Here is a 72,089-nt window from a genome sequence, read left to right on the forward strand (position 1 = left end):
TATGTTTTTGATTTGTGTGGTTCCTTATTGACTGATGGTAGTGAGGATTTTTGTGTGTGCTTATCAACTATTTGTATACCTTCTTTGGAGAAACGTGTGTTAAAACCATTACCCATTTTTAATTGGGTTATTTTTTACTGCGTTTGGTAAGTTTTTCACATATTCTGGCTATAAATCTCTTATCAGATACATAGTTGGCAAATATTTGCTATCGTTCCGGGGTTTGGACTTTCACTTTCTTTGTATCATTTGCAGCGCAAAAGTTTTACATTTTTATAAAGTCTAATTTCACATTTTTTATGAAGTCTAATTTTGTTACTTCTGCTTTTGGTTACTTGTGCTTTTTCCCAACCCAAGATCATAAAGATTTACTCTTACATTTCTTGTAAGGGTTTTATAGTTTTCTCTCTTACATTGACATCTATAATCCATTTTGAGTTATGTGTGTGCTGCGAGAAAAGGGTCCAACTTCATCTTTCCTTTTTATGTAGATATTCACTTGTCCCAGCACCATTTGTTTAAAAGACTATTCTTTCACCATTGAATTGTCTTGGCATCCTTGTTGAAAATCTGTTGACTGTAAATGTGAGGGTGTACTGTGGACTCTGGAGTCTATTACAGTGGTCTGTATGTCTGTCCTTAGGTCATACCTTGTAGCCTTGGTACCTGTAGCTTTGTTGTAAGTTTCAGAATCGGAGAATTTGAGTCCACCAACTTTGTTCTTAGTTTTAAAGACAGTTTTGGCTTTTCTGGGTCCCTTGAATTTCTATATGAATTTTCAGATCAGCTTGTCTATTTCTTAAAAAAAAAAAAAAGAAAGAAAAGGCAGCTGAGTTTTTAATAACTTCAAATTGTTTTGAATCTGTAGATAAATTTGGAAAGTACTGTCATCTTAACTGTATTAAGTCTTCTGATCCAAGCACATGGGATGCTTTCCTTTTTTTTTTTTTTTATCTCTTCTTCATTGTCTTTCAACATTTTGTGGTTTTCTTTTTTTCTCTCTCATATTTAGTTATTTTGAGAGAGAGAGAAAGAGAGAGGGAATCCCAAGCAGGTTCAGCACTGTCAGCTCAGAGCCTGATGGGGGCTCAAACTCACAAACCGTGAGATCATGACTTGAGCCAAAATCACGAGTCGGATGCTTAACCAACTGAGCCATCTAGGCACCCCAGCATTTTGTGGTTTTCGATGTACAGGTTTTACACTTACTAAATTTATTCTTACATATTTTTTGATGTGATTATAAATGCAGTTTTTTCTTAATTTCATTTTCAGGTTCATTGCAAGTGTATAGAAATAAAATTTATTTTTATGTTTATCTTATTTCCTACCATCTTTCCTACTAGAACTTACTTATTCTAATAGATTTTAGTAGATTCCTTAGGATTTTCTATATTCAATATCCGGTCATCTCCAAATTGAGATAGTTTTAATTTTTTCTTGCCAATTTCATGCCTTTCTATGGTATCTTTGTTATTTATTTATTTATTTATTTATTTATTTATTTATTTTATTTTATTGGCCTACAAAGAATGTCCAGTACAATATTGAGTGGCAGTGGTAAGAGCAAACGTTGTCTTTTTCCTGAGGAGAAAACATTTAGTATTTCACCATTGCTGTGGGTCTTATACTTTTTACTAGGCTGAGAAAATTTCCTTCTGTTTCTACTTTGCTTTGTGTTTTTATCCTGAAAGGGCAAAGCCTCATGAAGAAATGTTCTCGTCCATTTCCTTCCTTCCTTTTTCTGCCTGTAACTTGGGTTCAGTGCTAGAGTTACAGCAGCTGTATTTTAACGATGATCATAAAGGCCAAAAGCTAAATCTTGCCATTTTATTGTTTAGAATAGGCGGAACCCAAATACTTGATGGCATTTTTGAGCAGTTGCACTTGCCCTGGATGATCCATCCCTGAACTTTGTGCCATGATAGAAAATCAGCTGGAATCTGAAGCTCTTGGTAAGATGGTTTTAAACCCTTTATAAGCCCTTGGTAGGGTTGCTCTAATTTTTTATTTTTAAATTTATTTTATATCATAATAAATGTACTTTCTAATCCCCATCCCCTATTTCCCCCAACTCCCAGTCACCTCCCCTCTGGTAACCATCAGTTTGTTCTCCATAGTTAAGAGTCTGTTTCTTGATTTGTCTCTTTTTCTGTCTCTTTTTTTCTTTTGTTAATTTGTTTTGTTTCTTAAGTTCCACGTATGACTGAGATCATATGGTATTTGTCTTTCTCTGACACTTATTTTGCTTAGCACACTCTGTAGCTCTATCCATGTTGTTGCAAATGGCAAGATTTCACTCCTTTTTATGGCTGAATCACGTTCTAGTGTATATACATGTACCACTTTATCCATTCATCTACTGATGGACACTTGGGATGCTTCCATAGATTGGCTATTATAAATAATGTTGCAATAAACAGGGGTGCATATATCCATTTGACTTAGTGTTTTTGTATTTTTTGGGTAAATACCCAGTAGTGTGATTCCTGGGTCATCGTATAGTTCTATTTTTAACTTTTTGAGGAACTTCTGTTTTCCACAGTGGCTGCACCAGATTGCATTCCCACCAACAGTGCACAAGTGTTCCTTTTTCTCCACATCCTGGCCAACACTTGTTTCTTGTGTTTTTGATTTTAGCTATTATGACAGGTGTGAAGTGGTATCTCATTGTAGTTTTGATTTGCATTTCCCTGATAATGTGTGATGTCGAGCATCTTTTCATATATCTGCTGGCCCTTGGCATGTCTTCTTTGGAGAAATGTCTGTTCATGTCTTCTGCCCATTTTTTAAATGGATTATTTGTTTTTGAGGCATTGAGTTGTATCAGTTATATATATATATATGATTCTAACCCTTTATCAGGTGTATCATTTGCAAATATCTTCTCTCAGTAGGTTGCATTTTAGTTCTTGTTTGTTCCTTTCGTTCACCATGTAGAAGCTTTTTATTTTGATAGTCCCAATAATTTATTTTTGCTTCTATTTCCTTTGCCTGAGGAGACATATCTAGAAAAATGTTACTCCGGCTGAGGTCAGGGAGTTACTGCTTTTACTTTCTTCTAGGATTTTCATGGTTTCAGGTCTTACATTTAGGTCTTTAATCCATTTTGAATTTATTTTTGCGTATGGTGAAAGAAAGCAGTCCAGTCTCATTCTTTTATAGGTAACTGTCTAGTTTTCCCAACACCATTGTTTGAAGACATTGCCTTTTTCCCATTGAATATTCTTTCCTGCTTTGTTGAGGATTAAGTGACCATATGATTGTGGGTTTATTTCTAAATTTCCTGTTCTATTCCGTAGATCTATGTTTCTGTTTTTATGTCAGTACCATACTGTTTTCATTACTATTGCTTTGTAATATAACTTGAAATCTGGAATTATGATACCTCCAGTTTTGTTTTCCTTTTTCAAGATTGCTTTGGCTATATGAGGTCATTTGTAGTTCCATACAAATTTTAGGACTGTTTGTTCCAGTTCTATGAAAAATTCTTTGGTATCTTGATAGGGAGTGCATTAAATCTGTAGATTGCTTTGGGTAATGTAGACATTTAACAATTCCCACGAGCTTGGAATATCTTTCCATTTCATTGTGTTGTCTTTAATTTCTTTCATTGGCATTTTTATAATTTTTAGAGTACAAGCCTTTCACCTCTTTGGATAAGCTTGTTACTAGGTATTTCATTGTTTTGGGTGCAGTTATAAATGGGATGGTTGTCTTCCTTTCACTCTTTGCTGCTTCATTATTAGTGTATGTGCATGCAGCAGATTTCTGTTATATTGATTTTGTATCCTGTGAGTTTAATGAATTCATTTATTGGTTCTAGTAGTTTTTTGGTGGAGTCTTTAAGGTGCTCTCTATATAATATCCTATGATATGCAAGTAGAGTTTTACTTTTTCCTCACCAATTTGGATGCCTTTTATTTCTTTATGTTGTCTGATTGCTATGGCTTGGACTTCTAATACAATGTTGAATAAAAGTGGTGAGAGTGGACATCCTTGTCTTGTTCCTGACCTTAAGGGAAAAGCTCTCAGGTTTTCACCATTGAGTATGATGTTAGCTGTGGATTTTTTATATAAGGCCTTTAGTATGTTGAACTATGTTCCCTCTAGACCTACTTTTCAGAGTGTTTTTATCATGAATGGATGTTGTACTTTGTCAAATGCTTTTTCTGCATCTATTGAAATGATCATATATATTTTTTTTATCATTTCTCTAATTGATGTCACATATCACATTGATTGTTGTTTGAGAATATTGAACCATCTTTGCATCCCGGGAATAAATCCCACTTGATTGTGGTGTATAATTTTTTTAACGTATTGGTGGATTCAGTTTGCTAATATTGTGTTGAGGATTTTTGAATCTATATTCAAGAGAGATGTTGGCCTGTAGTTATCTTTTTTGTGTGTGATGTCTTTATCTGGTTTTGGTATCAAAGTAATGCTGGCCTCATAGAATGAATTTGGAAGTTTTCCTTCCTCTTGTATTTTTTTGGAATAGTTTGAGAAGAATAATATTAACTCTTCTTTAAATGTTTAGTAGAATTTATTTGTGAAGCCGCCTGGTCCTGGGCTGTTGTTTTTTGGGAGCTTTTGATTACTGATTCCGTTTCATTGTTGATAATTGATCGGTTCAAATTTTCTATTTCTTCCTATTTTAGTTTTGGTAAGTTAAATGGTTTCAGGAATTTATCTACCTCTTCTGAGTTGTACACTTTGTTGGCATATAAGGTTTCATAATATTCTGTTATAATTCTTTGTATTGCTGTGGTGTCAGTTGTTATTCTCATCTTTCATTAGTAAGATTATTTGGGTTTTCTTTCTTTCTTTCTTTCTTTCTGTCTGTCTGTCTGTCTGTCTTTCCTTCTTTCTTTCGTCTTACTAGAGGTTTATCAGTTTTGTTGATCTTTTCAAAGAACCAGCTTTCTTTGGTTTCATTGATCTGTTGTATTGGGTTTTTTTTTCTATATCAATTACTTCTGCTCTAATATTTATTATTTCCTTCCTTGGGTTTTATTTGTTAGGTTGTTTGAGATTTTTCTTGCTTCTTGACGTATAGACTTCCCTCTTGGAACCACTTTTGCTATATTCCAAAGGTTTTGGACCATTGTGTTTTCATTTTCCTTTGTTTCCGTGTAATTTCTGCTTTCTTCTTTAATTTCTGCTTGACCCATTTATTGTTTAGTGGCATGTTATTTAACCTCCATGTATTTGTGCTCATTCTACATTTTTTCTTGTCATTGATTTATAGTTTCATAACATTATGGTCAGAAAAGATGCATGGTATAACTTTGATATTTTAAATTTTGTTGAGACTTGGTTTGTGGCCTATTAAGTCATCTATTCTGAAGAATGTTCCGTGTGTACTTGAAAAGAATATGTATTCTGCTGTTTTAGGATGGAATGTTGAGTATGTCTGTTAAATGTACCTGCTCCAGTGTGTCATTGAAAGCCACTGTTTTCCTCTTTGATTTTCTGTTTGGATGGTATGTCCATGGATTTGAGTGAGGTGTTAAAGTCCTGCGCTATTATTGTATTACTATTGATGACAAATTATTTTATGTTTGTTATTAACTGTTTTACATATTTGGGTGCTATTGTGTTAAGTGCATAAATATTTATAATCGTTATATTTTCAGATTGTCCTCTTTATTTTTATATAGTGTTCTCCTTTGTCTCTTGTTACAGTCTTTGTTTTAAAGTCTGTTTTGGCAGATGTAAGTATTATTACCTCAGCTTTCTTTTGGTATCTATTTGCACAATAAATGTTTCTCCATACACTCACTTTCAATCTTCAGCTGTCTTTCAGTCTGAAATGAGTCTCTTATAGGTAGCATATAGATGGGTCTTTTTTTTAATCCACTGTCACCTTGTGTCTTTCGATTGGAGTGTTTAGTCCATTTACATTAAAGTAATTATTGGTAGATACGTATTAATTGCCATTTTGTTTCTTGTTTTGTGGTTGTTTCTATAGATTTTCTCTGATCTTCCTTCTCTTTCTCTCTTTTATGGTTTTTTGGTTTTCTTTAGTGATATATTGGATTCTTCTCACTTTATTTTTGCATATTTATTACTGGTTTTTGTAGTTATCATTAGATTTGTGTATAACATCTTCAGCATATAGCTGCCTATATTAAGTTGATGGTTGCTTAAGTTTAAATTGTTCTTTACTCCTCCCACATTTTAGGTATATAGTGTCATATTTTACATCCCTTTATTTTATGAATCCCTTGACTGATTTTTGCATAAATAGTTATTTTACTGCTTTTGTATTTTACTTTTCATACTCTCCCTTTATGGTCTTTCTTTTCCACCCAGAGTCCCTTTTAATATTTCTTCTAGGGCTGGTCATGAATTCGTTTAGTGTTTTGTTTGTTGTTTGTTTGTTTTATCTGAGTAACTCTATCTCTCTATTCTGAATGATAGCTTTGATGGATAGAGTATTCTTGACGGAAGATCCCATTCAGCATTTTGAAACTATTAAGCCTCTCCCTTCTGGACTGGAAAGTTTCTGTTGAAAAATCTGCTAGCCTTATGGGGGTTTCCCTTGTATGTAACTGTCTTTTTTTTTTCTTTTGCTGCTTTAACAATTTTTTTCTTTATCTCTATTTTTTTTTTTTGCCATTTTAATACTCTGTGTCTTGATGTGGATCTCCTTGGGTTGAATTGTGGGGGGAGGGATCTTTGTGCCTTCTGGATCTAGTACCTGCTTCCTTCCCCAGATTGGGCAATTTTTCAGCTATTATTTTGTCAAATAATTTTCCTGCTCTTTTTTTCACTTTATTTTTCTGAGATTCCTATAATGCAAAACGTAAGATCCCTTGTTACGTTTGATGGAGTCACTGAGTTTCCTAAGACTGTTCTCAGTTTGCATAATTTTCTTTTTTCTCATTTGCTTAGCTTGGTTACTTTCCATTATCTGTCTTCCAGGTTGTTAATTCATTTCTCAGCTTTATCTGATCTGCTGTTTATTCCATCAAGTGTATCTTTAATTTCATGTATTGTGTTCGTGAATCTGATTAGTTCTTTTTTGCCTGTGTTAAGGGTCTCACTTATGTTCTCCATTCTTTTCTCAAGTCCAGTCATTATCTGTATGACCATTATTTTAAATTATCAGGCATAGTCTTTATATCTGTTTCACTTTGGTCTCTTGCTGTGGTTTGGTTTTGTTCTTTCATTTGGGAGATACTTCCTTGTCTCATTTTGTCTGATTTTTTTGTGTCTGTTTCTCTGTGTTAGGAGGGTCAGCTACTTCTCTTGCTCTTAGTGGTAATAGTTTTATGAAGGAGAGGTCCTGTAGTGCACTGCTGTGCAGTGTCCCCTGTTCTCCAGGGCCTGGTGCTTCAGAGAGTGTCTCCTATGTGTGCTTGTTCTCTGCTTTTGAGACCTTGGCCTTTTTCCTTCAGTCCAGTTATCTACAGAGGCTCTCCATGACTACTGTGGGCAGTGTTTGATCCCTTGCAGGGGTGGGGCGTGTTTTAACAAGATGTACAGTGGTTCTCTTGCAGAATGAGACCTGCCCCTACTGCCATCGGGACTGAGGTTCCATATACCCTGCGGGTTAAGAGTTATGGTGTGGGCAGGGTTTGCTGTGGGACTAAGGCGAGAGTGACTAGGAGGGGCAGAGCTACCTAAGCATGGGGTGGCGGCTTGGTGTAAGCAAGTTACTTAAGGAGTGTCACACCGTGATGGTTCCTACAGGTGGCTGTTATTTATTTGGGGGGAGAGGTAAATGGCACCTGCCAGCTCCTTTGTTCCTGGAGGGGTCTCCTCAGGCTCCCTGTCTCTCCAGGCTGTGTTCTGAAGCAATCAGATCACTCTCCCTCCATCCGCCCCCAACGGTTTTCCCACTGTTGGTTCTATGCTAGATCTACACAGGCCCTTTTTTCTGCTCTGTCCTTAAGGGCACAGATTCCACTTCTAATGCCCCCACCCTCCGCTCTCCAGGCTCTCCTAGAGCCTCGCCCACTGATTTTTAAAATTCCAAGATTAAGTCCCACTGCTTTTAAGAACTCACAAAATTAGGCCCTTCTCACTTTCACAGGCAGATATTATGGGGATTTGTCCCCCCTGTTCGTGGTCTCCCTGGCGTAAAAGTCTGCTTTCCTTTCTTCTCTGTGCCACCAGCTCCCTCCCCACTGCAGATGGCCTCAGTCTGTTTTGCTCCCAGACCGCATCTTCACCCTTCCTACCTTCTTCCATGTGGTCTCTTCTATACCATTTAGTTGTGGAGTTCTGCCATAGTTGGACTCATTTTGTGGGTTACTTACGCCGATGTGAGTGTTATCTAGCTGTATCTGTGGACGAGGCAAGCTTAGTGTCCTCCTGCTCCACCATCCCCAGCCAACCTCTTTCTTAACCAAATCAGAGATGCTTTTAAACAGCATATTCCCTATTGGCAAAGCTGTTGAACCTCAGAAAAGCCTATTAATCTCTGTGAATTTCAGTTTCTATACCTTTTAATTCGAAGCAGTAATACCTACTTGATAAGCCTGTTGTCAGGCTTAGCAACAATATATGTAAAGGCACTCACCAAATGGTGACTACTATTATATTTTATATGCAGTTCTTAAAATTAGAGTAAATTGATCAAATGGAAGAATCCTCAAAGTCTAAATGGAGATATGGACCCTACTTTTGAAATTTGAATGTATTATTACTTAAAAATACGGCCAGTGCTTGGTAATCTGAGCAGATGTGTTCAGAGTATTATTTATAGATATTTTGAAGTGAATTTTAGCTAGGGTGTTGCCGTTTACTTCACCAAATCATAAACACATGTTAATTGCAGGTCTCAAAATTGGCAAATTTAATGTCACCTTCTCTATTTTTTAAATTTATTTTTACTTCATTTATTTATTTGTTTATTGAAGGATAGTTGACACAATGTTACATCATTTCAGGTGTACAACATAGTGATCTGACAAGTTTATACATTATGCTATGTTCATCACAAGTTAGCTACCATATGTTCACCATACAGTGCTCTTTTAAAACCATTTATTATACTCCCTGTGTTGTACCTTTTATCCCTGTGACTTATCCATTCCAAAATCAGAAGCCTGTATCTCCCACTGCCCTTCAGCCATTTGCCCATCCCCCTACTTCCCTCCCACTGGCAACTGTCAGTTTATGTATAGGTGTAATTCTGCTTTTTGTTTGTTTATTTATTTGTTTTGTTTTTTAGATTCCACATGTAAGTGGAATTATGTAGTATTTACCTTTCTCTGACTGACTTCACTTAGAATTATATCCTCTAGATACGCCCATGTTGGCACAAATGCCAAGATCTCATCCTTTTGTATGGCTGAGTAATATTCCATGGTATATATACCACATCTTTCTCCAATCACCTATTGATGGACGCTTGGGCTGCTTCCATATCTTGGCCGTTGTAAATAATATTGCAATAAACATAGGGGTGCATATATCCCTTTAAATTAGTGTTTTCATTTTCTTTGGGCACATACCCAGTAGTGGAGTTACTGAGTCATGGTATTTCTATTTTAAATTTTTTGAGGAATCTCTACACTGTTTTCCACAGTAGCTGCACCAGCTTATGTTACCAACACAAAAGTTCCTTTTACTCCACATCCTTGCCAACACTTGTTATTTCTTATCTTTTGTTTCTAGCCTTCTGACAGGTATGAGGTGATTGTGGGTTTGATTTGTATTTCCCTGATGATGAGTGATACTGTGCATCTTGTATGTGTCTGTTGGCTATCTGGATGTCGTCTTTGGAAAAATGTCTGTTCAGGTCCTTTGCCCATTTTTAATCAGATTTTTTGTTGTGTGTGTGTGTGTGTGTGTGTGTGTGTGTGTGTGTGTGTGTGTTTTGGCCTTAAGTCGTGTAAGTTCTTTATATATTTTGGATATTAACCCCTTATGGGATAGATCATTGCCAAATACCTTCTTCCATTCAGTAGATTGCCTTTTTGTTTCGTCGATGGTTTGCTTTGCTGTGCAGCTTTTTATTTTGGTATAGTCCCAATAGTTTATTTTTTCTTTTGTTTCCCTTGCCTCAGGAGACATATCTAGAAAAATGTTGCTATGGCCGATGTTAGAGAAATTACTGTTTATGCTTTCTTCTAGGGTTTTTATTGTTTCAGGTCTCCCATTTAAGGTCTTTAATCCATTTTGAGTTTATTTTTATGTATGGTGTAAGAAAGTGGTTCAGTTTTATTCTTTTCTAGCTAGTTGTCCAAATGGCACCTTTTCTTTTTAAAAAAAGGTGAACTCTCAAACTGTGAGATCATGACCTGAGCCAAAGTTGGAAGCTTAACCGACTGAGCCACCCACGCACCCCTATATAAATAATTTTTTGATTAGAGAATACCTATTCTAGTTTGTTCACTCACAATGTATATTGTAGGTTAGGTGTAGATTGAATAATTTCATTAATTAAATCCCTTTTATATTCATACATCTGTTAAAGGGAGACTACAATCCAGTTAGACTAACACAATTTTGTTTTGATAAAAAGAAGGAAACCCTCTGCATGGCAAAATTTCCTCAAGAAACAAGGTTTCTTTTTTAAATACTGTGCAGACAAGCATCAAGTGGATAACCTAAAGTTCCAACTGAAGGAGCTAGAAAAAAGAGCAATGTAAACCCAAAGTATGTTTAGGGAAAATAGTAATAAATAGCAGAAATCAACATAGTAGAAGATATAAAATCAACAAAGCCAAAAGATGGTTCTTTGAAAAGATAAGCAAAATTGATGAATTCAAAACAAGATTGACTTAGGGGGGAAAAAAAAAGAGAGAAAGAAAGAATGCAAATCACCAATATTGGGAATGAAAGAGAAGTCATTACAGATCCTATAGACATTAAAATAAGTTAAAAGAATATTATAAACAGTTTTAAATCAACAATTCGACAAATTAGATGAAATGGACAAATTCCTCAAAAGCTAAAATTTACCATGATGAAGTAAAAAACTTAAATAGTAAATTTAAAGAAAGAGAAATTGAATTATCAAGAAACTTCCTACAAAGAAAACTACAGGTCAAGAGTTTTTCACTACTAAATTCTGTCAAACATTTAAGGAGAAAATGGTGCCAATCATATAAAACCTCTTTCAGCAAACAGGGGAACATTTTCCATCCCATTTTATGATACTAGCATACCAATACCAAATACCAAAACTTGACAAAACATCACAAAGAATAGTAGAAAAGAAAAATAAAATTACAGACCATTGTTACTCAGGAACAGAGAAGGAAAATTAAAGAAAAAAATTACCAAGTCAAATCAGAATATAAAAAGGTACATCCTTACCATGTAAGGTTTACCTTAAGTACAGAAAGTTGGTTTGACATTCAAAAATTAATATAATGTACTCTCTTACTAGAATAAAGGAGGAAAATCATATTTCAAGGGATGCAGTAAAAATAATGAGCAAAATTCAACATCCTTTCATGATGTAAGTGCCCCACAAACTGGGAAAGCAGGAGACAGTTCTCATTCTATTAAACATCATCTATAAAAATGTACAGCTAACATCATACCTAATGGTCATCATCCTAGATAAAGATAAACTGAGACGAGCTTGAATTACCAGAAATTAAGTTTATTCAAGAATAGCAGAGGAATTGCATTTTGGGAAATGCGTGCTGTAATGAGCTGCCAGGTGGTTCTGCTGAGGGTTTGGGGTGGGCTGTATTTATGGGACAGGAGTGCAAAAAGGGGGGAAGTCCAGCTAGAGTCCAAGCAGTAAATTCCGTGGCTTGAGGATGGGGAGAGATTCTTGGTGGATGCTCATTGGTCAAGAGATAAGTCTTGGTTTTCTGTAAATCAGGCATTTTCGGGAAATGAGTCTCCCTTGTTAAGTTCTGTTCTTCTGAGGGCTCATGTGTGAGGTTCTTCATTTCATATCCTTCAAGACCATTTTTAGATTGAAATCTTTTCACATGGTAAAACAATTGAACCCTTTAACCTAAGATTGGAGACAAATCAAGGATGCCCCCTCTGACCACTCCTATTCAGTGTTGCATTACAGGTTCAAGTTGGTGTGATAATGTAAGAAAAATAAAGACATGAAAGTAAGAAAGGAAGAAGTAAAAGTGTCTCTCTTTGCATATGGCATCATTGTTTACACAGAAGAGTCTAAGATATTTACAAAACAAATAGAACCAATAAATGACTTTAACAAGGTTGTAGGACACAAGGTTAAGTGTATTTTTATATACCAATAGCAAAACAACTGACAAAATTGAAAAACTGTCCTTGAAAGAATTAAATATTATATGACTTAGGAATAAATTTAACAAAAGATGTGCACTGAGGACTATGAAGCATTGTTGAGAGAAATGAAAAAGGAACTAAACTAATGGCAAAGTGTAGCATATTTCTGAATTAGAAGACTTAATATTGTTAATGCCATAATGGATATCAGTTATTCTCAAGTTGATCTATAGTTTCAGTGCAATCCCAGCCAAAATCCCAATAGACATTTGGTGTAAAAGTCCACAAACCGAATTCTCAAGTTTATATGGAAATGTAAAGGGCTGAAAATAGCAAAACAATTTTGAAAAAGAACGATTGGAAGAATTACATTACCTGATTTCAAGACTTACTATACAGTTCCAGCAATTAAGAGGGTTTAACATCCTTAGGTCACTAAAGAAATGCAAAATAAAACATCGACAGGATGACACCATACAGTCACCAAAACGGCTAACATAAATCAACAACACACAGAACTCTCATACATAGTCATTGGGAGTGTCAAATGGTAGAAGCCCTTTGGGTTTTACAAATCTTCACATATTCCAAATTCTACCTTTGGTTTTACCCAAGAGAAGTGAGAGTATAGGTCCACAAAAAAGCTTGTGCAAGGATATTCATAGCAGCTTTATTTGTAATAGCTCCAAGCTAGAAACGGTTGCAGTGTCCCTCAAAAGCACAATTGTTGTAAATTCATACTATGGAGTACTACTCAGCTGTGAAATGGAACGGGCTACTGATACATGCAGCAATGTGGATGAACGTCAGAAACTTGCTGAGTGAAAGTGTACTTCCTGTAAGACTCCCTTTATATGAAGTTCTAGTATAGGCAAAATATTGTATCGTTAAGAAAAAAAATCAGAACTTTGAGGGAATGGGGATGGAAGTTACTGGGAAGACATACAAGGAGTCTTTCTGAAGTGAAGTTAATACACCGTATCTTTATAGGGGTTCGAGGTTCAAGTGATAAAAGATTTATTATTTATTATATATTAAAAGATATACTCTATTCATGTCAATTTAACTCAAAAGAAGAAATCTGTAAGGAAATATGGAATTCTAATGAATGATACGCATGCTGGAGTGTTTTGAGGAGGAACGTCTGATGTCTTCAACTTACTTTGAAAAGCGTGAAAATAAGATGGATTTATGGTTAGAGTGATGGAGAGATGGCTAGATGTAATACTGAAAGTTTAGTTGTTGAATCTAGGTGGCGGGTATACGGGTCTTCAGTGTAACATTATTTCAACCCTCCTGTATGTTTGGAAATTTCTATAATAAAATAGAAAACATTGGGATGGTATCAAACCACTTTGGTATTTAGATTCCATAAGATATAAAAGATAAATGTAATGATTGTTTCTTAAAATGCCTGTATGTATAATACCCCAGAAATTATCATCTTTGCAAGCATGTAAACTTAAAAAAAAATTTGTTGTCAACCTCACAACATGCAGGGTGACAGATTTTTTTTTTAATTTTTATTTTTTAATGTTTATTTATTTTTGACAGAGAGAGAGAGAGAGACAGAGAGACAGAGCATGAGCGGGGGAGGGGCAGAGAGAGAGGGAGACACAGAATCTGAAGCAGGCTCCAGGCTCCGAGCTGTCAGCACAGAGCCCGACGCGGGGCTCGAACTCACGAACTGTGAGATCATGACCTGAGCCGAAGTCGGACGCTCCACCTACTGAGCCACCCAGACACCCGAGGGGTGCTAGATTTTAAACGTGTTTCAGGCACAGGCACAGGCAAAAGAAGTTTGAAGACAGGTGCCCAAATACCCCTTTGTGCTAGTTGTGTGTATTCACCATGACGTCTGGACCTGCTCCCTGTCTGCAGGGTTTCAGACTTAGGTGTGGACCCTGTTGTCCAATTTCTGTGACCTCGGGAATGCATGCTGTCATATAGCGGTTAATGTATACAGTATACGAATTCATGCCATGCTGGTGGCACTTCCAGGTAACGTGTATGTTTTGCAGTGATACTGTGAATCCCATGTGTTCCTCTAGGCGTGGAGAGCCAGAGGGTCTTAGAAGCCAGTTGGGGGAGATTCTCGGGGCCAGGCAGAGCCCAAAGAAGGCTGGCTCCGTCAGTGTGTTGTAGCAATAGTCAGGTAGATATTGGCATTTAGATGTAGGCCAAGAATGCTAAAAGTCCTTCAATGCGTGGGATAATCGTGCCCAATAAAGAATTGTCCCAAACATCCTGCATGATTTTCCGTGAACACCTGATCTGTGTTTACGTAAGTCCGCTTTATATGTCAAATTTCTTTTGGTGTATAAACCTGAACTTTTCTCTGTTTCCAGTTTCAGAAAATTTTGTTGCTTCTGCCATTGTTCTCCTGACGTGTGAGTCGCTAGGATAACACCATCACATTAGGCGCGTAGCTGCTGCTTTGCTGGTGACTCAACACAGAGGTGCCAGATGCTGCAGCACGTCCTCTAGTGTGGTCACACCTGAGCGTTTACATGTGGAAAGACGTACCCTTTTACATCAAGTGACTTTCCTTCTAGTTTAGCTTATATTGCTGTTCTAATGCTTTGTTTTATTGAAATTCTGTGCGTAGGCGGTAATATTATTTATAGATTTCATTTCCAAATACTAAGGAGGTGGTTACAATTTATTTATCAAAAGAAGGGAGCAGGGGTCCAATAGGATTGAGGAACTCGGGCCTGCAATGCCCCTGGAATTTAGCATGCCACGCTTTGTGACCCTTAAGGTCATCACTTCACCAGTGTACATACTCAGAGTAACAACTATGTCATGGCTGATCTTTGTGGACGGATTTCTTTGAATCCCCTGCTGGCCTGTAGGTCAGTGTATGGGCAACATGTTTGCATCCCTGCCCGCCACCGCACATTCATATGTTGAAACCTATCATATCATATGTTGAAATACCGTATGTTGAAACACCATCCAGTGGGATGGTGTTAGGAGGTGGGGCCTTTGGGAGGGGATTCGGTCACGAGGCTGGAGCCCCTGTAATGGGATTTGTGCCCTTCTAACAACAGAGAGGAGAGCTTAACTTCCTCTCTGCCTGGTGAGGACACAGCAAGACAGCCATCTGCAAACAAGGAAGCAGGGCCTCACCAGACAAGGGATCTGCTGGCACCTTGATCTCGGACTTCCAGCCTCCGGAGCTGTGAGAAATAAATTGTTTAAGCCACCTGGTCCGTGGTGATTGGCTATAGCAACCCAAACAGACTAAGTGGGCTTAAATCCAGCAATGCCTCTGGCACCTCCACAGGTGTTCTTAATCTGAAAGGAAGCCCAGATAGGTGCATTTCAGCACCATTAAGACTGTTCGAGAGCCTGAGCCCAGCATGAAAACATTCCCTGAAGTAACGCACCAAGGTGCCCAGCCCGAGTGCACAGGCGCAGGATTCCCAGGCACCCTAATGAGCCCAAATGGGAGGAAAACAAACATATGCAAATACAGAGCAGGAGTAAATACAAACACATCTGGTTCTGGAACTCATGAAGGCGTCGCTACAAATGCATCCAGGCAGCAGGCTGTGTCTGAGTGTAAAGGAAACACAGGCTGTGGAAATGAGGAGAATGTTTGATATTATGCTAACCAGCTGGCCACCCGCCAGGTTCTGCATTCTAAGAGGAAACCAGGTCGCTCCTGCCCCACAGCTAAGACCCAGGGAGGAGACTGCAGTGAATGTGTGTCAGGACCTCAAGAGCATCATGGTGCCATCTAGGGGTGGAGGCTGAGCTGTCCCTGGAGCCTGGCAGGCAGCCTTTTGCACAAGGTTACCCAGGATCTGATGCTGCAGTATTTTGCTTGGCAAACACTCACAAGATCTCATAATATTGCATGTTTCACATGAGTTTTCTAGTTTATTTTTATTTTTTTTAATTAACACTATTTGGTTAGGTAACATGCATGGCATGAGATTCAAAAGGTGCAAAATGGTACCAAAAGAAGATAAGACCCCCTCAGCTCCCTGGTCCTCCAGCTCTGTGATTCTCCTCTCCAACAGCGTCTTGTACGTTTTTGCAGAGGTTTGCACATATTTTTATGCGGACCATCGCAAATTGTACACATTGTTCTGTTTTTCCCCCCATTTATTAAGTTTTTCAGAGATGACTCTGTATCAGGGCATATGGAACTGATTTGCTCTTTTTAATGATTATGTGGATTTTACAGAGTCATTGAACTGTGACGTATTTAACCTGTCCTATCTGGATGACTATTCAGGTTGTTTCGTGTATTTTTCTGTCATAAACCATGCTGTGATTAACGTTCACATTTTCTGTGTATGTGTGTGCTCATGTACACAGTCATTTTGCACACGTGTATGAATATCTCTGAGGACACATTCTGGTGAGTGGAATTGCTAGGTTAAAGGGCATGTGTCTTCATAATTTTGAAAATGCTTGCCAAATGTTCCTTCAGGGAAATGATAACAATTTACATCGCCAGTGGCAATGTATGTGAGTTCTGTTCCCCCACCCCCAGCACAGAGCATTCTCAGACATTTTCATCTTTGCTAACATCATCAGTGAAAAATACTATCTCAGTAGGCTTCATTAACAAGATACTGTCCTAAGCATCCACCTCTCTTAATCCACATCACTATCCTGTTGGATAGCTAAAATTTTAATTTTGAACATTTTACTGATGAGAAAACCCAGGTTAGGTTGAATGATCTGCAGAGGGTCACAGAGCTGGAGTGAGACTAAATCCCCAATGTTTTGTATGCAAATGCAGCTCTTTCCATAAGAGCAGAGATGTCTCCAGTGGGTAAAGTAGCTGTGGCCCAGAAAGCGGAAGATTTTGGTGTATTGAAAAGAAAACCACAGGCCCAGAATGGCGTCACTTAGGCCGACTTAGCAAATCGTGACTTAACACCTAACCTAATTTTAGTTTCAGCCTCCCCCAGAAATGTGGTCTTAATCCATCAGTTCAGAATTTTCTGATCACCAAAGAGCTAATCTGTCATGTGGGCCCTCCAAAAGAAATAGAGGTGATCTGCATGATAAAACCCCTGCCCTTCTCTCTGAGGGAAATGAGCCTTTCTTTTCTTTTGCTAATAACTCCTTGCTTGCCCCTCCTTCTGAAAACCTTCCATTCTGTTCAACTCCTCCAAGCTCTCCTCTCCTTGCTAGATGGGACGCTGCCTGATTCATGGATGACTTCATAAAGCCAATTAGATCTTCACATTGACTCGTTTGAATTTTTGTTATTTAACAGGTTCCTGCTGGAAGAAAAGCCTACATGCCCCACTGGAGACCTAGGCCATAAAAGAGAGAAATTGGTTTCAGGGGCTTAATCCCTTGGGGGGACTTCTGGGAAGTGGTATAAGGCACACAACTCAGAATTATCCCAGCCGAGGGGTGAGGAAGCTGGAGTATTTATATACCAACTCTCAGGAGTCACTGGTCAAAGGCTGTTGTCAGGGAGGTGAATCCCCTAGTGCTTAGGCTCACCATGTCGGAGGGCAGCATGGGTTCCGATGGTCCAGAAAATGCCCCAGACATGCCAATCCTGGTGGCTGCAAGCTGGCAGGAGTGCATGGAAATGGCAGCATGAGGGACAAGGACAGGGTGCAGAGGTGTGCCCTGCAGTGTAGTCACTGGAAAGTGGCCCAGGCTTTCAGTAATGACAGTGAGGGCAAGGAACTGCATTGTACTCTGCACCCCCGGTCCTGGTCAGGGTTGAGCAGAACTTCTGTCTGCCCAGCTTCCCCCCGCCCCCACAACCCCTCATCTCTACTCCAGGCTTAACCCTTCCTAATGAGGACCTAATTGGTGAAAGTTCAACCCCAGAAGCACGTGAATCATTTGCAGGTTTGACACACACGAGTTAAAATTGTTGCACAGACATAACATTTTGAATACAGTTGCAAAGGTTTCCCCAGAAGATCATCTGAGGATCCCCCGCAAGTCCTTTGCGATCTAGATCACCTTCCATCGGAGTGTGGCTGCCTGCCTATCTAGTAGCCATGCAAACCCCTCTTCTCTTTTCTCGTTGTCAAACACTCTTGATTACCTGTCCTTAAGCTGATGACAGACGGATTGAATTGCAAGGTGATCGTTTTTAAAGGTTTTATTTTTTCAGTTTCACAATATAATTCTCTATTTCCACGGCTTCATTAGGGGAAATGAAGAGCATTTATGCAAAAGTTCAGCCAGGAAATACGTGACAGCTTGTAATCAGATATAGTCCCAGCAAAGACTTGAACTTAATTGGTGTTCTCCTGTTTTGAATTTTTATAATGTGCATTTGGAGCATCTTTTTTAAAAAACATCTGTGCTCTCATTATGTGTCACTTGTGTTGATTTGGGTTTTTCTTTAGCGCCTGTGTCCCTAGTATTATTAACCAGGGCATGTGAACTGCTGGTCCTCTAAGAATTTATATGCTGGAATAATACATTAGTGCAGTAGTGTTACTGTGCGTGCATAATTACTGGGTTGCCAGAATTCCCTTAGCATGGGTGATGCACCTTGGTTTCTTCATTTGTAATTCTAGATGAATGTGCCCACTTCATTCCCGGGAGATTTGATTAAGTTACTCTTTAACTTCCAAACTGCACTTTCTGGCCAAATCAAAGGAAGTCTAATTTGGAGGAAAGAACTAATTATTATAAAGTAAAACCTTAATCATTTTCCATGTTATACATTTCTCCTGAAACTTGCCTCTTTGTTTTTCTCTGTGCGGAGCTCACTGGGACCTGCGGGGAAGGCAGAGACTAACTGGATTCTACCTGAAAAACCATAAGGGAAGGCAGAGCCAAATGCTGTTCAGACTTCAACGTGAGGCAGGCTCCAGGGACACAGGCTGAACAACAGTTTTACCATTTAGTAGGCTAGCCTTCGAAGGGGATAGCGCGTAAAGCTGGGGAGGGGTGTGAACAGGTGTTGCAGTAGCAAGAATTAAAAAAAAAAAAAAAAAGCCCAGACTAGGTCACCATTTCCACTCTACTCCTGGGGACTGGGAGGGTAGGAAAAAAAATCAAACATTTGTCTCATCAGAGTATTTATTTTTAGAATACAGAATCCTAGAGTTTCCTATAACTTGTATTCATTTTTAACGCTGTATCCTTTATATATAGAAGTTTTTAGTTTTTTCATATCTTTACAGAGTTAAGTAATTCCTGAACATGGCAAGTGGTTCTCAAGACTACGTGGGAAAGAAAACGCTTAAGGAGAGTAAGGACAATTTTGAAAAAGATGCCCTGTGATAAAACTTGTCCTATAAGATATCACAACAGGTTATAAAGCTAAAGTAGTTAATGGGATGTGTCATTGGCATGGGGATAAAAAAAAAGTAGATAATGGAACAAAGTAGAAAAGTAACAAATGGTCCCGTGCATGTTGAAATGTTTATCCTTATGTTTAAAGTGAAAATTTTCAACTTTACAACATGTCAAATCCGTTCTGTAGAGTGAAGTTGTAAATATGAATAGCAAGACATTGAAATTTTAGGAAAAAAATCATAGAAGACCGTATTACTGTCTTTAGATAAGAAATTATTTTGGGGGGCACCTGAGTGGCTTAGTTGGTTAAGCATCTGACTTCAGCTCCAGTCATGATCTTGCAGTTCGTGGGTTCAAGTCCTGAGTCCAGCTCTGTGCTGACAGCTCAGCTGGGGCCTGCTTCAGGTTCTGGTCTCCCTCTCTCTGCTCTTCCCCAGCTCATGCTCTGTGTCTCTTTCTCAAAAATAAAATAAACATTAAAAAATTAAAAAAAATATTTTTCAATTAAAATATTAGTTTCCAAAATACATGAAAAATTCATAGAGGTCAGGAGAAGGGCAAACAATTCCGGAAAATAATGGAAACAAGTTAAAGAATCAAACATTTCACAAAAAAGGATACCTAAATAATAAATATTTGAAATCCATGCCCAAATTTGCTAGCAATTCAAACAGTGCTAATTACATTAATGCTGTGACCAACAAAGTAATGGCTATGAAACTTACGCTCCCACTTGGCAAATTAGATAAAACGAAGGAGATGTTCATGAACATTGGACAAGTACCGTGATCCTTGAGACAAGGGAAACTCCGCAAATTGCACATTCACCCTGCCTTTGCACTCTGAGTCTGGAAGGATGACCTGGGAACTAGAGTGTGCGCATAAAACAGCAGTTGGTAGAGAAAACAGAGATCAAAATTCAGTGGACTCTAAAGTTCTGACTTCTAATTCCAACAAATGTGTTATCTCTGTATCTGTTTCTATATTTTTCTTACTAGTAGTCACATTTTCTTCATTGCTAGTTATTTTTTTCTTGTAGGCTGGGTTTTAGGAATGCTGCATTGTCGAGAGCCTGGATTTTGTTGTCTTCCTATAAAAAGTGTTGAGGTTTCTGGCATGCAGTCAGTTTGCACATTGGTGTGATCCTACAGTAGTCTGTTTTGGGGCTTTGTTACAGAAGTTCTAGAATAGCCCTTACTCTAGGGCTAGGCATAGCCTTTATTTGGTCTCAACAGAACACTCAAGATGTTCAGCAAGTTCTCTTTACTGAGACTATTTTGAACTTTAGTATCTCCTAGAATTGTAAGACCTTAAAAACCCCCATCCAACTCACATGCCCCTAGCTGTTTTCTCCCAAGCTTTGCCCTGTGCTTGTAAGGAATAATATTTACCTAAAGATGCAAGGGAATGTTACACAGATTTCTGTAGTTCTTTCTGCATGCACTTCCTTCTTTTTGGAACCCTGACTTAGAAGCTCCAGCTACCTCAGCCAGTACCATTGAGTTTTGGGGTCAAGGAGGGTGGGCAGGAAAATTAAACTATGTCCACAGCAAAACATTCAGATTTGGCAAACCCAAGTATTGAATTACAAGTGTAAATAATGTTTGTTTATTTTTGAGAGACAGAGACAGAGACAGAGTGAGCAGGGGAGGGGCAGAGAGAGAGGGGGACACAGAATCAGAGGTAGGCTCCAGGCTCTGAGCTGTCAGCACAGAGCCCAACATGGGGCTTGAACCCATGAACTGTGAGGTCATGACCTGAGCCAAAGTCGGACGCTTAACTGACTGAGTTACCCAGGTGCCCCCCCAATGATAACCTTTTAGATTGGTTCCGATATTTTTGTATTCCAAAAAAATAATGAAAAACTTCATATAAACTCGTTTCATCTGTTGTATGTGTGTATATCTGCATAAATGTATTTTTTTATTTTTAATTGAAGTATAGTTGACATACAGTATTATGTTAGTCTTAGGGGTGCAACATTGTGATTTGACAAGTATTTATATTATGAAATGATCACCACGAGAAGTGCTATTACCATCTATCGCAATACAGTGTTATGACAATGATATTGATTATGTTCCCTATGCTGTACTTCTCTTCCCTGTGACTTACTTGTTTTATAACTGCAAGTTTATACCTCTTACTCCCCTTCATCTGTTTTGCCTATCCTCCCACCCGCCTCTCCTCTGGCAATCACCAGTTCTCTGTATTTATGAGTCCATTTCTGTTTTGTTTTGTTTTTTAGATTCCACATAAAAGGTAAAAGCACACAGTACTTATGTGTCTCTGTTTGACTTATTTCACTTAGCATAATACCCTCCAGATCCATTTATGTTGTCACAGATGCCAAGATCTCATCCTTTTGTATGGTTAATATCCCATTGTGTATATACACACCACATTTTCTTTATCCATTCACTTGTTGTTGAGCACTTACGTTGAGTCCATGTCTTGGCTATTGTATATAATGTAAAATATGCATAAAGGTGAGTATATCTTTTCAAATTAGTGTTTTCATTTTTGGTGGTAATTACCCAGTAGTGGGGTTGCTGTGTCATATTATAGTTTTCTTTTTAATTTTTGAGGAACTTTCATGCTGTTTTCCACAATGACCACACCAATTTCCATTCCCACCAACAGTGCATGAGGGTTCCCTTTTCTTCACATCCTTGCCAACACTTGTTGTTTCTTCTATTTTTGAGTGTAGCCATTCTGACAGGTGTGAGGTGATATCTCGTTGTGGTTTTGATTTGCATTTCTCTGATGGCTTATAATGCTGAGCATCTTTTCATACATTTCTTTGGCCATCTGTTCTTCTTTGGGAAAATGTCTATTCAGGTCCTCTGCCCATTTTTTAATTGGATTATTTGTTTTTTGATATTGAGTTGTACAGGTTCTTTTATATTTTGGATATTAACTACTTATCAGATATATTATTTGCAAATATCTTCTCCCATTCAGTAGGATGCCTTCTCATTTTTTTGTTCTGTTTGTTTGTTTGTTTGTTTTGATAGTTTCCTTTGCTGTGCAAAAACTTCTTAGTTGGATGTAGTCCCAATTACTTACTTTTGATTTTGTTTCTTTTGTCTGAGGAGACAGATCCAGAAACAGATTACTAAGGTCGATGTCCCAAGAGTCTACTGCCTATGTTTTCTTCTAGGAGTTTTATGGTTTCAGGACACATTAGGTCTTTAATCCATTTTGAATTTATTTTTGTGTATGGTATAAGAAAGTGGTCCAATTTCATTCTTTTGCATGTAGCTGTCCAGTTTTCCCAACACCCTTTAATGAAGAGACTGTCTTTTCCCCATTGTATATCCTTGCCTCAGTTGTCATAGATCTGCACAATACATTTCTAATTGTGCACAATACATACTTGAAAGATTACATTTTGAATTTATAATTTGTAATTCATAATGTCTATAGATAGGCCAAACATCCCTCCTTAAAACATGTACCTGTTTAGATTCTCACTGGCAATAAATAAGAGTGCCAGCTTTCCTGTATCCTTGCTAACGTAGTACATTATCAAATTCTATAATTTAAACAAAAATGAAAGATAGAATTACTTTGAACTGTAGAAAATGGACTTGTGGAGAGAAAGCCTGAGGGCAAAGAAACTATTTAGAGAGTTATTGCTCTAAGTGAGAGAAATATGGCAGGAACAATGGGAATGTAGAACAATGGATGGTTTTGAAAGGTAATTAATAGCTATAATTGACAAGATTTGGTCACTGCTTTTAATATAAGACATTAATTTTATCATTTATAAAATCAAAATAGGAGACCTATGTTTTCAAAAACAGGAGATGCTTTAAAGAAATTATAGTCTGTCCCCAGGATGGTATGTCATATAGCAATTAAAAATCAAGCTGCTAAGAAACATACCTGATAATGAGAGAATGCTCATAGTATAAAGCTAAACACAAAAAATTGGATACAGAACTGAAAATAAAGTAGATCTCAATTTTGCATTGTTATACCAATATCTTTATTTTTAAGGAAATGCACCAAAATATTAACAGTGTTTTAACTATTGTTCCTGAATGGTTGGATTATAGATCATTTTAGTTTTTGCCTTATGTGTTTCTAAATAGTGTACACTTTCTTCACAAATGTACTATTTTGTATAAGAGAAAAAGCAGAACAGTAGCATTAAGAGGACTGTATAACAAGAACTGCCATTTCCAGTTTGATGCCAGTGACTTTTAAGTCGTGGACATTTTTATTTATCTTTCTTCAAAGTTAGTTTCTCTTTAATGTGTTCGAAATAAAGTTGAATTATGTTGCCCCTGAAAAGGTGAGTATGGTACTTGTAAAATGCAAGGTAATGGCCCTGCTTGCTGTATATAAGTGATGGAAATCCCTTCTCCAGTTATTCGTAAGTACTCTTAAAAAGCTCCCCTAAAACCCAGACTGCTTAACTCTTTTCCTAATTAAACCCAAACCAGTTTTGATTCTCACTGTGTCTGTAATTGCACAATCCTATCCAGAATCTTATTTATTGCCCAAGACGCATTAAGGTGAAAGCAATCTGACAAGTCTTTTTTTTAAATTTAAGGTTTCTGCATTTATTTCCTGAAACTGTTGCAGTGTATGTCTTTTTAGTGAATTTATACTCAGAAGAAAAGCAAGTTAGACTGTTTTGTAATTTTGAGGTAGAAAACGTGTTTTATAGACATTAATATATTAACTTTCCCATTCATGCTGTAATTGGCTGTGTGCTAATATTTTTTTTTTTTACTTTTTTGACCTAAATAAAGGAAGTAAAGAATCATAAAGAAGGAAGTTGACATAGAGTAATGGCTAAGTTCAGTAGCAATTTGTCCTTATTAATATTTTAAAAAATTCCTTTAAAAATATCTTCCCTAAATGTTCACCCCTAATTATATTCCCAGCAAATGAAACTTTTAGTTCCAGATTATTAACTATCTTCACTATTCAAGTAATCATAAGAGCACAGGGTTTGGTCCAGTTTTTTGTTTTTGTTTTTGTTTTTTTTAATAGCAAGCACTTAAGATACCTTTCCATAAGTACCCAAAACCAGAGTGCACTCCTTTTTCTGACTGCTCTGGGCCAGCCACTCTTTTCCACTTCGTCTCTGTTGTGCCTTATAGGGTCACAGCCTTAACTCAGAAGCAGCCGTCAACTGTAGACGAAGACAAAATAAAGCAAGCATGAATAGAAAGACACTTGCAGCCTTGAGTGTATTGACATCTGTTGGTTGCAGTGGAAGCCTGGATGGCTTATAAACTGATGATGCCTGTTGAAGTGTGTGTGTGTGTGTGTGTGTGTGTGTGTGTGTGTGTGTGTGTGTGCATGCATGCGCATGCGTGCATGGTTAGATGACACAAGTCATTGTCAAAAGATCAAAGCCATAGATCATTTTGCTTGCATCTAAAGAGATCACTGTTGTTCTTAGCAGGATGTAACACTTACAGCAAGCCATTTAGCCAAATACAATGGAAGTCTTGTAGTTGGCTAGGCTTCTGCAGGTGATACTGTGGTTGGTGCCATGGAATGTCTGGCATTTTCCATTCTGCTCTCCTCCTGTCTGGTAATATGATAACTCCAGGAGTTGTAGTAATAATACGCTTTTAAAGATATGGAATAGATAATGGTCACATTTCTAGAACTGAAGTCTGTCTTGTATATATGTGTGTGTATATATATATGTGTGTGTGTATGTGTGTGTGTATGTGCGTATACACACACACACACACATATATGTAAAAGAATTCCACTGTAGAGTATATAATATGTTATGATATCCTCAAGAATGCAATTGGTAATATCAATTAAGCTTTCTTAGAACCAAGAGAAAAAGTACAATTATTGTTAATGGTCCCTGAAAATGTGCTTCTCAGAATGTATTAAGCATTTAAAAGAATGGTTCTTTTAAACCATCGGTTCTTTTTAATTTTCAGAGGAACAGAACTCCCTCGCATTGTAGGAGTCTCAACCAAATTGTTAAACAAGAAAAAATTAAAAGTCAATTAATTGTAATTCACGAATATTGTGAGTGTATGCTCTATGTGCTGAAGTGTAAAGGGAATGAATGAGGCCTATCAAGTATTTTCTTTAGAAAGTATTGATATTTTTTAGGTATGAAAATGGCTTTGTGGGTAGGTTCTGTTTTTTTTTTTTAGACAAATCTTATCTTTTAGAGAGCCATACTGAAATATCAAAAGATAGATTAGTATAATATCTAGGATTTGCATCAAGATAATCTGAAGGGGAAGGCAGACAGAATAGTTGGGGAACAGAAAATCACACTGGCGATGAGTCGATTATTGTCAAAGCTGAGAGATGTGCACGTAGGGGTTCATTATACCTTTTTGTCCCAATTGTGTTTACATTTGAAATTTTACATAATACAAAGTTTTTTAAAAAAGGATTTTCTGCGAGACGCATAGCTAGTAATTTACAAAACCCTTGGAATGTGAAAACATTGTTCTAAACTTCTAAGCACTTTACATATTTATTCAATACTTACAAGAACCCCAGTGAGATAATTACTGTTATTCACCCCATTTTATATTTGGGGAACTGGAGGCACAGAATGTCAAATAATTTGCCAAGTCTGCGTTGTCTGTGTGCTTTAGCCACTTGGTAAAGAAACACCCTCTCTTGTTTGGCCCAGACTCGTGACGACAGGGCAGAGGGAGCCTGGATTTAGACCCTGTGCTGCACAGCTCCACCCCTGGTTCTCTCCTCCTGAGATACTCCACTTCTGGAATCCCTCTTTGTGGTAAACTTGTTCTAGTTTAAGAAAGCATTTTGAAGGACTCATTTCCAAGGGTTCTGTTATTTTCATATTTTTTCTGCTTTACAAAGAATTTCTGTTAAATCTCCTGTCACCTTGGATTTGTGTTTGAATTGTTGCATTCTGTTGTTATGATTTGTGATACAAGGTGCAGAGGCAGAAAGCAGAGCGAGAGTGAGAAAAAGGTTAACTTCCCATGAAGCATTGGGGAAATGCATCATGATGAGGAAGAAGGGAGAGAAGACTGGCATGGAGGCTGGGTCAGATAGATAAGCCAGAGTGTTCATCACAGAGGGATGCTGGAACAAAGACCACAAAAGGTGCATGCATCAGTTGGCCATGGAGGTTCAGAAAATTGTATGTGGACGTCGCCAGCTTCGAGGCAGAGCCCATGATGGGGGCCTGAAAGGTGAGGGACTCATCTGGAGCATCCACAGTTGGCAAGTGCAGTATAACCTAGAAATACATCTAAGAGGACCACATGGAACGAGAGGCCAAAAAATCAGCAGCGAAATTAGGTCGGACTAAGATAATGACTCTGTGCATGTCAATAACAGCAGTGGCCACACTTCTGCCTTTCGGACGTGTCTCATCTTTGGCTGTCCTTCCCTTGCCTGGCATCTGATGAGATTTCACAGATGGTCTGCCTCAAATGTTTCTTCTTACTTACGCCCTGTGGTTTGAGTCATACAGAAACTCTGGGCTGATGATACCCTCAGTTGTAGGCAGAATCATGCCATCTCTGCCCCCCTCCCTTCACACAGTTGCCTCGGGACACAATTTCCTGCTCCAAAGACCCTCTTTGCTCACTTGCAGCCATCCTAAACTTTCCTAGCATCCTGGAAAGCATAGTCTTGACTGTGCTGGGGGAGCCTCAGAGATACCGTGGGAGATGCTGTTCTTTAGGGTGATACGAAGGAAGTGACGTGCTCCACCATGTCCAGAGTGGTTCCATAGCCATGACCTCACTTGATCCACACGTTAGCGGAAGGGGGTGACACTGCTGTAAATGGAGAAACTGAGTCTCACAAAGCCAAGGTCACCTAACAGCTTAGCAACAGATGTGAATGAAGCTCTCCTGGCTGCTTGTGTTGTCTTTTGTTTCTGTTTGTGGTGGTGGTTATTTTATAATTTTATTTTGTTGTTATGCAAAAAGGACCATTCAAATTAGAGACAGAATAATAACATTCTCCAAAATTGTTGCTACCAGAGCCATTATTTAACATTTTGGGGAGCATGTGCTTGATAGAAACTGTTCCTACCCTGTCAAGATCAGATTCCCAGGAGCCTAACTGAAGCACTAAGGTTTGCTTTCCTCAGAGCTGCTAAAAATTACAATACATAACACAACACTGATTTGCATTTACACAGCTCCCCTTTCCTTTGAGGCCCTCGGAGCTTGTAACAAACATGCATTTCTGTATTTGCATGTTGACATGATGCCTCCTCCCATGGTGCCCAAGGCAGTTTGCCGATATTAATCTATCCAGTCAGCCATTGAAGCCGTGTGGGAGTTTGTGAAGTTTAGGGCCAGGTCAACTCCTGAGCCTGCTCAAGTTTACAGTCATCTGATCCTTTGATGTGAGCAGACTCTCAAGCCGAATTTGGGTTAGGTGGTCATAAAAGGTGCCACACAAGACAGAAGATCCTCATCCGGCTCAGTGTCGCTCAAAGCGGGGTCAGGAGACCACCCATAATAGAATTACGTGGGTGCTTAGTAAAAATGTGTTTCCTGTCTCCACCTCAGACCTACTGAATCCAAATCTCCAAGTGGCCTGACCTGGAATCTGTTAACAAGCTCCTTTGATCTTCCTGTGGCTCAAATGTGAAAGCCCCAACCCAGCTTATCCTTTTATTCTAAGGGGAATCGAAACACTCCCCAGAAAGGTGAAGGGAAGTCTCTGCAGAACCCTCATGAGCTGCGGTGGCTGTTGTCTAACTGTCCCCCGCTGTCATCACTGTGCTTGCCATCTGAGGCTCCCAAGGGACCTCCTCCACCAGACAGGCAGGTGTGCCGTATTTTACTGTGTGTCTTTTTCCAGGAAGTTGAGCCTCACCGTACTTCATATGAGACAAAAACCTTCTGGCCAACAAGTTTATTTGAACTACCAGTAATTGGTATAATTTATTACTGACAGCTGCCTACAGCGTGGTCTGCACTGGGCTTACTCAGTTGATAAGTATGATCTCACTTAGGGTTCATAATAATAATTCTACAATGTGGACACCACCCTTTTCTCCATTTGCAAATTCTTTAATGAGGCAAGGCAAGATCGAGTGACATATTCTGGGACATGCAGCTTCTTAGGGGCAGCTGGGATTTCCATTCAGAATGGAACCCCTTTGCTCCCCAGACTCACCTTTACCCCAGAAGAGACCTGATCCACTGTGGAGTTTGACCACTCGATCGGCAGGATCTGTCATTGATGGTCACGGAGCACTTTAACTTCCTCATTGACCTAAGTAAAACAGCCATCCCTACACACACACACACACACCCCTTCCCCATCCTCTAGTCTCTCCCTGTTTTGTTTCAATCACAGAATCTGCCACAACGTGGAAGTGGATTTGCTTATTCCTGTGTTCTTGCCTATCCCCCCCCACTGGAATTTAGGCCCCGTGAGGGCAGGACTCTTGCCTGTTCTGTCCACCATTGCATCTTCTACACTTAGAGCAGGGTCTCGTCCTCAGTAAATGTTTCTCAAATCAGTAAGCAAACGAATCCTTAATCTTTGGTTTCAGTGTCTTCCCAGAGTTTGTAGAAAACCATTCCCGACACTGGAATTGATCTGCTCTCTCTAGAAGGGTGGATTGGGACCCACTTTCCAGTCCTGACCTGCTGGGAGAAAACGTATAGCATTTTAAGAAAGCCCATGCATTGTGATGGTTACATCTCTTAACACTCGGGTTGCTATTCTTTCTGTCTTCTGAAATCCTTTAACCAAATAGGCACTACTACCCACTTGTCTCTAGTCCCTGAGTCTACAGTGTCTAAATAGAACAGGTTAGAGCATTGTTGTCAGTGGCTCTGGGACGACGTTTATGTCCAGATAAGAGGAGCCCCTGACCTGAGTCCCAGGGTATAGAGACCCTTTCCTCTTGGCTGTGCCTGTTAGGTTGGAATGAGAAGTCTGCGGGGCCTCTAGGACTCCATGCCATCCCCACCGGACTGTGCTCTGTGTTTTTGCAACCTGGGAATTCTCTGGCCAAATGTTCCCAACCCCATGGGGTGACGGGATCTGCTTGGACTTCTGTCCTAGATCCATTGTCCCAGAAGTGCTCAGGCCCAAGGGGCAATTGTGTACAAGGGCGTGTTGACAGAGCATGGCTGTGTTGTGGGGGCGGGGGGGGGGGGATGGTCCACGCATGCACGTAAGGACCTTACAGGGCAGGATGGAACCAAGGCTGGGAAGAGGAAAGGGTGGGCCAGGGGCCAGTTTTCCCTGCCCCATTGTCTGCCAGCCCAGGCTTCTGAGCACGTTCACTACCAGCCTGGTCTTCAGATCATTATGAAGGTGTTATGTGGCGAGGTGGGATGAGAGGACGTATTTGAGTTTGCTGACTTGGTTTCCAGCCGTTAGCTATTCTAGTCATCTGGCACGTAGCCTCTGTTTGTGCCCTGGCCCCGGGCGCTGCAAGTGTCAGGACGAGCCTGAGTGGCTTCTGAAAGCTAGGCTTGACGGTGGTAGCAGTATTTAAATGTCCCATATGTGCATCTTACCTCTCAACTTCATTTTTGGGCTTCTTAGGTGTCTTTTTGCCTCAGTCATGCCTGGCACATAAGTAGTTCATGACTAATGGCTACCTCTACGGTAATGATCACATGCCGTCCCGATAAACAGGAGAGCCAAATGCACGATGAGCTGGCAGTCGGCCTTTAACTCTCCTGACTCCCAGCGTCGGGTGCAACACACCCCCTTTACACAACGGTAAGGCAGAGCGTGCGAGAACTCAGCCGTGTCTGTGTGCTCCCCCCCCCCCCCACACACCGCACACGCCTGCTCGCAGGCTGTGCCACTGACAGCAGGCACGTTGCTTGTCCTGAATTTTTCAATCACTCTCCTCGCGTGGCTGGAAATGGTATGAAGAATTCATGTTCTAACTGAGTATATAACCCTCTTACCACAGACACATTTGTACTTATTTTTAAATGTTTTAAAGGATATTTTTGGTTTCGTCAAATCAAGCAACTTGAGCATCATGCAGGCTTAACTTACAAACCCACAGTTGCTGAAAGAGGGCTGTGGCGTTTGAAGGAAAAAAAAGTAATTATCCGTAGAGAGCCATTTCACTTCTGAGAGTCAAGTCTGCTTCGAAAAGTTTATGTCCCAGTGACTGATAGAGATCAAAAGGTAGATAATCCAGTCCCCCGCCCGCCCCAGAATGTGTGGGTGCCTTGTTTACCACTGAAATAGCTTTGGGGCTGGCAGAACATTCCATTGGCCTTTAGATTTACAATATCATGAAGGCATTGTCATATCTCCTATTTATTATTAAGAAAAGTGAGACCAAAAATAGACTCCCTGAATCCAAAACTCAGAAACACAGAGAACAGGTGGGTGGTTGCCAGGGGAGGCAGTGGGAGTGAAACGGGTGAAGGGGGTCAAAAGGTACAAACTTCTGGTCGTAAAATAAGTATTCCTTGGAGGTAATATAAGCACGGCAGCTCTAATTAACAATACTGTATTGCATGTTTGTTGCTAAGAGTAGATCTTAAAAGTTCTCATCACAAGAAAAAAAAACCTGTCAGCTATGCGTGGTGACAGATGTTAACTAGACTTATTTGTGGTCATTTAACAACAGATACAAATATTGAATCATCGTATTGTACACCTGATGCTAACATAATGTACATTAGTTACACCTGTTTTTATTTTATTTTTTTTATATGTGATTGAGTTTATTATTATAAAAAAGGGGAGAAAAAATGAGGTTTGAGATAGGAAGGAGACAGCTGGAGAGGGATTTTCATACTGGGCCTACAATCCACAGGCCTCAGCAGCCCTGCCATGGGTCTGCCCGATTCTTTCGCATCAAGAAGTTGATCTTGCGAGCCATTTCCATGTTGTAGATCCGCCGGGCAGGTTTCATAGCTTTCCCTCTGTTGTCGGCGACAAGGCTTTTCATAGTACCGCCGTCGCTTAATGTCCTCAATGAGCCCATCCATGGTGAGAATTCTGTTTAGGGTCCTGTATGCACCTTCCACATTTCCTTCCTGTACCATCACAGTCCTGGCAATGAACTTCAGATGTTTTGCCATCACCTTGGGGTTTAAATCCTCACTCTGCAGGATCCCATGCCCTCCGGAACCAGCCTCCAGGAACCAGTTACACCTGTTTTTAAAACAGACCAAAAGGGGGTTAGATATAGTCTCACAAACACAGAGGTGCTGATTTCTCCTATGAGATTGATTCCTAATCCTCTCTGACTCTCCTGGTCTGGCCTCCACATGTGACTGGTTCCTTCCCAACTTCTTAGAAATAGCTTGTTATTTCCTGCATAATTTCCTTTCTTTTCTTTTTCTTTTTTTTTTCTTTTCTTTTTTTTTTAGAGAGAGCGTGAGCTGGGAGAGGGGCAGAGGGAGAGGGAGAGAGAATCTTAAGCAGGTTCCATGCTCACCACGGAGCCCAATGTGGGGCTCAATCCCACAACCTCGGATCATGACCCGAGCTGAAATCAAGAGTTGGGTGCTTAGCCAACTGAGCCACCCCAGCGGCGCCCCTCCTGCATAATTTTCTTAAAGGGGTGGACGTGTAAGTGGTCCTCATTCACATCTCAGAGTATAAAAACACAAATAATTGTTACCCATTTAAATATGTAGGATCTCATCGACAGGAGTTTAAAAATAACCACTTGAACCTGGGTGATCCACATCTACTGAGGACGTGCAAAGTGGAGCCAATTCTGCCATGTTGCCTTCTGCTGTGTTTTGTCTAGATTTTGAGAAGAGAGGCCAGGAAACAGGCCACGAGTACCAACCACGGAAGCCATGTGCGGTTGAACTACTGACCTGGTTCCCCGCACCCCATGTGAACGGCTCTCTGTGCTGCTGGAATCTATTGAGGGTTCTATACTTCTGTTTCTAGCAGCTTTATTGAGGTATGATTTACACACAATAAAATCACCCACTTTTTAAGTGTTAAATTCAATGAGTTTAGAAACTCCGTAGAGTCAGGTGGTCACCAGCGCACTGCAAATACACAGCGTTTCTCTCACCCTGAAAGTCCTTCCTGCCCCTTGCTTTCCTCTGTTTTGGAAGGTGGGATGGCAGATTCAACATGAATCAGTGTTAGGGCTGAAGTGCAACCACAGACTGCCCCTGCTAGAGCGTGGAGACGCTGTTGTGTACCCAGTCTTGCCTACGGGAAAGGAAGAATCACTGCTTTAGGCTAGAGATTTCTTTCTTTCCTTTGGGAAAAGAAACATCAGGTGCCGGACAGCCGGTGTTCCGCTCTTGTGTGTGATGTTGGGTTTATTTGCAGTGCGTTTTGAAGCCGCACTTACCTGGTAGGCCCATGGGATTCTTTATTACTCCAGAGTTACTTAGGTCAGCAGGGCCCCCTCCTGAGCACCCTGGAGATGAGGTTGTGGTGGCAGATGAGCACAGGGCCCGGGGGGTCAGGCAGGCCTGGGTTCTGGTCCATGCTTTGCAATTTTCATACGATGTGACCTTGAGAAGGTTACTTAATTCCTCGAGTTTCTCCTCTGTCAGGTGGTGATAAAAAACGTCATCTCATAGGATTAGGATGAAGGTTAAAAAGATTGCTGTGAACCTGCTACCACAAGGCCAGGCACACAACAGGCCTTGCTGGTTTTGCATCCAGCGGATCTCCTGTAGATGAGACGTGCGTGCCAGTTGAGGCTGCTGCCTCCTCCATGAAGCCCACCGCCCAGGCCGTGTGGAGGCAGCAGCATTCAGCCCCATGCAGGTCAGCCGGGCTCGTGCTGCGTGTCTGCCCATGACGGCCATGTGTCTGTCATCAGGCCACCATTATCCAGCTGAGCCCGTCTCCTCCCCCAGCCTCTCAAGCTTCTGCGACAGAGACCCTTCCAGCCACTCAGACGCGATCCTGGAGATGAAACCTGTTTGTGCTCTTGGGCTGACCAGGAGTTTTCTGCTTGTGTGCAGAACCGACTATCCCCCCCCCCTTTTTTTTGGAAACAAAACTCAACTTTATTCATTTCTGATTTGAAAAAAAAATACAGTTTCACAGGTTCCTTTGTGGAAATTTATAGAAAACCACATGTCACGTTGCTGATTATCTCCAGACCCAGAGGAACCACTTCATTTAAAGTGACTCTTTTTACAACCTTTTCTTTTCTAAGACTATTTTGTAAAAGTATTTAAACGTTTTTTTAAAAGCATAGTATGTCCCTTTAAAGAAAATACAGTGGTCCATCAATTTACTAAATGTTTTTTTCAGCCCCTGACTCTGTAGTCAAAACTCAAGGGGATAGAAACATCCAGAAGGCCTGGTCATCCCTGCAGAAAAATTGGAATAAGTGGGAGGAAGGCTGTAGTGACAGAGGCCTGAGAGCAGCAGAATGTGACAGGTGCTCCAGCAGAGCGAGAAGGGCCCAGAAAATGGAGATGTAATGACAAATTGATGACGGGGGGGGGGGGGGGGGGGCGCGCTGAGTAAGGATTCCTACAGGAGGTGGCATCCGAGCTGGATCTCCGAGATGGGGAGTGAAAGGAAAGACGACGTGGTAGGAAACTCAAGGGGACAGACCGGATGACTCTGTGGGTAGTTACGTGCAGGCTGGGTTTGGAAGGGCTGCCTAGTCTGCTGTGCTTGGAGAAGAGGGTGAGGGGAGTTTGGCAAGAGCCAAGGCTGGTGAGAGAAGTCGGGGAGGCCCCTCGGAGACAGAAACGCGTGACGGTCCCGTGGGAGGCTTTGCAGATGGGACGAGGAGAGCCACCTGAAGACATACCTTCCCTGGCAGATCTGGGAGAGACACTCCCCCAAAGACTTTGATCGGGGGGCAATATGGCCAGAATGTTTGTATGTGAGCAGAGCTCTATTACCACCACACCTTGGTGTTCACACTTCTGTGTCATCGGAGTGGGGAAACCTCATCGAGGCAGAACACCAAGTGGAGGGCATGGCAGGTAAAAGGGGAGGCCCAGGTTCATATGCAGCCAGGCAATGAGTGCAGGAATCTGCCCTCACCTGCCTCACCTGCCCTGCATTGCTCACGTCCTCTTGACCGATGGTGGGGACCAAACTACTCCCTTGTCAGCTGTGGGGTCTCGCCTTCCTTTCTCTCTTCCCATACGATTGTTCCATTGCAGTGTTTCAATCCTTTTCTGCTATTGCTGCCACTAAAGGGACACGTTGAATTTATTTACATATTCATTCATTTAATTTCTGTGTAATGCTAGAAAGTAAATGTTGAAGAATATGACTTTTTGGGTAGAGTGAAGCTTTGGAAGGTCACAGACTATTCTAATACCTAATTTTTTTTTTAACCTCCCCCCTGCCAAGAACTGGTTTCCACCCCCTTGGTGGTGATATCACCCCCATGAAAATGCATGTCCTGTTGAATGTATGTGTAAGTATAAATACATAAACACATATTTGATCATAAGCCATTCTAAATCTTTTTCTAGAAATAACTTCAGTATAAATTATCAACTCCATTTATGACGTAGATGCAATAAGCTTTCCTAAAGCAGAGACTGAATTTGAGATACTAAACTTAGCCAGTGGGCTCATTTACAAGGGTAACATTAGTCTGTGAGTGATTTATTGCCTGAGGGGGAATGGCGTGGACCTTTATTTCTTAATTGCTCCCGTCCAAAATGTTCTGGGACTTCCAAAGAGCATACCATAAAAATGAAATTTTAAAATGGCAATGCCATTTTATAGGGAAAGCTGGAATGATATATGTGGGTAATATGCCAATATGAGCGGCTGATCCAAGACATTGGCCTGAAATTCAGTGAAGTTAAAGGCAAGAATAAGATGAAAAATTATTACTTAATGAGAATTTTCAAGGCACTTCAAATAGATGAAATTTGAGTTGAGATTATTTAACTCCAAGAAAAAACAAACAAGCTTCTCTGCCACGTGAAACCTGTGACATGACTTAGTCCCAGAGCTCCTGGACGTGAAGACTTCAGTGACTTTAAACTGGGGGATCTCAGCATAAAAAGGGGGTTTTTCTTTGCAGACTGCAGGAATTAGTAAGTTTTTTTTGCGTCCATTTTTTTGACCAATTTTTTTCTTGCTGTGCTAAAATATGCGTAACATAACATTTACTGTCTCAATCATTTTTAAATGTATAGTTCAGCATCATTAAGTCCTTCACATGATAACCATTAGCACCTTCCATCTCCAGAACTCTCTTCATTTTGTAAAACTGGAACTTTGTACCCATTAAACAGTAACTCTCCATTCCCCTTCCCCCCCCCCGCTCCAGTGATAAACACCATTCTACTCTCTGTTACTGTGAGTTCACACACACACACACACACACACACACACACTCACGCTCACAATTTCTTCTTTTCCCTCCACATATACGTGAGATCCTGGCAGTATTTGTCTTTCTGTGTCTGGCTTATTTCACTTAGTATATGTCCTCCAGGTTCATCCCTGTTGTCACAAATGGGAGGATTTCCTTTTTTTAGGGCCGTGTAATATTGCATGCATATATATATGTATACACACATATGCATACACACACACACACACACACACACCACGTTGTCTTTACCTGTTCATCTGCCAGTAGACATTTACATTGTTTTCTTGTCTTGGCTATGATGGATAATGCTACACTGAACATGAAAGTGTAGCTATCTTGTCAAGATGGTGATTGTATTTCCTTTTGATGTGAGGAAATATGGGATATGGGCTTGCCAGATCATATGGTAGTTACACTTTTATTGTTTTTGAGAAACCTTCACCCTGTTTTCCGTAGTGGCTGCAACAACTCAGATTCCAGCACGTGCAGAAGGGATACATCATTGTGAGGCAGGTGAGTTGGGATCCCATTGTGGTTTTGCAAATCCCTGATGATTAGTGATGTTGAGCACCTCTTCTTGTGCCTGTTGGCCGTTTGTATGCTGCCTCTGGAAGGAAAAAATGACTATTTTTTTTTAACCTAGGGAAGTTAGCTATTTTTCATTAATTGATTAATCCTCATGTGTATATGTTTTCTTTAAGATTGTATAAATTTTTACATTTACTATTTTCTCATATTCTGTCATTTGTTTCTCATTTTTTAAATAGTTAAACATTGACTTATTTAGAAAAACTTTTAATTGTATGAGCTGGGAAGTCTAATTTTATATTATATAAATGTATATGTTTTTGCTAAGAATTAAGCAGCTGCGCTAAATCTAAATATTAGTCCTCTCTCTTCCAACTCTGTTCTTTGAGCACTTGAGAATTTTAGGTACACCACCTTTTGAATTGGTATTGTTAGTACTCCGAATGAGTTAATAAGTCATAGGTAATGTTATACCTCCACCATTAAAGGCTCTGGTTCCAGAAAACGACTTGACGTAAGATTTGAAGGTCATCTTTGTTTGGAATGACTCGTAGAATTTTTCTCTAACTAAATGCCAGTGAGGCTGGACTTGGGCAAACGATTGGCCCAGTCATCTCACCTTTGAAAGCTTCTGAAAGACTATAGGAACCTCTCTTTGTCATACAGTCCTTCCAGGTTGTTGGAGTTCTTGAAGTATCTTTAAGTGCCTATTAGTAACACGTCTAGTGCACGGGACTCGGTTCATGTTTCTTAAATTCTCTGCATCTTGGTTTCTTCCCTTGTAAAATGGGTATAAGAAATAAGAGTAGCCTGCCTTATATTGTTGTAAGGACTCAATGTGTTATGTAGAAGGCATTTAGTACTGGGCTTAGCTGCTGGCTGTTGTTCTTAATAATGTTCATCACATTTCAAAATCACCTATAACTTAAGATAAAATTAATTAATAAAATGTAATTTAATAAGTATTAATATTTCACTCCTAATTGATACAATTAACTTTATACTTGAGGCCTGAGTCATCTCCAGCTGAACTCCATGCCCCCATCATTTTAAGCTGCCTGCACTTCCCCAGCGTGCTTATTCATCTTCCATAGCTCAGCATCTCTGGACATGTTTCTCCTGGTGCTCGGAATGCCCCTTCCCAGCCCTGCTGCCCCCTCTTACTCCCTGACCCCCTGCCTCTCAGCCGTCTTACAGGGCTCAGCTCAGGCCTGATCTTCTCTGAGATGTCCTCCCCAAATCCCGCCCAGCGTCTCCTGGCCCCGAGCCACCCCTCTAGTCTGGTTTACGTGTCCCTTTTTTTCATGATTTCCTCAGCTTGTACTTCCCTCTGTTACTCATTCGCTTCTTCATTAATTTGTCCACTTCATAAACATCTGCAGAGAGGCTATCATGTGCCGAACACTTTCTGTGCCACTGAATTATCAGCCCCCTGGCTCCTCGCGGGCACGGTATCTAACTGGCATGTTAGAGCTCCAAAAGTAACGACTACATGAAACAATTCCTTCCAGTGTGCATACTGCCCCTTAATGTTACTTTCTGAGCTCCCTTCTTTAACCCATCAAAATCCTTTTAGGGAATTCTGAGGTATTCTGTAGTCTAATTTGAGCCCAAAGAAGGGAGGATCCTCCTTACTAGAAAACAGATGAGAAAGTGATAATGTAACTCAGACGTTCTGTCATCTTCCTGGGAGAAATGAACCACTTATCAATTTCACTAAACAAGTGTGGACAGTACTTCCTATGAACCTCGTATAAAAATGAAAAACGGGCATCTGGGTGGCTCAGTCAGTTAAGCGTCTGACTCTTGATTTCAGCTCAGGTCATGGTCTCGCAGTTTGTGAGATCGAGCCCCGTCAGGCCCCGCACTGACAGCACAGAGCCTGCTTGGGATTCTCTCTCCCTCTTTCTGCCCCTCCCCCGTGCCTGCTCGCGCGTGCGGGCACACGCACTCCGTCTCTCAAAATAAATAAAATTTTTAAAAATTTTAAAAAATAAAAATTAAAAACAAAAAAGCCTTCCCTACTGCTGCCCTCATTGGAAAACTCTTTCAGGTTATTAGGATTCCCAGCTCCTGATCTGGTAGAACAGAGTGGAAAGAATTTGACTAATCAGAATCTGTTTCCTGCCCTAGAAACACACACACACACACACACACACACGCAGGCACGCACACCCCCCTTTCTATATCACCCCTGTCTCCATGGGTGCTTGTCTGGACCCGACATCAAAGAACTCACAGCCCCTACTCCTGCTCAGGGAAGGAGAGTCGGAAACAGGCCCTTGTTGAGGTGTGTGCGTTTCTGGATACTCTTGCCCTAAAGCTCCTTAACTAGGATCAAGCCCTGCATCTTCGTATCTACTCGGTGTGCCTGGAGTTTCCAGGAGCAAAGGACACTCTAATGGGAAACACTGCCTTCCAGTTTTACGATGGAGTTCGGTTCCAGTTTGCTTAGTATTTTTGCAGAACAGATGCCAAGATGGAAGCACGTTCCGTCCTCCCAAATGTAACTGCGAGCATCCTCAGAGCTGTCTGGGCCTGGGGACAAGGCATGTTAGGTAGCGTGTGCCCCCTCTAGTGGCTCTATAAGAGCACAACACAGGTGTTGAGAGCGAGGCGCACTTTGTTTTCCTTGCTGGGGTGAGGATGTTTTAAATTGTTATTTGTCTCAAATTTTCGGGACAGCAGGAAAACCACACCTCGTAATTTAACATTAAAGAATAGTCAAATTTTGTGTGAGCTTCCTTGTATCTTTTTAAAACTATTTCACCTTAAAGAAATAAAAGTCATAACTTTACATAATGTAGATGGGGATACAAAAGTTTTCTTTTTTTTAATTTTTAAAAATTATTTACTTTTGAGAGAGAGAGAGAGAGAGCATGAGTGGGGGAGGGGCAAAGAGAGAGAGGGAGACACAGAATCTGGAACAGGCTCCAGGCTTTGGGCTGTCCACACATAGCTGGATACAAGGCTTGAACTCACAGACCACGAGATCATGACCCAAGCCAAAGTCAGGTGCTTAACCAACTGAGCCACCCAGGTGCCCCGGGGATGCAGAAATTCTAGTTTGTTCCCTTCTGTTTGAATTTCCCGTCGATTCTGAATCCCACACAGCCTGCTTCTGAGTAAAATGTGCCAAGGCCAGAGCCAGCTATAATTTTGCACCTTGTTTCACACTGGAACTTGCAGCCTGGCAAACTGATCACACGTTACATATGAATAGAGAAGGTGAGATCTGTGTTCAGTCAGAGCCGCCCTGACATTCCGCATCTGGCTGTTTGTGCGTTTCTGTTCCTCCACGCGTCACTTGCCGCAGAATCTATTGCCTCAGAGGCAGCCCAGCCACGCGTCCTCAGTGCCTCCTGGCACGGAGAGTAATAAGTCAGCAAGGCTAGCAGTGGCTCCTGTGCCATAAGGTGGCACGCTTTATGGGCCGTGCCTTCCTTGCTGCAGTGTGATTTATCCACCCCCATGTGCTCTGCACGGCTTGCTCCTTTTATTACTTAGCAGAGGTTTGAAAAGAAAGAAACCTTTCCCCAAGCCATTTGCCACCATACAGATGGCCGGCCCTGTCCTGCCTCCTTTGGCCGTTTGAGCAGCACGCTACCTATGTAGTGGCTACTTTGATGTATCACCTTGACTCAGTTAAGGGATCTCCACGTTGCTGGTAAAACATGATCGCTGGGTGTGCCTGGGAGGGTATTTCTGGAAGAGATTAGCATTTGAATCTGTAGACTAAGTAAAGTAGGTTCATTCTCACCAATGTGGGTGTGCATCATCGAAGGCCTAATAGAACAGGAAGGCAGAGGCAGGGTGAATTGTTGCTTTCTTCTTCAGCTGGGACTCCCGTCTTCTCCTGCCTACAGACATCAGTGCTCATGATTCTGGGCCCTTCAGACTCGGACTGAATCACACCGCTAATTTTTCTGGGTCTCCAACTTTCTGATGACAGATAATAGCACTTCTTGGTTCCCATAATTGTGTGAGCCATTCCTCATGGTAATTCTCCTCTTACATATCTGTCTCTGTATTCTCCTGTTCCTCTGGAGAGCCTGACTTATACCCTCCACAACATCTGTATTTTCCTTATGTCCTGAGTCCTTCCTGAAATGCCTTGTGTTGGGCTCAGTCTTTTCAGGTACTTTCTAAAGAACTGAATGATGTGATTGGGCAAAGGCATTGGGCAGTGTGACCAGTTTACCAAAAAGCATCCATTAGAAATCCAGTAACAACAACAACAACAACGACTGGGGTTTTGAGAAATTGGATCTACGAAACTGGACCTGATTGGAGGGCCAGTTCAGGGCACCCGCCCTGATCATTGGTGATCAAGAGGAGGTCTAAAATGCCAGAGCGATGTCCCCTCCTCACCTGGTGGCACTCATACTGTCCAGCCCCTTTCTGAGCTGGTCGATCGTGAGAATTGTTTCATCTGATTTCTTGTCATCATCATCATCTCATTCTCAGCCAGCTTCTCCTCCAACACTCATCTCTGACACAGGTGCTGTTTTCATGTGGCCTTAATGAGGACTGAAGGCAGCCCGGCCACAGTCCAGGGCATCCTAAGTATATGGCGGTATTACAAGACTTTAAAAGGGTTCTGAGACCACTTCTGACATGTGGTGGGGTCTTCTGGACACCAACAAGCACCTCTCAGATACCAGCAGCACGTCGAGAGTCAACTCAGTTCTGACACTGTCGACCCAGAGACATCATCAGATCCCATTGGCCGCGGGCTCAGTCCCACAAGCCTGCTTCCCACACCCCCTTCAGACACCAGTCACCAGCCCAGGTTCCCTGTGCTTCTGACTGACCAACTATGTAGAAAGAGTTTCCATGACCCCCTCCTTGGACTTCACACTCCAGTACCAAGTCCAGGTGTTACTTGTACTTCTGACTGACCGGCTGGAAATCAGAAGTCCCCACAACCCTCTGCTTGGGATCAATGAATTTGCTCGGACATCTCACAGAAATCAGAGAAACGTGTTACCTACTGGATCATCGGTTTGCTAGAAAATGGTACAACTCAGAAACAGCCAGATGGGGGAGATGCGTAGGGCAAGGTCTGGGAGTGGGGTTGTTCCATGTCCTCTACCGGTGGGCCATCGTCCCCGAATCCCCATGTGTTCACCAACCTAGCAAGTCTCCAAGTACTCTCCTTCTGAGTTTTTATGAAGGGCTCCAGTCCAGAGGCATGATTGATTAAATCACTGGTCATGGGTGCCGGCTGGAAGCTCCAGCCCCTCCCTCTTCTCCTCCTCAGGAGTGGGGTGGGGTGGGGCGGGCCTGAAAGTTCTCACCCTCTATTCGCATGGTTGGCTCCTCTGGCAACAGGCCTCCATCCTTAGGTACTTAGGTACTTTCATGAAGTTAATGAAGTCACTTCATTAACGTAACAGAGGAAACCTTTCGGCTCCCATCACTTAGGAAACTCCTAGGGTTTTAGGAGTTCTATGCCAGAAACCAAGAGCAAATGTGTATCTCTTGTCGTAAATTGCAATATCACAGGTTTGTTAAAAAAGAAACTTCTTTACAAAGTAGCAGTGACCTTAATAATTTAGACTAAGCCTTTTAGAAAAGACTGGTCGGTGGGGGGGCCTGGGTGGCTCAGTCGGTTAAGCTTCCTTCCGACTTCAGTTCAGGTCATGATCTTTTAGTAAACGAGTTTTGAGCCCACATCAGGCTCTGTGCTGACAGCTCAGACCCTGGAGCCTTCTTCGGATTCTGTGTCTCCCTCTCTCTCCGCACCTCCCCCACTCATGCTCTCTTTCTCTCTCTCAAAAATAAATTAAAAAAAAAACATTAAAAAAATTAAAAGGAAAAGGCTGGTGGCACTTTTTTGAAGAGAAAGTTTTAGACACACTTGGTTATGTTCTAAGACTCAGTCGGATTGGTAGGGTCTGCGCTCTCACGTTCAAATCCCTGGGTGAAAGGTCAGAGTTAATTGTAACAAGAGCTCACAGTAGTAGAATAGTGTTAGCAGCATTTGCTGAGAGCTTACTGTCTCAGTGCTTGAAATGCATTAGCTGCTTAAGCTACTAGGCCGTGAGCTGGGTGCTCTTACTGTCCTCGGTTGACAGTGGTGAACCCGGAGCATGGAGTCTTCAGCTTCAAGGTCAGACTAGTAGAGACCTCAGAATTTGAACACAGGCCGTCTGGTCCCAGCTCCTCTGCTAAGAACCTCCCACCGGCAGCCTAGGCCCTCTCCCAGGGCAGGCAGAGTCACGGACTTCGGTGCTGTGGGGACATCTGATCCCCCTCCTCAGAGACCAGGGCAGGAGTGACAGCTCTCAGTTGCTCCATGATGCTGGTCAGTCTTGCTTTACTGACCCCATCGTTTGGGCTCCTGCAGTTTCTCTTCTTGATGTTGGTATCGGGGTAATCTTAAAGCATTTCTACCTCCGTGGTGTCTCCTTTTTCCTGTGTGTGCGAGAGCCGTAGACGTACGATGGGCCAGATGGCAGTATATGTGCCTGTACCGGTGATGTCATCCCGAGGACTGGGACATCTCTCCCTGCATTCCCTGAAGAGCTGTCACGTCCCAGATGAGCATCAATGCCACTCAGCAGGCACACTGCAGAGTAAGATGCGTTCAGGCCTGGTTCATTTCATTTCTCTGTGAAGGAAGGAGCTCTGGTAGATGTGTTCTCAGAGGCAGGAGCAGCCTGTGAGGAAGAAAAGGGCCTGAGAAGTTAATCTGGGGGCCACATTTCGACTCACCCATTTAGGTAATGACGTGACTCTCGCAAGGCTTGCTTTCTCTGAACCCGACTTTCCTCAGAGCCGTGCGCCACCGTGCCCCTGCTTGCCTCACTTAGCCCACGCCTCACGCAGGGGAGGTGCGCAGGGAGTCTCCGTGCAGTGAATGACCAAATGAATGGTCCATGTAAGACACGTGGCAAGCATAGGGTCCAGTCAGTGGATGGTGGTTCCCTTCACTTTCCTTCCTCCCTCTTCTTTGGCGTCATAGTCTCCAGGTACCTGGGAGGTTAGTAGAGCCTGCCCGGACATTCAGAAATGGTCTCTCTTACCAACAGGATGAGTTGTGCACAGTGACTCATCATCCTAGTCGAGGAGCCACAGTCATTACAAAGAGGCCACATACAGATACCCTAGTTAGTATCTCTCTGAAGGCCGCACGGGACTGGTTTGGGCCAGAACATGGTTGTCAGGGAGAGGACAGTCTTTTGTGAGTCCCTGCTAGGCAGCTCTCCCCCTACGGCCACAGAAGACATGTTTTCCTACCTTACAGAAGTGGCCTAGGGAGGTCGTACTTGGCGCTCTTTCCAGAGAAGGGGTAGGGGTCTCTGTTGGGTGAGTTTCGTGCCCTGCCTCGCAGCCCTCCCAACTCCCCCCTAACCAGCACCATTAGATTTGGCAGCAAGAAGAGCTACGTTGACGCCCACCTGCCACCTGCCCTCGCGGGCTGTCTTCAGAGGCTGCCACTGGCTTTGGAAAGCGCACGTCCATTCCGTGTTCCATCCCAAGGTGGTTCACTGTCGTGAGATGGGACGTGACGAGGCCCACGGTCGGCATGGAGGAAACGCCAAGCAGTTGTGGAATGAATGGTCAGTAATTCAAGATTCCTGTTCCTCCTGCCTCCACAATACACCAGACTCTTACAACACAGTTTCCATAATGAAAAATGGAAAATAACAATAATTGCCCCAGCTTGCTTCGCTTTTGTGTGCCTTAAGGGATGTCAGATAGATATTATTTGCAGACACTTTAGGCTCCTTTAGGGAAAGGTGCCCGGGGCTCTTTCCACATAAGCATTTATGATTTGGGAGAATTTATTGTAGCCATGCTAATTTAAACTGGCCAACGGGCCCAGGGCATGAGAAGTTAGAGGACGCTTAGACACAATCATTAAAATCCAGAATAAAACACCTACCTACCTGCTTGGTTCTTCTCCGGGTTTTACTGCCCCTTCCTGCCACGTAGCCCATCCGCATATCTCTCCTGAGGGCCACTGTCCGGGGCGGCTGCTCTCAGAGGTGGGGACCCACCTGCGGCAGCATCTGAGCGCCTCTGCCCGGCTCTGCAACTCGGTCCCCAGTTGCTTCATGGCCTTTCCCTTCCTCTTTCACGTCTCCCTTTCACACATTCTCGGCCTTAGAAACATTGCTCTCCCTCATGTATTCCTCCACTTTTCCTCCTTCCTCCCTCCTCCCAGATTCTGTCATCACTGCAGAGAGCAAGCACGGCTGTATGTTAGGCTTTGCCTTGTAGATGCCTTCAGTGCAGGGGCGAAAGGCGGAAGGTCTAATAAATTTTACGCTGCCATCGAATGACCTAGAGAGGAGTTGGGAGATGGATGGAAGTCCATCACAGGGGCAATTCCTGTGTCTTGCAAGCCTGGGTTACTTTCCAGAAATGGTGAAAACTGGCTCGGGGCTCCACACCTGTTCTTCCCGCATGTTTCCCATCGTGCATGGGCGCACAGAGCCCGTGATGTTTGACACCAAGCCTCATTCTGTGGCCAATAATATTTCTTGTGTTCCACCGTGGCATTGTAAAACCACAACAGCCATGTGTCCAAAGCCTCGAATAGCTATATATGATCTGGTGACACTATGTAAGACAAGACAGAGACTTCTTTGAAAAAACCTTTTATAAAGACTCCGAAGGACTTGTACTAAAGTAGGTGCTGCCCAGTCTGTTCCCAGAATGGGGCTGCCCAGGCTGCCTGCCTCCAGCACGAGGGCATGTGTGGAGGAGGTCTGGTTATTGCAGGGCTGCTTTGTTAGAACAGCCCTCGGTGTGGGTTCAGTTTTCCTGAGGGTGGATGTTTCGCGCCATCATTTGTCCTGGAAAGAAGTCGCTGTTGTGCCAGGAAATGAGGACTCAGGAGCCACTGTTAGACTACAAAAAAGGAAACGCGTCCTCCTTTATGTGGCAGCTGGAATCAGTTTTGCAAGAGATCTGAGTCACGGAGATACTGGGTGCCCTTCCGGCCACAAAGGAGCGAGCCCCCTCCCTCCTGGCAGGAAGGCAAGTGAGAGGAGAGCCAACAGTGTAAGGGGCTGAGCTTGTGGCCCTCTGTGGCAAGTGAAGACTTGCTCTGTGTCGTAGTTCTCTTTGCTCAGTTCTTCCTAGAGGTTAAAGCCGGAGATCTGAGAGCCACAGTAAATCAGAGAGACGAACTTAACTCTGGGGGCGGTAGAGGGAAGGTTCTGATTTTTCTAGCATCGGCCACTGCCTCTGGTACAAACACTCCCACTGTGGCCTGTTTCTAGCTACCAATGGTTTCACATCTGGCTTCAGGATTGATTCCTCATTACTTAACGATGTGTCCTTGTGAGCCGGCACAAGCCAAGCGGGGTCCCCTCCTCCTGAGCCCCCAACCCTGTCCAGGCCACAGTGGACGCAGCTGGGGTGTAGGTAGGGTACAAGTGTGTCCAGAGGAGCAGCCCCTGATGATGAGGGTCATTGTCAGAGGAGGCAGCAAAGTTGGTCTGGGATGAGGAAGCTGGAGCAGGTCACGATTTTGGACAGTGAAACCGTTGGGTGCTCATGACCCTGAAATCTGGGCCATATCCAGGGGTGAGCTGGAGCTGGCTCATACAGGCTCCTGAGCATTGATTGTCAGATACTTTCAGGAGGAACTCTGCCAGTCTGTGCACTTCACCTTGGCAGCTTACAAGCAACCATAGTTGGAGAACTCACTGATGCCTGGAAATCAACAAAAGCTACACGTGAAGGCCTCTCGTTCCTAGAAACACAGGTGTCCCCGGCACACCCTGTCTATAAGGCAGGTACAGTGACTGGAAAATGTGGCTTCCCAGGTGTCACAGTGAGATAAATACCCGGTGAAGCAAAAGAATCCCTTGTACACAAAAGAACCACTTCACACTTCTCTTATCCCCTTTAATCCCTGCAACAGTCTTGTCAGACACTTGGAGAAAATATCGGTTTCCCCATTTTACTGTAAAAATGACTGAGGAATAGGGAGAAGAAACAGGAAGAACGCCATCACTGTTTAGAAGCGAGATTTATTGAGAAGAGCCTAGAGCTCAAGGGAAGAGAGGGGAATAATTGGGACAGAGCTGGTACCAAGCACCGAGAGTGGGGGAGGTCTGAGGTGTGAACAGATGGGGTAGGAGATGATTCAGTGGGAACCAGGTCGGCCTAAAAGCTCTGGAAGAGAAATGCTAGAGCCTTGTGCATGAAGCACCATGGAACACAAGGGATGGTCCCCTCCTTGAGCTCCGCATTTCTCACGTGTACTGGGAAGTCGCACTGGTGTTCCCTCCGATCTCCTCTCACCTTTTGTGGCTGGAAGAATTCTGCATGAATTTTCTGGGAGCTGACCCCGTGTTCTCTCCAGAGCCCTGCAGAGTCCTAGTTACAGTGTGAAGGAGTGGGGGCATGGTTGCCTCACCCCTGGGACTAAGACACATTTATTAGCATGCCGAGTTTTGCAAATCACCCTACAGTTTCATTAATTCAGAACCACTAACCTGGAATGGCAGAATGATTCAGCCAGACTGAGGTTTGCCTTATCCCGTGTGACTTTAAGGATATAAGCGAGACCATCATGGGAAAGTTTTCACTTGAGAATGTATTTTAAAGAATTGTCAGCGATTCACCTTCCTACAAAAAACAAGAATGTGCAAACGACACCTTCATTAGAACAGGCTCAGCAACGTAATGAGCCAAAAGCTCCTGAGATGATAGATAATGTGGAAGAAAAATTCAGTTTAAAATGATCTGCAACTCAAATTCTCCCCATTCCTAGCTGGCCTTTTCTAACTGCTCAGATTGGATTCAATTTAATCATTAGATACTAGAGCTAAGAGAGCCCCACAGAAGAGCTAGCAATCAGGCTGTTACCCGTATTGATTTTGAGCATGTCTTAAGCCTCTTCTCAATCTTTGATCTGGGATTCCTGTGTTCTCCCAAATACCTTTAATTCTTCATTGGTAAAATAGGGAAGAACTATGCTTGCCAAGAAAAAAAAATTGCAGTAAAAAATGGGTACAGTGTATCCAGTATCAAAAGAGTATTTTAATCTGTGCAAGTGCTGATTAATTATAAACAATGGTTGGGAAAACAGACCCTTCTCTCCCTGAGAGAGAAGGTGTCTCATGGCAAACACTTATGTGCTGACTGGAATCTGATCTCCTGTAAGCTCCAAAGGGAGCTGAGAGAAAAGAGAATTTAATCTTTATTCATGAACCTCTCTCTCTGAGGGAAGAAAAGGTAAGAAGAACCGAAATGGATTCTGTCTTCTGGGGATGTTTCAGGGAGATGAGTCAGGATACCAGCTGTTCTTTGGACCACAGAGAGGGGCTCTGTTGCCTTAGAAGCAGCCTCTTCACCTGGAGGGGGGGAGCATGAGTAGGTGGGCCACACGCTTATTGGAACAGCCCATGCTAGTTTTCCTGCACAGCACTTCACAATCAGAGCAGTGGTTGGTCAATGGGCTCTGGGTGTTAAGGGCAAAAGGGATCACAGTCTGGCAAATCTGAGAGCCCGACTTGAGGATCCATCCCATGCCCCACCCCTCCGGCGTGGACCCACATTGATGATGCAGCCACCATATTGAATGGAAGGCCACAGAATCTTCCTGGTCTCCCGTCCACCGACATCCCCAACGACCTGTGAAGGGACCACGCTCATTTCATGCTAGTTCATGGCCCCCGTAGAGAAGTGCCTATTTCTCCAGATACTGTCACCATCATCAAATATTTCTTGAGGGAACAGGGACCGTCTGCCACAGTACTAAGTTGGTCGCAGCGGAGTTCCTTAGGCTTCCCGTTTCCTGGATCACACACATCCTGTGGGAGTTCACGTTTGACCAGAGTTTCTTTTCCTCCAGAGAACATTTCCCTCACAAAGATGCCCTCCGACATTTGTGTTTTACCAGTTAAGTAAGAAATCTGGGGCTTAGTACTTGGTTGGTCATGAGAACTGCTTGCCTCTATTTGAGATTCACATCTTCCTCCCACACCTGCAACACATCTGCAGACTGTGTCACATCTGCCCCCACAGTGGCTTTGCTGACTACTCCTCTTCCTACGATCTTCCACATGATTCTGGAAAAGTTGAATCCGGACATTCTGACGGAACAGTACCACTTCCCAGGTCTGATGGTCCGGTCTTGGACTATGAGCGATGAATTCTCCCATGCTAAGTTTCGCCTGTGTGTGCCAAACAATAATCAGAAAACAATGAAACAGAGTTCATTGAACTACCCTGTGTCCAGTCACCCTTGCTTATCAAAGAGTGCTCAGGCACTGCTTTTACCCTGTGTGTGTGGAGGGCGGGGAGGGTGAGGGGAGGAGAATAAGAGAGTCAGAATCGCCCTGGATGAGCTGAAGTGCTTCCCACTCACTAAGGGAAATGTTTTTACTTTTGATGGTTATTATTGTCCCATTCGTCAGATTACCAATTATTGTGTTTTAAAATGACTGTAGATTTTATGGGATTAGGGTTAGTAGGGATAGTAATTTCATCAAAGTAAATAAAAGTGCCTTTCACTTCTTTGGTTGAAGATAAGAATTAAGAACTTGGATTGAAAATGGAAACTCAGTAGAGAAGACCAACAAAACTAAAAGCTGGTTCTTTAAAAAGATCAATACAGTTTATAAGCTTTTAGCCATGTTTTACCTAAGAAAAAGAGAAGACTCAAATTATTAATCTCAGAAATGAAAGATGGGCCACAACCACTGATCCATAGATATTAGAGGGTAATAAAGGAACACTATCAACAACTTTATGCTGCAAATTTGATAACCTAGATGAAATGGACCATACCCTTGAAAGGCACAATCTTCCAAAACCCACACAAGGATAACTAGGTAATCTGAATAGGTTTATATCTATTAAAGAAATTGAATCAAGCATTAAGAATCTTCCAGAACAGGAAGTGCCAAGCCCAGATGTATTCACTGGTAATTCTACCAGATACCTAAAAAATATATGATGTCAATTCTGTACAATCCATTTCAGAAAATAGAAGCAGAGAGAAACTTAAACAGCTCATTCTATGAGACCAACATTACCCGAACGCCAAAACTAGACAAAGATATTACAAGAAAGAAAAAAAAGTATAGACCAATATATCTCATGAACATAGATTAAAAATCCTCAACAAAACATTAGCAAATCAAATCCAGCAATTTATAAAAAGAATTATACACCATGACCAAGTGGGATTTATTCCAAGAATGAAAGTCTACTTGAACATTTGAAAAGCAATTAATGTTATTAATCATATCCAAAAGCCAAAGAAGAAAAAGCATATTATATAAATGGATGTGGAAAAACCATCTGACAGAATTCAGTGCCTATTCATCTATTCATATTATAGATTGGGAAGGTCAAAAAAAACTGTCTTTGTTTGCAAGTGACATGATTGTCTATGTAAAAAAATCCCAAAGAATCAACACAGACACTCTGGAATCAATACGTGATCATAGAAAGGCTTCAGGTTTCAAGATTAATATATAGAAGTCAATTTCTTTTTTCCATACCAACAATGAACAATTAGAATTTGAAACAAAAATCATAATACCACTTACATTAATATCAAAGAAAATGAAATACTTTGATGTAAATCTAACAGAATAAGATGTATATGAGGAAAATTTTAAAACTGATGAAAGAAATCAAACAAATAAATAAATAAATGGATGGATATGCCATGTACATGGATGAGAGGACTCAATATAGTCAACATTTCCGTTCTTCCCAGACCGACCTAATAGATTCATGCTTTCCCAATCAAAATCTCAGCACAGCGTGGGTATAGACAAAGTATGTATGTTTATGTATGGATATATATGTTGCTAGGAATTTATCCATTTATTCTAGGTTGTCCAATTTGTCCATGTTTAATTGTTCAAGTGGCTTTTATGATCCTTTGTGTTTATGTACTATCAATTATAACATCTCCTCTTTTATTTGATTTTTATTAGTTTTATTAAAAAATTTTTAATGTTTATTTTTGAGATGAGGGAGGGTCAGATACACACACACACACACACACACACACACACACACACACAGAATCTGAAGCAAGCTCCAGGCTCTGAGCTGTCAGCACAGAGCCTGATATGGGGCTCGAACTCATGAACTGTGAGATCATGACCTGAGCCAAAGTTGGAGGCTTTGCCTCCCAGGCACCCCACATGTCTGATTTTATTCGTTTGAGTCCTCTCTTTTTCTTGGTGAGTCTAGCTAAGGGCTGGTCAATTTTATCTTTTTAGAGAGAACTAACTCTTAGTTTCATTGATCTTCTCTCCTGTGTTTTTAAAATCTCTTATTTTATTTCCACTCTAATTTTTGCTATTCCCTTCCTTCTGCTAACTTTGGGCTTCATTTGTCCTTTTTCTAATAACTTGAGGTGTAAAGTTAGGTTCTTTATTTGAGACTTCTCCTGTTTTTTTGAGATAGGCATTAAATCGCTATGAACTTCCCTCTTAGAACTGCTTTTGCTGCATGTCGCTAATTTTGGTATTCTGGTATTTTCCTTTGTCTGAAGGCACTTTTTTCAATTTTTCCTTTTATTTCTTCATTGACCCATTGGTCATTTAATAGCATGTTGTTTTAATCTCCACATATCTGTGAGTGTTCCAGTTTTCTTCATGTAGTTGATTTCTAATTTCATACATACCCTTGTGATTGGAAAAATGCTTGATATGATTTCAGTCCTCTTAAGTTTATTAATACTTGGTTTGTAGCCTAACATAGGATCTATCCAGGGAAATATTCCATGTGCCCTTGAGAAGAATGTGTATTCTGTTGCTTTGGGATGGAATATTCTACATATATCTGTTAAGACTATTTGGTTGATTGTTTCATTTAAGGATGATGATTCCTTATTGATTTTCTGTCTGGATGATCCCTCCATTGATTTAAGTGGGACATTAAAATCCCCTGCTATTATCGTATTACTACTATCCATTTCTTTCTTTAGGGCTATTAATACTTTATATAGTTAGGTGCTTCTATGCTGGGTGCATAAATATTTACAAGTATTACATTCTCTTGTTCAATTGATTCCTTTATCATTATGTAATGCCCATCTTTGTCTCTCATTACAGTCTATTTCAAAGTCAATTTTATGTTTTATAAGTATTGCTACCCCAACTTTATTTTGGTTTTCATTTGCATGGTACATCTTTTTCCATCCTTCGGTTTATATGTGTCCTTATATCTGAAGTCGGTTTATATGTGTCCTTATATCTGAAGTCAGTGTCTTATAGACAGCATCTAGCTGAGTCTTGTGGAGTTTTTTTGTGTGTGTTTGTGTTTGTGTTTGTTTTTGTTTTTTTAAACCAATTCAGACACTGTGTCTTTTGGGGTGGAGAATTAAGTCCATTTACATTTAAAGTAATTATTGATAGGTATGTACTTATTGCCATTTTGTTAATCATTTACTGGCTGGTTTTGAGTTCTTCTCTGATCCTTTCTTCTCTCTCTCTCTTCTTTTTTGGTTTGGTGCCTTATTTTAGTGGCATACTTTCATTCCTTTATCTTTCCAGTGTTTACTATAGGTTTTTGTTTTGTGGTTACCAAGAGGCTTATGTATAACAACTTAATCTGTAACAGTTTAAAGTTGATAACAATTTAAGTTTGATCCACTTTTTTTTTTTTAGATTTCACAATTAGAAAGTTTAGAAATCTTTTCCAAGAAAATAGTCAGATAAGGACATAGATTTACATACAAGAGATAGGCCTCAAAGTAGTATTTTGGCAAAAATTTGGCAATAACTGTATGGCTTAGTTAATAGAGTTTGTTAAATAACTTGTGGTACTTTCGTGTGCTGGAATAACAAAAAGATGTTAAAAACCATGTCTCAGGAGTTTTTAAAATTCTGGAACTCTTCATGATATTAAATGAATATGGACATAAAACAGTACATCTAAGTTTACCTCAACATACACATATACATATAAACATATATTTAATAGATTATGCATAGGAAACACTAATGTGGTTATCTTGGGTGTTTTTTTTTTATTTGGTTACTTATAAAAATTATTTATTTTTATTACGAAATTTATTGTCAAATTGGTTTCCATACAACACCCAGTGCTCATCCCAACAGGTCCCCCCCTCAATGCCCATCACCCACTTTACCCTCCCTCCCGCCCTCCATCAACCCTCAGTTTATTCTTAGTTTTTAAGAGTCTCTTATGGTTTGCCTCCTTCCTTCTTTGTAACTTTTTTTTCGCCTTCCCCTCCCCCATGGTCTTCTGTTAAGTTTCTCAGGATCCACATAAGAGTGAAAACATATGGTATCTGTCTTTCTCTGTGTGACTTACTTCACTTAGCGTAACACTCTCCAGTTCCATCCACGTTGCTACAAAAGGCCAGATTTCATTCTTTCTCATTGCCATATAGTATTCCATGTGTATATAAACCACAATTTCTTTATCCATTAATCAGTGGATGGATATTTAGTCTCTTTCCATAATTTGTCTATTGTTGAAAGTGCTGCTATAAACATTGGGGTACAAGTGCCCCTATGCATCAGCACTCCTGTACCCCTTGGGTAAATTCCTAGCAGTGCTATTGCTGGGCCATAGGGTAGATCTATTTTTAATTTTTTGAGGAACCTCCACACTGTTATCAAGAGTGGCTGCACCAGTTTGTATTCCCACCAACGGTGCAAGAGGGTTCCTGTTTCTTCACATCCTCTCCAGCATCTATAGTCTCCTGATTTGTTCATTTTAGCCACTCTGACCGGCGTGAGGTGATATCTCAGTGTGGTTTTGATTTGTATTTCCCTGATGAGAAGTGACGTTGAGCATCTTTTCATGTGCCTGTTGGCCATCTGGATGTCTGCTTTAGAGAAGTGTCTATTCATGTTTTCTGCCCATTTCTTCACTGGATTATTTATTTTTCGGGTGTGGAGTTTGGTGAGCTCTTTATAGATTTTGGATACTAGCCCTTTGTCCGATATGTCATTTGCAAATATCTTTTCCCATTCCGTTGGTTGCCTTTTAGTTTTGTTGATAGTTTCTTTTGCGGTGCAGAAGCTTTTTATCCTCATGAGGTCCCAATAGTTCATTTTTGCTTTTAATTCCCTTGCCTTTGGGGATGTGTCAAGTAAGAGATTGCTGCGGCTGAGGTCAGAGAGGTTTTTTCCTGCTTTCTCCTCTAGGGGTTTGATGGTTTCCTGTCTCACATTCAGGTCCTTTATCCATTTTGAGTTTATTTTTGTGAATGGTGTGAGGAAGTGGTCTAGTTTCAACCTTCTGCATGTTGTTGTCCAGTTCTCCCAGCACCATTTGTTAAAGAGACTGTCTTTTTACCATCGGAAATTCTTTCCTGCTTTGTCAAAGATGAGTTGGCCATACATTTGTGGGTCCAGTTCTGGAGTCTCTATTCTATTCCATTGGTCTATGTGTCTGTTTTGGTGCCAATATTATGCTGTCTTGATGATTACAGCTTTGTAGTAGAGGCTAAGGTCTAGAATTGTGATGCCTCCCGCTTTGGTTTTCTTCAATATAACTTTGGGTATTCGAGGTCTTTTGTGGTTTCATACAAATTTTAGGATTGCTTGTTCTAGCTTCGAGAAGAATGCTGGTGCAATTTTGGTTGCGATGGCATTGCATGTGTAGATAGCTTTGGGTAGTATTGACATTTTAACAATATTTATTCTTCCAATTCATGAGTGCAGAATGTTTTTCCATTTCTTTGTATCTTCTTCAATTCCATTCATAAGCTTTCTATAGTTTTCAGCATACAGATCTTTTACATCTTTGGTTAGGTTTATTCCTAGGTGTTTCACGATTCTTGGTGCAATTGTGAATGGGGTCAGTTTCTTTATTTGTCTTGCTGTTGCTTTATTATTAGTGTATAAGAATGCAACTGATTTCTGTACATTGATTTTGTATCCTGCGACTTTGCTGAATTCATGTATCAGTTCTAGGAGACTTTTGGTGGAGTATTCGGGTTTTCCATGTATAATATCATGTCATCTGCAAAAAGTGAAAGCTTGACTTCATCTTTGCCAATTTTGATGCCTTTGGTTTCCTTTTGTTGTCTGACTGCTGATGCTAGGACTTCCAACACTATGTTCAACCCAGCGGTGAGAGTGGACATCCCTGTCATGTTCCTGATCTCAGGGGGAAAGCTCTCAGGTTTTTTTCCCCATTGAGGATGATGTTAGCTGTGGGCTTTTCATAAATGGCTCTTATGATGTTTAAGTATATTCCTTCTATCCCGACTTTCTTGAGGGTTTTTATTAAGAAAGGATGCTGAATTTTGTCAAAAGCTTTTTCTGCATTGATTGATAGGATCATATGGTTCTTATCTTTTATTTTATTAATGTGATGTATTACATTGATTGATTTGCGAATATTGAACCAGCCCTGCAGCCCAGGAATGAATCCTACTTGATCATGTTGAATAATTCTTTTTATATGCTGTTGAATTCGATTTGCTAGTATATTGTTGAGAATTTTTGCATCCATATTCATCATGGAGATCAGCCTGTAGTATTCTTTTTTTGCTGGGTCTCTGTCTGGTTTGGGAATCAAAGTAATGCTGGCTTCATAGATTACGTCTGGAAGTTTTCCTTCCCTTTCTATTTTTTGGAACAGCTTGAGAAGGATAGGTATTATCTCTGCTTTAACTGTCTGGTAGAATTTCCCAGGGAAGCCATCTGGTCCTGGACTCTTATTTGTTGGGAGATTTTTGATAACTGATTCAATTTCTTGGCTGGTTATGTGTCTGTTCAAGTTTTCTATTTCTTCCTGTTTGAGTTTTGGAAGTGTGTGGGTGCTTAGGAATTTGTTCATTTCTTCCAGGTTGTCCAGTTTGTTGGCATATAATTTTTCCTAGTATTCCCTGATAATTGCTTATATTTCTGAGGGATTGGTTGTAATAATTCCATTTTCACTCATTATTTTATCTATTTGGGTCATCTCCCTTTTCTGTTTGAGAAGCCTGGCTAGAGGTTTATCAATTTTGTTTATTTTTTCAAAAAGCCAACTCTTGGTTTCATTGATCTGCTCTACTGTTTTTTAGATTCTATATTGTTTATTTCTTCTCTGAGCTTTATTATTTCTCTTCTTCTGCTGGGTTTGGGGTGCCTTTGCTGTTCTGCTTCTAGTTCCTTTAGGTGTGCTATTAGATTTTGTATTGGGATTTTTCTTGTTTCTTGAGATAGGCCTGGATTGCAATGTATTTTCCTCTCAGGACTGCCTTTGCTGCATCCCAAAGCATTTGGATTGTTGTATTTTCATTTTCATTTGTTTCCATATATTTTTTAATTTCTTCTCTAATTGCCTGGTTGACCCATTCATTCTTTAGTAGGGTGTTCTTTAACCTCCATGCTTTTGGAGGCTTTCCAGACTTTTTCCTGTGGTTGATTTCAACTTTCATAGCATTGTGGTCTGAAAGTGTGCATGGTATAATCTCAATTCTTTTATACTTATTAAGAGCTGTTTTGTGACCCAGAATGTGATCTGTCTTGGAGAATGTTCCATGTGCCCTTGAGAAGAAAATATATTCTGTTGCTTTGGGTTGCAGAGTTCTAAATGTATCTGTCAAGTCCATCTGATCCAATATATCATTCAGGGCACTTGTTTCTTTATTGATCCTGTGTCTAGATGTTCTATCCATTGTTGTAAGTGGAGTATTAAAGTCCCCTGAAATTACCACATCCTTATCAATAAGGTCGCTTATGTTTGTGATTGTTTTATATATTTGGGGGCTCCTGTATTCGGCGCATAGACATTTATAATTGTTAGTTCTTCCTGATGGATAGACCCTGTAATTGTTACATAATGCCCTTTTTCATCTCTTGTTACAGCCTTTAATTTAAAGTCTAGTTTGTCTGATATAAGTATGGCTACTCCAGCTTTCTTTTGACTTCCAGTAGCATGATAGATAGTTCTTCATCCCCTCACTTTCATTCTGAAGGTCCTCTGGTCTAAAATGAGTCTCTTGTAGATAGCAAATAGATGGGTCTTGTTTTTTTTTTTTTTTTTTTTTTTTTGTTTTTTTGGGTTTTTTTTTTTTGTTTGTTTTTTTATCCATTCTGATACACTATGTCTTTTGGTTGGAGCATTTAGTGCATTTACGTTCAGTGTTGTTATTGAAAGATATGGGTTTAGAGTCATTGTGATGTCTGTAGGTTTCATGCTTGTAGTGGTGTCTTTGGTAGTTTGTGGTCTTGCAACATTTCACTCACAGAGTCCCCCTTAGGATCTCTTGAAGGCTGGTTTAATGGTGATGAACTCCTTCAGTTTTTTGTTTGTTTGGGAAAACCTTTCTCTCTCCTTCTATTCTGAATGACAGACTTGCTGGATAAAAGATTCTCAGCTGCATATTTTTTCTGTTCATCACATTGAAGATTTCCTGCCATTCCTTTCTGGTCTGCCAAGTTTCAGTAGATAGGTCTACTACTACCCTTATGTGTCTACCTTGGTATGTTAGGGCCTGTTTATCCCTAGGTGCTTTCAGAATTCTCTCTTTACCCTTGTATTTTGCCAGTTTCAGTATGATAGGTCTTACAGAAGATCCATTCAATGTATGTCTGAAGGGAGTTCTCTGTGCCTCTTAGATTTCAATGCCTGTTTCCTTCCCAAAATCAGGGAAGTTCTCAGCTATGATTTGTTCAAGTATACCTTCAGCTCCTTTCTTTCTCTCTTCTTCTTCTGGAATTCCTATGATACGGATATTGTTCCATTTGATTGCATCACTTAGTTGTCTAATTCTCCCCTCATACTCCTGGATTTTTCTATCTCTCTTTCTCAGCTTCCTCTTTTTCCATAATTTTATCTTCTAATTCACCCATTCTCTCCTCTGCCTCTTCAATCCGTGCTATGGCTGCCTCCATTTTATTTTGCACCACATTTATAGCATTTTTAATGTTTATTTATTTATTTTTGAGAGAGAGAGAGACAGAGCACGAGCAGGGGAGGAGCAGAGAGAGAGGGAGACACAGAATCCGAAACAGGCTTCAGGCTCTGAGCTGTCAGCACAGAGCCCGATGTGGGGCTCGAACTCACAAACCGCGAGATCATGGCCCAAGCCGGACACTCAACAGACTGAGCCACCCAGGCATCCCTCTAGCATTTTAAAATTCATCATGACTATTTTTTAGTCCCTTGATCTCTGTAGCAATAGATTCTCTGCTGTCCTCTATGCTTTTTTCAAACCCAGTGATTAATTTTATGACTGTTATTCTAAATTCTTTTTCCATTATATTGCTTAAATCGGTTTTGACCAATTCGTTAGCTGTCGCTACTTCCTGGAATTTCTTTTGAGGAGAATTCTTCGTTTCCTCATTTTGGCTAGTTTTGTATCCCTTATGTGTTTTAATAGCTTGTGTGCTCTGCACCTACAAGCACTGTTATATTAAAGGAGGGTCACACACTGTCCAGGGCCTGGCTCTTCAGGAGGTGTTTTTTGGGGGATTGTTACTTGCTCTCTGTTGTTGTGACTTTGGTTATTTTATTACCCTACTTGTAGTGATATTTTGGACCCTCCACCAGGTGTGCTTTGATTTGTTTCTTGGAGTAGCCCTGGAAAGGAAAACAGACAAACAGGAGACAAAAACACGCACAAATAACACAAATGAACAAACACAAAAACCTAAAGACTAAAAAAAACAAAAAACCAAAAACAAAAAACACCAACTACAAGTAAGGAAGAGGATGGAGGCAGTGCTGATGGAAGAGCACATACAATGAGAGAAATGATGGGGTGGAGGGAAGAAAAAATAAACATTGATTAGGCAGAGAGGCTAAAAGGATTAATCCAGAGAGAGGGAAAGGAAAATAAAGAAGGAGGTGGGGACAACGAAACCAAGATAAAATTACCCAGACAGAGAAACTATGTGGCTTGATCATTCCAGAGAGAGAGAAAGGAGTGTAAAGAAGGAGGTGTAGAACATGTATCAAGACAATGGATTAAATATGTCTGTTTAGACAGACCAATAACCAGAGTAACCAGCCTAGGGCATGGAAGAGATAATGAGGAGAAACGGGGGGCAGAATATATCTCTATATCCAGAATTGATCTAGAGTTAATCCAGGCAATGCTGCATCGCTGGGCGGGAGGAGCTGTCAGCAGGGTCCGTGCGGCTCCAGTGGATAAGCAGTTACCCAGTGCAAGGGGGCGTGGTTTGGCGTAATCTGAATCCACCTCCACTACGGGCCCCAGAGTGATCCCCTGAGCCCCCCCCTCCCCCCGCCGCCCTTGGTGGTGGTGGTAGAGGGGGGAATGGTGATTCCCCAGTCTCTTCTCCAAGGAGCCGGACCGGTAGACTCCGTTTGAGTCGTCCTCACTGTGCCACGGGCGCAGACGGGGCGGTCCTCTCTGCGCCAGCTCCCCTGACCCTGTGCTTGGCTAGGATTCAAAGGCCCGCTCTGTGCGCTCTGGCACTGGGGAAGCGCCTCTCAGTGCTGCGATATGCGGTCCGGCTGGCTGGCTTTGTCTGTGCCACTGCCGCACTTCAGGGAGGACTGCCTTCTCCTACTGGGGACTGAGCCACCGCCCTCGCCGCGAGTCCCCGCGGGGGCGGAAGCGGGCAGGCTTTGTCTTTTCCCACAGCTCTCCTGGGAAACGGCGGCCTTTTCCTCCTGCAGACTGAGCCCACGGCCCGGCCACTGCGCCCCGGGGTGGTGGACGCAGGCAGGTTCTGTGCTATCCCGCGGCTCTCCAGGGAGGGAACCGCTTTCTCCAGCAGCGGACTGAGCCTCTGACCTACAACCGCACCCAGGCTTGGCTCCTGTCCTCCCCAGGTGTGCGAATAGGGAGCCGGCCCCAGTCCGAAGAAAGCCCCTCAGTTAGAGATCGGATCGTTGATCCACTTCTAAAGCTCAACATTTTTATTCTCCCCCTCTGTGTTTTATGTTTTTGGTGTTACATTTTATATCATTGTATATCCACTAATTGTTGTAATTATAGTTATTTTTACTACTTTAACCTTCATAACTAGCTTTATAAGTGATCAGTTTGCTACCTTTACTATATATTTACTTTTCCAGTGAGATTTATTCTTTCATATGTTTTGTTACTACTAATTAGTGCCCATCTCAGCTTCAAGAAGTCCAAACTTTAACATTCCTTGTAACACCGGTTTAAAGGTGATGAACCCGTTTAGCTTTTGTTTGTCTGGAGAACTCTCTCTCTCCTTCAATGCAAAACGATAACTTTGCCAGTCAGTGTGTTTTGGGTTGGAAGATTTTTTTTCTTTCATCACTTTGACTATATCATGCCACTCTGTAAGGTCTCTGCTGAAAAATCTGTTGGTGGTCTTGTGGGGGTTCCCTCGTACATAACAAGTTGTTTTTCTGTTACTGCTTTTAATATTCTCTTTTAGTCTTTGCCTTTTGACATCTTTGGGGTTTCTGAAATGTTTTATTCATTTTTTGAGAGAGAAAGAAAGAGAGAGACAGAGTGTGAGCCGGGGAGGGGAAGAGAGAGAGGGAGACACAGAATCCAAAGCAGGCGCCAGGCTCCAAGCTATCAGCACGGAGCCCTATGTGGGGCTCGAACTCACAGTGAGATCATGACCTGAGCCAAAGTCGGACACACACCCTGACTGAGCCACCCAGGCACCCCTTTACCTTTTTTTAAAAATATAATTTATTGTCAAATTGGTTTCCATACAACACCCGGTGCTCATCCCAACAAGTGCCCTCCTCAATGCCCATCACTCACTCTCTCCTCTCTCCCCACCCCCATTAACCCTCAGTTTATTCTCAGTATCTAAGAGTCTCTTATGGTTTGCCTCCCTCCCTCTCTGTAACTTTTTTCCCCCTTCCCCTCCCCCATGGTCTTCTGTTGAGTTTCTCAGGATCCACATAAGAGTGAAAAACATACGGTATCTGTCTTTCTCTGTGTGACTTATTTCACTTAGCGTAACACTCTACAGTTCCATCCACGTTGCTGCAAAAGGCCAGATTTCCTTCTTTCTCATTGCCAACTAGTATTCCATTGTGTATATAAACCACAACTTCTTTATCCATTTGTCACTTTACCTTTTGACATCTTAATTATAATGTATCTTGGTGTGGGTCTCTTTAGTTTAATCTCTTGTGGAACTGTCCGTGCTTCCTGGATCTGGATGTCTGTTTTCTGTCCCAGGTTAGGGACATTTTCAGTTATTTGTTTCCTCAAACAAGATTTCTGTTCCTTTCTCTCTCTCCTTCTGGGACCCCTGTGACACAAATATTAGTCTGTTTGATGTTGTAGTAAATGCCACTTAGGCTATCTTAGCTTTTTCATTTTTTTTTTTCTTTTTGCTACTCTGATGGGGTGAGTTTCATGATTCGTCTTTGACTTGACTGATCTTTTCTTCTGCATCATCTTGTCTGTGTTGAAGCCCTCTGGTGTATTTTTCACTCATCTCTGTGACTTGTATTTGGTATCTTCTTATGTTTTCCTGCTCTTTGTTGGAGTTCTCACTGTGTATTTCCGTTCTTCTCTCCAGTTTGGTGAGCATTGTTATGACCATTACTTTGAACTCCTTATCAGATAAATTACTTATCTCTGTTTCATTAAAGTTTTTTCCTGAGACTTTATCTTGTCCTTTTATTTGGCAAATATTCCTCTTGTTTTTCATCTTGCTTGACTCTCTATTTGGTTTCTATACAGTAGATGAAATAGCCACCTCTCCCAGTCTCAAAGGAGTTAAACCTTGTCATTCAACCCTGCCCCGGCTTTTTGTTGCCTCTCAAACCTTTGTACTTGTCCAGGCAGTCAAAGATGTGCCAAGACCTGTCAGTGTTTCTAAGGGGAGGGTCTCAGCACCTAGATTCAGACTGATTGGAAGCCAGACCCTCAGGCGGCAGCTTTTCAAAATAAGCTTATGCAAGCATAAGCCCCACGGGCCAAGCAATCCAGTGGTGTCCCCTGGGCAGCAGTTGCAAAACTCAGGGCTCCAGATGGTTACAAGCTCTCTCCTGGGAGCTGAGCTGGAGCAAGGTGGAGGAAGGGTGCCAAGATGGCACCACAGCGTGTGTTCCTTGAGAGCAGCCCCATAGTCCACTAGGTGTGTGCCAGATCCGAAGTCTGCCCCTCCGGCCAAAGCTCTAGGACAAGCAAAGACGTCTCCTTCACAGAGTGAGTGAGGGGTGTGCCTCAGCCTGCTGTCCGCGCAGTGCTGAGGGGCTGGCAGCCTGCCACAAGCGTAAGCCCCACTGGCCACCAGAGCCAGGCAATCTAGACTTGTCCTCTGGCAGCAGCTGCAAAAACCAGGGCACCAGACAAGGGTATGAGCTCCTTTCTGAGTGACAGCAATTATTACTGGTTATCTGGAACCAGGAATGCAAAGTTCCCCTTGCCTCCAGAGCTAGGCAACCAAGAGGTTCCCCTGGGCTGCAGCCACAAAAATCTGGGGACGAGCCATGTGTGAAAGCTCCCTTCCCAGAAGTACTGGAGCCCTGGAGCATGACACTGGGGGAGCTCCAGGATAGCCCACTGGTGCCCCTCCAGGAGAGGGTTCCGGGAGAGACGTGTGTGCTGTTAGGTGCCCTCCCCTCAGGACGGTGTTTTCATAGAAGCAAGTGAGCTTCCCTCACTTTAAGCGTGGCTGTCATCTCTCTGACCTGGGCCTTGGGGTGGGGGGCATCCCAGTATGCAGGTTCTTTAAGAGTCATCTCCCAGGTCACTACAGTACTGTGGGTCTTAGGATGTGAGTCCTGCTGGTTTTCAAAGTTAGGTGTTTGGGGGCTCGTTTCTCAGGTGCGGTTCCTAAAAGTTGACCTTCCCAGTATGGGGTTCAAACTTTTCACTCCCCAGGGAGAAGTTCCAGGTTCTGAGTTTTCTCCCAGCTGTGGGTCACCATGTTAGAGGTGGGATTTATGGTAAGATTGTGTCCCAGCCTCTCCTACTCACTTCATTGTGGTTTTCTTCTCATTGCCCAACGTGTAGTCATCTCTCAGCTAGCCTTTAGGGTTTTTTTGAAGAGGAAATTGTTCCATCTATGTAGCTATAGACTCAGTGTATCAATGGGATGAAATCCTCGGTGTATCAGGGTTTTCCTGTGTCTCCCTTTTGAACTGGAACCCCAACAAATGCACTCTCAAGTTTATCTGGAAAGCAAAATGTCCAGAATATTCTATCCAGTATCGAAGTTGATGAGCAAAGTTGGAAGACGGACATTACTAGGTCTCAAGCCTTCCTATACAGCTGTGGTGATTGACATAGTGTGTGTTGGTGAAAGAATGGACAAGTGGATCAGTGGAACAGAATAGCAAGCCCAGAAATAGACCCACATGAATATAACCAACTGGTCTTTGGCAAAGAAGCACAGCTTGGGTGAAGAAAGGATAGTCTTTTTTAACAAATGATGCTGGACCAGCTAGACATCCCTATGCAAAAAAAGTGAATCTAGACCCAGACCTTACACCTTTCCCTGAAATTAATTCAAAGCGGATCACAGACTTAAAGGTAAAATGCAAACCCACATAACTCCTAGAAGATAACACAGGAGAAAAATCTCAGTGACTTTGGGCTTGGTGATGACTTTTGAGCTACAATGACAAAAGCACAATTCATGAAAGGAATCGTGGATAAGCTGGACTTCACTGAAATTAAAAACTTCTTACAGGTCTTCTCAGAGACTTCACCTTGGAAGATGGCTCGGCAGTTTCTTACCAAACTAAAGATACTCCTCCCTGACATGCAGTCCGGCAGTTGTACTCCTTGTATTCACTCAAGGGAGACGAAAACTTAGGGGCATGCAAACACAAGCACACAAATGTTTACAGTAGCTGGACTCATAATTGTCAAAACTTAGAAGCAACGAAGGCGTCCTTCAGCAGGTGAATGAATACATAAACTGTGCTTCAGACAGTGGAATAATATTTGGCACTAAAAAGAAATGAGCTGTCAAGCCATGAAAGGACACGGAGGAACCTTAGATGCCTATTACTGAGTGAAAGAAACCAATCTGAAAAGGTTACATACTGTGTGATCCCAACTATATGACATTCTGGAAAAGGCAAAACTAGGGAGACAGTAAAAAGATCAGTGGTTGCCAGGGCCTCTGAGTGGGGAGGAGGAAGGGATAAATTGGTGAATCACAGAGGATTTTTAGGGCGGTGAAACTATTCTGCGTAATACTGTAATGGTGAATATATGTTATATGTTTATCCAGACCAGTAGAATGTAAAACATCTAGATTGAACCCTAATATAAAGTATGGACTTTGGTTAAGAATAATGTTTTTGGGCATCTCAGTAGCTCAGTCGGTTGAGTATCCAACTCTTGATCTCAGCTCAGGTCATAATCTCATGGCTTGTGGGTTCAAGCCCTTCATTGGGCTCAGCGTGGAGCCTGCTTGGGACTCTCTCTTTTTCTCTCTCTCTGCCCCTCCCCCAATTGTGCATGCTCTCTGTGTCTTTCTGTCAATGATTAAACTTAAAAAAAAAAAGAATGTGTCAATATTGGTTCATCATTTGTAACAAATGTACCACACCAATTGAAGATATTAATAATAGGAGAGACTTGGAGAGGTCACAGGAGGCAGTGGGGAGCCCTGTGTACTTTACACTGAGTCATTCTGGAAGCCTAAAACTTCTCAAAAAAAAAAAAAAAAGGCCAAGGAAAAGAGAGATTGGTGTCCAGCTAGGCCTTATATATATGGTTATACCTTTCATTCAGTCTTTGACTTAGTTCTGTATATTTTCAATAGGCATAATCTTCCTCACTGAAATCATGTCACCACTGCCTTGTTTACTGATTCCATTGGCATTCCCAATAAAATGAATACAGTGAACCATTAGAGATAATTTTTTGTGTTCTGTTAGGCATGGAGTAACCCCTGTGTACCTGCCATCTTATGTGTTTTCTTACAATCACTGCAAAGTCTCCTTCCCAGGTGTCCAAAAAAGGCATTTGGTCTCTAGGATGGTGTTTCTGAACTTTCTGGTCTTCTAGTTAAGGTGAGAAAATGTGAATGTTACCATTCTTTCTGCTATGGGGACTTAAGCGTGACAGTGGGTCCCCATAGCAGAGAGTCTGATTGGAGCGTGCTAACGCACAATCCTGTTTGAGTCAATTTCCCAAGAAAAGGATTAGTTTCTAAATGGAGAAATAGAGAGTTAATATTGGAAATAGAGTTAATAACTGATTGTGCCTACGTGAGGAAGCCTCCATAAAATCCCAAATGTACAGGGTTCCGGAAGCTTCCAGGCTGGCAGACACATCCATACCTGGAGGATGACGCATCCCAATTCCATGGGGACAGAAGCTCCTGTAGTTGGGACTCTCCCAGACCTCGTCCTATGTTATCTCTTTACCTGGCTGTTCATCTGGAACCTTTATCAAATCCTTTAATAAACTGGTAAATGTAAAAAAAAAAAAAAAAAAAAAAAAAAGAAAGAAACTTTCTGTCTTCCTGTTTAAAAGCTGATGTGATCTTTTTATGTGTCTATGGCTATTTTTAATTCTTACTAATAAATGAATACCTAACTTTCTTTTCTCCTCTGCCTATTGAAGATCTTTCATTACAGACCATTCCAGACTAGAAATTACTAGATCTTGCAACTGGTAAAGGGTGGAGATTTTTTAAATAATGTTTCTTTCAAGAGATGAGACTTAGGTTTTTGGTTTTCATTTGGTTTCATTTGTGTGTTTGTTTTTACCCTTGCCTCCCTACCCTTAGAGCTGGAGATAATAGATTGAGAATTTTCCATTTCGTAATAGAGATGTACATTGGAGGAAATTGGTATCTAAATTGGTGAAGCAAGAGGTCAATGGGCAAGATTCTACGCAACAATTGTACTGTTTTCCCATTAGTGCAAATAGAAATATCAAGAAAAATCTTAAAAGTATCACTACTCTTTAAAATTCCCAAACGTATCTCCTGGCTGACAGTGACGTTTGGGAATTTAAACGTAAATATCATTACTAAAGGGCAACACATAATAGAGAAAATACAAGAGGAGTCCAATGTTACAGAGGAATAAACACAGCTGTAGAGTGCATCTCATAGAAGGTTCTGTTGAACTTACTTCTGTTCTGTCAGATCTGGGGACTTAAGGCATGATGTTTTGTTCTTAGTTGTGTTACATCCAAAAGATGTGATCAATACAGTTGTTTTTTTTTTTTTGAGTTTATTTATTTTTGAGAAAGGCAGAAACAGTGCGAGAGGGGAGAGGGGCAGAGAGAGAGGGAGAGAGCAAGGATCCCAGGCTGGCTCTGTGCTGCCTTGCCAGATGCAGGGCTTGAGCTTAGAAAACCACAAGATCATGACCTGAGGTGAAACCAAGAGTCAGACGCTTAACCAACTGAGCCACCCAGGCACCTTGATCAGTACGGTTCTTGAATGAGAGCCTTGTTCATGCTTCCATTGTATCCTCTGAAGCCCCTGGCAGAACACATGTAGACAAACTCTGGATTGACTGAAACCATCCATCCAGTCTTAAAGCCAAGCCTTGATTATCTGCTTCAAAGGGGAGAACACAGCTGTGAAGCGGGAGCACTGAGAGAGCTGGTAGGTAATGAAAGGTGTTTCTCTCTTCTTGTTTTCTTCATCCTTCTTAAGGAAATCTCCCACCTATCCTTCAAAATTCATTTCAGCCGTCGCCTTCTCTCTGAAACCTTCCCATGTCCCCAGGTAAAGAATTGGCCTCACACTTCTCTTTGCAGATGCAACTCTGTTCCAGCACTCTTACTATCACACTGAAATTATTTGTGTTCAACCGTGTCCCCCTTTTAAAGGCAAGTTGTTCATCTTTATGGCCCTTGTAGTAGCTCTGGCTTGGCAGGCGTGGAATCTCACTGGACGTCTTAAATCAATGAATAAAATAGTGCAGATGATTATTCGGGCCAGGGAACAGATTTCATCCTCATATGACTATGCCTCCAGCCCTACTCATGTTTCCTAATCACAGTCAAGTATCCGGCATGCCTTCCTGAGAGACTGTGGATTTTTCACTGAGAATCTGTCAACACTGCTGAAAAATGTCAGCAAAGAACAGACAACAGCAATACAATAACCACAAAACTCAGTAACGACAAAAAACAGCAGTGACCGAAATGTTGAGTGAATGACCGCCTAATAACAGATCAATAGTGTTTTCTTTATGGAAGCAGACGAAGATCTATTTATTTAAACAGTCAAATAATGTCTCATAATCCTGAGTGATCTTGGGTTCTGCAGGATTCCCCAGACTGTGTGTAAATGACTCATTGCAATGTAACTGTCTCCTGCACCCACTTACTGTGGACAACCCTTCTCTTAAAGTCCCACGAGGCACTGCTTCAGGTCTCGAAATGCCCCTTGCTGATGTCCACACAGGCAGAGCCCCTGAGAACTGGTGACTGGCTGCACTGCTGTGGGGGCCGTTTGTGGAGGCAACACTGACTCACTGGCCAAGGGCCTGTCCTCTGAGGCCACCAGTGGCCACCTCCCGCACTGTCAAGGCCAGGCCACACCCTGCCACCTGCAGGGAGCTGCACACAAGTGGAGAGTGTTTCCTGCCCTGTGTGCACCATCCCACCTTTGTCCCTGGAGCACCCCATGCAGACTCCCGTGCTCCCCTCTTGCCGCGGGGGTCATGAAATAGTTTGTGGGGCGAGCCGGTGAGCAGCGAGGAGAGAGAGGAGATCTGGCTCCTCTCCAAGTCTCACCTCTGCCAAAGGAACTCACGTACCACCCTCCCCTTGGCAAGACTTCTAACACCAACCATCCGAAAATGTCTTTTGGCCACTGTCCTGTCTGGATTCCAGTGTAGTCTCCCAAGGACCTCTGTGACGAACAGAAGGCTTGGTCTGGCCTTACGTTGGAATACACGGATTTGGTACTTATAGATATGGTAACCTGAACACAAGCAGCAGACAGTCTTGGCCATGGTGTGGCGCCCAGAAGGAGCACAAAACAGACCCGAGAAGACCACTGAGAACCAATCTCTACCTAAGATTGCTCCCTCAGGAGTGAAGAGAGTGTCTGCACATCACCCGCTGGGACTTCTAGAAAATCCACTCCCTCTCCCCAGTTCTCCTCAGGGAAGTGGCTGTCTCCAGAGTTTCTCATCACTCTGTGGCTGGAGCAGACTGTCACCCGGCCTAGAGCTGGCTCTCTCAACAGGCTCATGTGCTTTGGTAGCAGCAAATTAGGGGCACTGAATTCCTCTTCTGAAAAAAAAACAAAAACCAAAAAACTTGGTAAAACGATCCCTTTCTTAAAAATCACTAACCTGTTTCCAGAAACCCCACCACTGAGACCGAAAGCTATACAGTTTTTTTTAATCCCAAATTTCAACAACACCAAGTATGGCACATTCCATTACCATCTGAGATACCCAGACGTTTTTCACATATAACAAATGCAAATTAACACACGATTGCCTACTAAGCCTGCATAGCTGTCCTGGGCAAAGCACACTGTGGAAGGTTCCAGGGGGTCATTCCGTGGTTCCAGGGGCTACCCTTCTGCCTGAGGAAAAAAATGGGGTCTTCACAGAGTTCTTTCCTCACGGGTACAATCTGCCACTAGATGTTGCTTGTCATCGAAACCATGCCTGGTGCAAGGATATATCCATTGTCCCAAGTCCCAGGTGGTGCTGAGTTGCTTACTAAACACATTCCCTGAGTTTTAGGTCCACCAGGGGCTCAGTGCTCAGGTATTTGATATCACCTCCATCACCTGGAACCAAATCAGAGGCATCATGTATGATCCAAACTAGAAGGTGGGGGTGGGATTAGGGATGGGAGGAAGAAGAAGGAAGAAGGAAAGAGGGGGCAGGGGAGGCACGGATCGGGGCTGGGAAACACTCTTATTACCCACCCACTAGGTCCTTATTTGTCACAACTCTGCCCTCAGCAGGCTGAGTCACATGTATGGTACTTCCCCGGCCAGTTCTGGTCCCGCTGTGGTTATGTTATTTGGTCTTGTTTTCTGAACATAGGCATTGCCATCTGTATCTAAATGAGTTCTGCCAGTGTCTAGGATTCACATGGCTCTTGGAGAGGCTTACATTTTAAAAATAACTCCCAGATAGAAACTGCTCCCGCCGTGACGTGCTGCAAGGCACGTCTAATGTTCCACACAGGTTCTGACCCTGCATCACCACTGGGGCACCTCGGTGGTGATCTCAGCCAGGATACAGGGCAATCAAACACCTCTCCACTTCTTGGGAAGTATCCAAGGCCGGTAGAATTGTGCCTCCCGAGATTTGGGTCAAACCTGTAAACGTGTGAGGAATCTTCTTAGTCTTTCCCAGGAAGTGACAGATTCGTGCAAAGGTTTGGTTTCCGTGTGATATTTGCAGTGTCTTTTTCACAGCGTCTTTTCCCCAAAACTGCAACTCTGGACTCACAGTATTGGCTCTGCATCTTTCTACTTTGAGTGGGATTCCGGGGCTTATCACAGATTGTGCTTGTCATACCCCCAAGCCGCTCCAAGCAGCGGTCCGGCACCTGGGCAGTTGGGAGATTACTCTCTGGACTCAGTTCTAGGTTGGGATCCAAGCCACGGTGTGGTTAAGTACTCGGGACCCAGCTCCGAGCTGCCAGTCTACGCAGGCCCCTTTGCTCCTGCCTTGAAGGCAGCCTCCGCATGGAACAGGACGCGGGAGACACGACACCTAACGCCTGACAGGCACTGCCGAACAACGTCGGTCTTTCTGGAAGGTTTCTTGGGGACGTGTAGAGAGCATGACGGTGAGGTGGGGATTTCCACCATAGGGCACATGAGAGACTTCTGTCTTCTCTTCCCACAAAGTATCACTTGTCATGAGAGCTGTCCCTAGTTCCTCTGCCCTCTGCCCCTGGAAATTCCCTTGTCACTTTCACCGCTTGCTCGCTGTTCTCCTACGTTAGCCAAGCTTCTCTCAGCCCTTCCACGCCCTTCAAATTATTGGTGTCCTTTGCTCCAGGAATCTGTGTTGATGACCTTTTCTTGCGCCGGCCCAGCCTTCTACATTTTCTCCACCTCTAGCGCTGTCAAAGAGGACAAGACATGAGCGGAGAGTCTCCTCTGGAAGACTCGTTAGGGGAGTGAGGATGAGGCCCCTGATGGTCAGCATTTCTGTCCCCGTCACGCAGTTGAACTGCTCTTCTGGGGCCTAGTTGAGGGCTTGTCATGAGCTTTTCTTTCCTACGGGCTGCTCAGTCTCTCTTGCTCTGGGTGGCTGATGGGAAGTAACATTTCTGCCCCAGATTGGCGAAAGAAACCTGGTGCACTTAGCAGCCCTCAGCTTGCGCTCTGCCTGGCGAGTTTCCGACAGGTAAAGGATGCAATCAGTGTGTTAGATGCACTCTGGAAACTCCTGCCTTCCTGCTTTCCAGAGGGATGTGCGTGGGTTGGAGGCGTCAGAAACCACGGTCCTTGAGAAGTGGAACTGAACATGTCACACGGGAGCAGACAACAGTGTTTACAGTCCTGAGGCCAGAGCCCGGGTAAGAAATGTGCGAATGTGGAGTCCCGTGTATCGGTTCGTGCAGCCGGGGTGCTGGAGGAACCCGTTTCACAAGGGCCCTCTGGGACCCATTCGGGACATCTCTGTGGAGGTGTGCTTTGATCAGTATTTCAAGGAAACAAAAATGTGTTTTGAAAGAAAGAGATAGAAATTGGGTTTCAGGGGTAGCTGCACCCCGCTCCCCCCCCCCCCACCTGAATGCTTGATGTAAAATCTCAGCACCTCACAGAACGACTGACATGCAGTTGGGTGTGTGGGGGGTGATCACCAAGGGAAGTGATTAGTACCTGGGATTCCACGTGGTGAGCTGAGTGTTCACACCTGCTCCTGGAGCTGATCGAGTCTTGTGAGGGACACGACCGCCAGGTTCAAGGACACAGGAAGACACGTTCCGGGAGGGGCTTTGGATAACTGTGCCAATGCCAAGCAAGCTTCTAGATTAAACGTGCTACCTGTTTATTTTCCCTCAGAGGGATACAGACCCTTCCTTGCCCTAGTGTGTAACTACTGGATTCTTCATTTTCTGGATTTCAAGGCAAGAATTTTAACAAGGAGTGATAGTGGAGATGTCAGTATGAGAGACAGAAGTGACGGAAAGCTTGACCAGGGTGGTGGGATCGGGTGAGGTTCGGAGGAGGGAGCGGAGGGAGGTAGGTAAGAAAGACTGAATGGCCCATTTAGAAACCCAGTACTACAGGCTGCTTACAATTTCCTCCTGGTTCCTTCTAGAGTATTAGTGTTCGCGCCATAGGAGTACAACTACTTCTTTATTAAGAGAATAAGAATAGAGTGCTGATGTAGATGTTTGTCAGTCATTGCTTTCTTTGCCATATTCTAATTATCTCGACTATTTCAAGTGCTGATAAGGTGATTGATGATATTCGCATCTCATCGCATGTAATAATTTTAGATGCAATTATAAAGTATCATGGGATTGCCCATACGTAAGGAAGAAGGAAAATAATGAATGCATTGCTGGTTGTTAGAGTCTGTGTGTGCGTGTGTGTGTGTGTGTGTGTGTGTGTGTATCTCGAAAATGCACACACTAGTCAGCTGATGTGTGGCCAGTTTTCAAGGAGAAAGGTTATTGCTGTGGTTACAGACTGGTCAACAGCTCATTTTTCCTTTTCTTTCTACTTCCTGATTTCCTCGTTTTCATAGGGAACACAATGCTTTCCCTTCAGGGTGATATCCCCCTCCTTACCGCATCCTTTACACCACATAGAGGAAAACCTACATCCACGCCTGTATCTGTGTCTCGTACCTGTACCTACACCCTCACTTCAGCCGTGACTGTGTCTGTTCTTGCTGCCGTGGCTCACAATAAAAACTGTGTTTTTGGGGCGCCTGGGTGGCACAGTCGGTTAAGCGTCCGACTTCAGCCAGGTCACGATCTCGCGGTCCGTGAGTTCCAGCCCCGCATCAGGCTCTGGGCTGATGGCTCAGAGCCTGGAGCCTGCTTCCGATTCTGTGTCTCCCTCTCTCTCTGCCTCTCCCCCGTTCATGCTCTGTCTCTCTCTGTCCCAAAAATAAATAAAAACGTTGAAAAAAAAATTTTTTTTTAAATTAAAAAAATAAATAAATAAAAACTGTTTTCAAAGATGGGAACGCTACTTTTATCTTCTCAGATTCCTAAATTAATCATCTTGCCCACCTCACCTCTTTCAAGCAACCTTGGATATCGATTGTTCATTCTTGAGAGCATGCCCAACAAAGGACTAAGAAGGCAAGATCTGGAGACAAGAGCTTGAGGCCGGGGATTAAAACCAGTGAGTCTGAACGGCAGTGTGGCAATAAATGAAGATGCACCGAGAGAGAAAAGCAAAGGCTGTTATGCAGACCTTACAACAGCCACGGGGTCAGCCACCGTCATCTGCATTTCGGTAGAGACTCAAAGATAGCAGAGGAGTGGGAAAGCTGTGTGGTGCACAAAATGGAAGTTTCCAGGTCTGCCCTGAATGGACGCTGTCATCCTGGGGTGGCTGGAGGTGAGCTAAGGGGAAGAAGGACATCCTACGTGACTGGTTAGGACTGAATATTTGGCTTTCTCTGGTTGGCCCCGAATTGGAAGCAGGAACGAAAGTTAAGGAAGCTGTCAGTTATTAATGTTCTGGCCATTTGGGGCTGTTACAGGCATTACCTGGGCCCCTGGATTGTTACTAGAGACAGCAGCCTGACTTCCTAAGTCTGACTACTAGCGGGCGGGCTTCCTAGCCTGTTCCTTGTACATAGGGGTCGGTTTCCTGAACAGGTCCCTGCAGGTAGTGGGTCAGAGTTTTATCTTGTACGCACGGTCTAGTCACTGTCCATTTATACATTCAGTCTCTCGGTGGTGCTGCAAGGCACCAGAGCTAGAGCTTGGCTGTAAAGCCAACAGCAGGGAGAGCTGAAAGTTCTGAAGGCACAGAGACTCAGTCTGGATCATTTGCCAGTTCACGTCACCTTGTGTGTCTGCAACCAGAGCACCGTTGGGGCTTGAGTATTGGGGTCAAGGCCTCCCACGGCTTCTCCCGTACTAGACGATTACTGG

General features: G+C 42.2%; 1 long non-coding RNA gene and 1 pseudogene across 1 annotated transcript; one reads left to right on the forward strand and one right to left on the reverse strand.

Annotated features, from left to right (window-relative positions):
* The first annotated feature begins 1,839 nt into the window (after positions 1-1,839).
* On the forward strand, positions 1,840-36,411 carry LOC128312629 (uncharacterized). Its single transcript, XR_008292150.1, has 3 exons — positions 1,840-1,955; positions 32,147-32,308; positions 36,140-36,411. It is a non-coding gene; the product is annotated as an uncharacterized LOC128312629 (long non-coding RNA).
* On the reverse strand, positions 31,077-31,528 carry LOC106981643 (28S ribosomal protein S21, mitochondrial-like; annotated as a pseudogene).
* Positions 36,412-72,089: the final 35,678 nt, after the last annotated feature.

The sequence above is a fragment of the Acinonyx jubatus genome, chromosome D2 (assembly GCF_027475565.1).
Source record: "Acinonyx jubatus isolate Ajub_Pintada_27869175 chromosome D2, VMU_Ajub_asm_v1.0, whole genome shotgun sequence".
Taxonomy (NCBI): domain Eukaryota; kingdom Metazoa; phylum Chordata; class Mammalia; order Carnivora; family Felidae; genus Acinonyx; species Acinonyx jubatus.